Raw genomic sequence first — 56,412 nt, forward strand, 5'->3', positions numbered from 1 at the left:
TCGAAAAAGGAATACTAATGATACAACATAATTATATAATGATATCAATGACAAATAACTCATTTAAGAATGTTTTAATCTCAACCAATGCTTTTTAATCTCATGGCTTTTATTCATTCTCACTATTCTCATATAAGAATGTCATTCTCATAGTATATGTTCTCTATATATATATATATATATTCAGCATGCGTTTATCTTTGCGGTGAGAAATTCACGGTGATGTCAAATGTACCGTGAGATCGAAACTATAGTTTATAGATTTTGGTTTTTACGGTAAAGTGATAGTGTCGTGAGATCGAAACTATAATTTATAGCTTTTGATTTTTCACGGTAAAGTGTCATGTGACCGCGATGAGAGTGGGTAACCGCTTTCCCAAACAAGTGGTCAATTTTTTTTTCTTTTAGAGATGGTGGTCAATTGTTATAATATTATTTAAATATTTTTAGAATTTAATAATTATGCATTGTCGATATATATATATATATATATATATATATATATATATATATATATATTCTGCATGTATTTATTTTTGAGGTGAGAAATTCACGGTGATGTCAAATGTACCGTGAGATGGAACTATAGTTAATAGCTTTTGGTGTTTCACGGTAAAATGATAGTGCAATGGGATTAAAACTATAGTTTATAGCTTTTCATTTTTCACGGTAAAGTGCAATGTGACCGCGATGAGAGCGGGTCACCGATTTCCCCAACAGGTGGTCAATTTTTATTTTATTTAGGGGATGGTGGTCAATTGTAATTTATTGTAATCCTGGTTTTATGTTATAATATTGATTTCTAGAATATTTTTATTAATATACTACATCTGCATAGATAGATAAAATTGACTGCAATATTCACAATATTGAATATAATAAAAAAATTGTTACAAATCTAAAAGAACTGAAATTTATTTTAAACATGTTATTTTAAAATAATTTCAACAAAAAAGGACATCGTTTATTTTTTTTTTTTGACAGTCAAAAAACTTCATTCATTCAAAGGCAAAAAATAATACAATCGATTAAGAGTTGGGACATTCCCCACACCCATAAATTGATATTAGACCTGACAATCAAGATAGTAAGAGACATCCTAACGATACATCTATAAAGTTCAGAAAACAAAAAGGCAACAATACTCCAAAAACAATACCCTAACAACCAGACTAATTCCTTCCACCTATGGTCCAAGATCACCAAACTTTTGAGATCCATAGTCTTTGATGTCATCCAACTCCGGAAAAAAGATTGTGCTGTTGTTCGCGCATATTGACTATAATTGGTCTCTGTGATAACCAATACAACCATACGTTGAAAAGTCCTATGTGAGGCTGAGAGGATGTTGAGTTTGCTGATTGTCGCCATGAATTCCTTACTCATAACAAAATACCGATAAGACAAATCCTTCACTAGCATTTCAACAAACACATGGCATGCAAACTTGAAAAAAAAACCAACAATAACAAAAAGCAAACAAAATAGTAAATAAAATAACAGAGAATCAAAAACATGGAGCCAAACCACACTCTCAAACGGGAAGATAGCGGAGAAACCCAAATAAAACTTTTCTATGGTGGCTTTCGAGGACATCGTTTATTTGATTCGATGTACATTAATTTTTTTTGGTAGAATGACAAAAGAAAAATAATTCAATGTACATTAAAATAAAAAGGTTAAGAGTTGTTTTTTTTTGGTCAAGAAAGGTTAAGAGTTATTATAATTAAATCATCACACTTTTTTAATCCAATGTGCATCAATATTTTTTTTGCTTTTTCACAAGTTCTCTCCATGGGGTTAATCATGTTTTTTTTTTTCATGACTGGAGGTAATCATGTTCTAGACATATATATGCATCACTATCAAAAAAAATTGAATATATAACTTGATAGAATATAGTACATAATACTAGAACTTATGAGACCTTCAATATTAAACTCCTCTAATATTCGATAATACTTTTTATCTTTTCTTTTGACAGAGTATTTTTTTTCCTTTTCTGGTTTTTACAAATTAAGGCGATCGAACTCATATGATCATTTAAAGATGAATAATACAGGCAATACAAGTTGACATATGACCATATATAAACATATCTACAAGAATTAAAACAGTATTTTTATTTTTTTGTCTTTGAATTTGAAAACCAATATAAAATTAACATATCATCCATCCTAATATATTGCATGACATTCAAAGTTGTGACATGACACACTCCATAAGAAAAACAATTAGTAATTTTTAGAGGAGAAAAACAATTAATAGTGTAGATTTTCTAAAAGAAATATTGTATACCGTTAAACTATGTCATTTATCTCTCCTCTTGAATAGATATTTTATTAGGATGTATGATATTTTTTTTTTGACAACCTAAAATAGTTGTAGTCTACACCGTATGTCCATTCAAAAAACTCAAAGCCTAGTACACGAATTGAGGTAGAAAAAAACTATAAAAAATAAAATAAAATAAAATAAGGTATATGTGATCGTATATTCATACGGTGGTTGACAACTTTGATTGTCAAAATATCATAACTCATATAAGGTATGATATTTTGAAACCTAAAATAGTTTTTTTTTAAAGAACAACCTAAAATAGTTGTCATTATCCACACTTTACATCCAATAAAAAAACTTAAAGCCTAGCACACAAACCGAGGTAGCAAAAAAATTATTAAAAAAGTACATGCGATAGTATATTTATACGGTGGTTGACAACTTTGGTTGTCAAAATATCATAACTCTAATATCTAATGAAATTTTGTTCCTTCCTAGCGTATTCTGTATTTCTCAATTTGTTTCAAGTTTAGATTCTAGAATTCGAACTATAAAAACACACACGGATTTTAAAATTCGAATCATCGCAATATACTAAACATGTTCATTCCCCTCACTTCACCATTTTCACTTTCGAATCTTAAAACACATCAAACATTGTTACTCGAATCCATCACATTTCAGACACTTCCAACTACTACATGAGAGGTTAGTACATATATATATATATATATATATATATATATATATATATATATGCTTAAATCTTTAGTGTTTAATTTACGTTTTTTTCTTCTTTTAGTGGAATTCTGATTTCGTTCAGATTTTAAAATCCGAAATGTGTTTTTGATCATTATGATTTTTAAAATCCGAAATGTGTTCGGTGATTGCAAATTGCTAATTTCTATATGATTTCGTCATTGTTTCATATACGAGTGTCTTCAAGCTATATGTTAGGAAGAAACCCTCTCTTGTCGTGTGAGACGTTCACGCCCCATCAGTTGGGGATTCCGCTAATTCAATGGTGGGTCCTTCTTCTTCGTGTAATTACAAAGGAGCCAAGAATTTGAAAGCCACTTGAAAATATCATAAGAAAACGAAACTTACCACTCTCCATCTTCCGCCCCTCTTGTTAAGGTGGGTGGGTTGCCCTATTTTAAGACCCTTCGACTAACGAATTTTTGTCTTTTCACTAGGTTAAGAAGGACCCCATATTTTGTTTTATAGATAGATTAGATTAAGAAAGAAAGGTATAATTAAGCCTTGAAAGATCTTGCCCAAACATCTCCTCCAACAAAGGTGTTTGTCCCTTTGGGGCACGACCATCTCCTATAGTAATTGTCCTTCCTTTAGCACTCCTCTCATCACCTCAATCGAATGTTATTGAAGTTGCAGCGTTACCAGAAGGCATACCATCAAATGATTTTTTCCCTTTATAGAAGAAACCTTAGGCATTTTTTTCCCTTTTTCTACTAGTGTTGAATAATACAAATAGCCGATCTTGTAGCTATCATTTCAAGATACATCAATTGAACTCTCTTTTGATTGACCTTCAATACTTTTCCAATTTGTAGAATAATATTTTTTTCAAGTATCTTCCAAACTAGAATAAGTTAGGGTCATTAATGTAAAATAATTTTCCAAATTACGTCACCCTCAACGAGTCACTAAATTTTTTCTCTTTTGTTATAGGCTTTACCCGTTTGGTTTATAAAGAGGTTTAGTACAAGAGAAATGATATTTTGACAACCACTTTTTGATAACTTTTGGACAACTTTCTCTCTCATACTCAACATGATGTTGTTATCCTCTCTCTTCCTTTTTCTCTCTCCATTGTTTTTGACCAATAAAAAGTGAGAAAAACAAGGTTGTCAACAAAGTTGTCATCAAATGGATGTCAAAATATCATTACTCTTAGTACAATCCAAATTCTAGAAGCCAAAACTCAAAAACTATGCTTCGGATTTTAAAATTCGAGCAAAGACAAAAGAAGATATTAGAAGGACACGTGAGAGGGATTTCACTAAATTATAGGTGAAATTGTGTTGTACTTTAAGTTATGTGCTAAATAGATGTTTAGAAGAAAAAACAACAACAAGCGAACATACAAGCACAACAACACAATTCAGCGGACTCGCGTATAGACCCGAAACCAAATTGCAAAAAAAAAAAAAAGAAGAAGAGAGAGTTGTGCAGGAATGAACACCAGTAATAACAACACAACTAGGGACAAGTCTGAACTCCAGCCTTTTACAAATGGTAATAAATCCGACTGCCAACATGGTAGGGAATCCACCAACCAACCACTCACTGCGACACAAAACATCAAGTTTAAACGGCCATTTCTAGCCTGTCAATCTGAATCCTCCGTCAAATGGATTTCCTTCAAACGAAAACCATGTTCTGATAGAGATGAAGTTCATCATAAAGAGAATATCCACGACCAAAACAAACGCCAACACCACACATCGGAAAAGAAACAGGGACGCTGTCCGGAGATCTAGAATGGATGGATAACTTACTACTTTATTTATTACTTAGAACGATTTTATACACTTGTCAAATTTGTCATCAAATACCTCTCAAAATGTTGATGGATTGTGTGTGGGTGGTTGGGATTCGTCGATAGCTTCCATCAGGTACCAGGTTTGCGTGGATCTAACGAGAAATGAGCGAGTTGTGGTGGTGCTGGTCCACAACCTTGTGAGTAGAGAGATAAATTTTTGGGGAATTAGTCACTTTAGTCCCTGAATGGGAAAGGAGTAGTCACTTTAGTCCCTGAATGCAGATAAACTGCAAAACAGCCCCTGATTGTAGACTCTGTTAGTCAATTTCAGGGACTAAAGTGACTAACGAAGTCTACATTCAGGGACTAAATTGACTAACGGAGTCTGCATTCAGGGACTAAATTGATTAACAGAGTCTACATTCAAGGACTATTTTGCAATTTATCTCCATTCAGGGACTAAATTGACGTCTACTTTCCTATTCAAGGATTAAAGTAACTAATCTCCCTAAATTTTTGGACCGCGATCTTATCTTATCATATATAGTAACTAGTAATTGTAGTGATTTGAAAATAAATCAGACACGTTTCACTAATGCTCTATGCGACAATTAACCCTCACAAATTACTTTAGAACTATCTTGCCACTCAAAAACTTCTACTCATGCGACAATCTCATTTCTCAAACAAAACAAAAATCTTGTTCTAGAATTTCAAAAAATGTAACAAATTAAAATATAGCTACAAACTGCGAATAAATTTTCTAATTGAATTTTGATGACTATAAGAGTCCATTCAAATCTGTAATCACAGATGAATTTATATTTGATATCACTTGAATCCAAAATTTGTCACAATGCACAAAAATCAGATAGATCACAAAACACAACATACAATACTTCACGATTAATCATGTTCACAACAACATCAACATAACAATCATAATCATTTAAAACAACATAATAGATCCAAGTTCACATCAAAATTCTAGGTTCAAGAGGCAAATTCTAGTCTTAGCCAATGTTAAATTATGGCTCTTACGCCACTAACCTCCAAAAAGAAGTTTTGTCCTCGAAACTAAGACAAGAGTAACAACTCAACCAGTTATCACTAATGTCGGCATCGACTTAACTGTACACTAACTGCAACCCTCTACAAAGTTGTTTTGACTTCAAACTCTAAATTATGGCTCTTACATCACACTAGGTACTCCATGAGCTTACGCATGCACTCCAAGTTCTCAACATCTCAACATCTACCCTCGAAATTCTTTTACAAACTGCAATCGTAGGTAAGATTGACTTGTTGCATTTAACATGATGCTCGCTCCCTACCAACAAGAGATTGGGAACGATCACTTAGGTTGGTCTGGTGGTATTGGTTTGAATTCTCTTTAGACTTTCATTTTCTAATAAATACATATTGTCCCGAATGAGTCCGTCATCCGGAGCATTCTTAATTCTTTTCAAGAGCATGTACATATCCTAACTCTGGAAAGTATAAAAGATTTTTTATGGAAAAAAAGAAAACAAGAATTTTTTTTCTTTTGAATGAGTAGATAGAGATAATCATAAGCTTAAAGGGTAGCATGAGACTTGCTAATTATATTTATTTCATATTTGTATAAGCTGTGAAACTTCCTACACTTTTTCATCCAACTATGATAACGTAGCTGAAAGTAGCTTAGGATTTGTGGATTTATCAAAGGGCAAACATGAAGATATTTTTCATATATTACATAGAACCATATTCATGTCATAAGCTCTCTCTCTTTCTTCCACTTGAAGTTTATGTAGATGAACATTTCTTGACCCTTCCTAAGCAATTGTCCATTGGCCTTGTATGTGGTAAGTATCTAACAGGACATTTAGGATTAAATTGTTCAAGCCTGTGCAGTCAAGAAATAACATAATATTGTTAATAAAAATCATGTTAGAAACAATAGCTTTTTTAAAATGAATTAGCAAAAAAATGTTAAAGATGGTTTTATATTCATTAGAAAAAATACAGACGTTACATTGATCCTAGAGGAACAGGACTCGAATTCCTTATGAATTACTCGGAGTCCTATTCCTCTCGGATCAACATAACGTTAGCATAAAACTGCTAAGAATTAAAAGGAGTTTGAGGATAATGGATCAAACCCTAGCGAAGAAGAAAAATACTAACATACTAACTTTTTTCTTATGAAAATGATTGTATCAAACGGAAAAATAGGTTTATAATTACTCACTGGTAATTTAGAATGAAATGATGAAGAAAAACTGCTATTTCCATTTTGGCAAGATCATTGCCAGGACACAATCTAGTTCCTGCTCCAAAGGGAAGGAATTCCCCTGCCTTGTGTTCCTTCTGTAAACAAGTATCACCAAATTAAAATTAACAGGTGCATAATACATGGATTAATAAAAATAATGTATTCATTAACCAAACTGAATCAAAAATAACTTCTTGCTACTTACATTCCATCTATTAGGATTAAATTCCTTTGGATTTGGATATATTTCAGGGTCAAGGTGAACTGATCTGAACCATGTTAGCACTTTCCAACCTTTTGGAATGGTGTAACCTGCATCAACCTTATAAAGTTAGTATTTTTGTGACATGAAAGTTTGAAATCATAGTGTAATCTAGCAGTGAGAAAATGAACAAATATGATGAACAAGGACTAACCATTGATCATGACATCCGATTTCGCCTCTCGAAAGACAACCAATGAGAATGTTATCACGCGCATTGTTTCATCGATCACCTATGAAATGTAGAAAAAAGTAAGAAAAACACATATAACCATGGTTGATTCAGTATCAGTTGATATTAAACTGAGAGTAACAGATAACATACTTTATAAAGAAAATCCATGCCGCGAATTTCCTTAAGTGTCAACCCTTCTTGTGTTGGAGGCCTCCTCTTTATTATTTCTTCTTGTTCTTCCTATTCAAGGATTAAAAGACATTAGAATATAATAGTTAATGTTTCGAGTTACTCTCTTAGAAGCCATGACACAGACACGACATTGACACCCAAACATAAGATTTTGAGACACTTTTCAAGATGAAGCGACTAATGAAAATGTTTATGTACATCAGTAATTGTAAATTTAGACGAACGAAAAAACAAAATAATTTGAGTAATACCTTGGCCTTTTGAAGATATTCTGGATGCTTTTGTAGGAAATAGGTAGCCCACATGGTAATATGTCCTGAAGACTCATGACCAGCATTCAAGTACATTAACATTATATCGATGATATCTTCATCACCCAATTTTCTTCCATTATCATCTTCAACATCTACAAGAGAATCCATCATATCTTTGGCTTTCTTTTGTGAATATCTCTTCCTTATTTTTCTTCTCTCATCCACAATAGATTGAAATATCGCGACTAGATTTTTCCTAGCCTGAAATGAATGAAAACAATAAGAGACAAAGATTTTCAATAGCTTTTTCCACAAGAAATGACATGTAGCTTTACCATATAGTTAATCATGTGAAAAAATTGAACTCTGCATTCTATTCAAATCAGAAGCAAATAAACGCGAATAAAACATTTAGTGATATAGTTCACATACTTTATGCTCAAGAGAGTAAAGTTTACCTTGAGAGCTTTATAATATGCAAATCCAGGAACATTTATGTGCATAGCTCTAACTCCATGATTAAGTATTGTGTATTCTTTTTCCAAAGCCTCCATAACAGGTTCACTTTCTGAGCTAAGGAAAATATGCATAATGATTTTAAAAGTAAGCTTTCGAATCTCGGTTAAAAACTCAATTTGTCCCATGTTGGACCATTTCTCTAACGAACTTATAACATTTTCTTCGATATATGTCAAGTACAAAGACAGTGCTTCCATGCCATTGATCGAAGATGATGTTAAACGCCTAAGGCGCTTGTGTTCATCGTAAGCCATTGCAATGAATGAGTTCTTTCCAATGAGCTCTATCGTTGATCGAGGCCAACCAGGTGTGAATTTTTCATCATCTGTTAGAACTCTTTTGCATGCTTCAGGTGTTGTCACAATCACACTTGGGTTACCAAACATTAAGGCTTTGTATATTCCACTAGTTCCATATCTACATATTTAGTTCAATGAAATGTTATTAGTGAAACTTCATAGTTCACAAATTAAAATTCAAAATACAAAAGTTTATCATTATGTTACTTATTTCAAAATACTTAATCAATTCAATTACTACTGATTTTAGGCCACAAAATGGTGAGCCCAAAAAACACTCAAATCAATTCAATTACTACTGATTTGTCAAGATAAGACCATATATTCTTTGACTGAAGCTCAAATCTTTGTCTTATGATGTGTTTGCTTTAGCGGTAGAACTCAACCATGCGCGCGTCTGGAGAGAAACTAGGATTCCTGGCTTCTGTTTTTTCACGTTGGGGTGGGTTTGTAACGTACGAAATACTTGTCAAACGCCAAAGCAAACACACACTTAGAATTTTTTTTATTTTTTTATCTTTGTCTATTTAAAAAGTCTAAAATGATTGATTATTAAAAAAAGAGTCTAAAATACAATATTGTTTTTATCATACTATCCAATCAAGGATAATTTTCATTAAAATATTGGCTAAAATTGTGAGTTGGTGACAAATTGACACAATGTTAAAATAAAATTTTATGCAGAACATATCTGATTTGTAATCTTTTATCATACACGACGAACTATAAAAAATATTGATTGTACGAACTTAATTGTTTAGTTAATGTAGTTAAATGACATAAGTGTCTCCATCATCATTTTGGGTACCATCATTTTGTCCTGCATATATTAACCAATGTTGTGTTTCTTTAACAAAAAATAACCCTACTCATTGTAGGTACGTTCTAAAATATCACAATCAAAATAAAGTGGAAACAAAAATCTAAAAACATATATTTTACATAGCATGCGTGACCAAAAGTAACATCAACCATGAAAATTAGAAAGAAATATCTTTGTCTGTACAAAGTATCGGAAAGTTATGTTGGACATTGACTAATCTAAATTGAGCTTAGTCACTATGTTTTCTATATTTACAATAATCAAATTCGATTCATTACATAATAAAACCAAACTGTTCACTACTTAGAGTTACGGGTGGGAAAAAAAATCAAAAATTCAAAACGAAGAGTTGAACTGAACCGAACCAAACCAAAAAACTCTGAACAACTACTGACAATTATAGAACTGAACTAAAACTGTTTGATTCGGTTCTAAACAATTCGGTTCAATTTGAAACAGTTTTGTTCAGTTCGGTTCTAAACAGCTGGGTTCGATTTTAAAACTTTTAAAATTCGATTTCGTTTGGTTTTTTTATATTTTTTTTCTACAGTACCAGTAATAACAGTTCGATTAGGTTTGGAACATTTCAGTTTGATTCGAAATGCAAACAGTTCGCCTCGATTCAATTATTTTAAATTTAGCAAACGGTTCAGTTCGATTTGGTTTAGTTTTCATTTCGAACTGAGCCATGTGCACTCCTATTTAGAGCCGCATGTGTTCATTGGGGTGTTCAATCCTAAGAATCATCAAACTCAACCCGTTAAAAGAAATTTTGCGTTAAATCTATTAGTTTTTCAATATAGTTCATGTGTTAGAAATTTTAAAATATGAAATTTAATCTTTATGTTAAAATATATAATTTTTATATTAAAATATATAATGTCTCACAACTCGAATCAAGTCATCCATCATCGAGTTAGGTTAATTCGGATTTCTTTAAAAAATTACAAAGCAATAAATATTGAGTGAGTCAATATTTATTGGAAAAATTAGTATACAATATATCGCTTTGTAAATTTACAAAGCGGTCAATTATTTAAGAAAAGTAGTATACAATTTATTTACAAAATCGACTCAACCTGACCCATGAAGTCATGTAGATTGATATGATGAACTTTTGAAATGACTCAAATTAATAGGGTTTTGTTTATTTTTGATATGATGAAATTTTGAAATGACTCAAATTAATAGGGTTTTGTTTATTTTGTGGAAATCTATTCTATTTGCAATTTTTAAAATATACATTCATTTCGTTCCGGTCTTCCCTCAACATTGATTTCGATCCTAGTACGAAGAGGGTGGAAGGGAGTGGGTTCAAACCAATCATCTAATTGATGAAATTAACTTGTTACTTTCGAGACTATTGAAATGAACTATATAAAATTACAGTTGGGTATAATGATTTTTATTAAAATAATAAAAATAATTCTTTGGGGTTTTTTTTCATTGTTTTAAAAAATGTATACAATTACTTTCTTCAAAAATCGACTAGGGGTTTATTAGCAAAAAAAACATTGACCTCAAATAAATTACTCACTGACAAGTGACAAGTGCCAAATATTTTAGGTCGAAAAACAAAAATTACTCCCTCCGGTCACATTTATAAGCAAAAAACACATTTTTAGGTACATTGAATAACTAATGTATCTAACATATAAATGTGACCGGATACATTAATTATTCAATGAACCTAAAAAGGTGTTTTTTGCTTATAAATGTGACCGGAGGGAGTACTTCTTAAGAACAAAAGTTACTTCTAGATGCTCTCCTAGGGACTTTCATTGATAACTCTTCCATTTTATTGAGAAATGATATTTGTACAACCTTTTTGTGACAACCTTTAGACAATTTTCTCTCTCATACTCATATTATATTTTTACACTCTATCTTCATTTTTCTCTATCCATTGTTTTCGACCAATAAGAAAAGAAAAAAGAGAGGTTGTCATCAAAGTTGTTTGCAAATGGTTGTTCAAATATCATTGCTCCACTTTATTCCTAAGAGACCATCCCCAATGGGGTTATTGAAAGCCTATTGAAGCCTATTGAACCATTGGAGAATTGCTTGTTGAGAGTGACATGGAGGAGTTGGGTGATGAATTGATTCAACAAGTTGAATCCTGCAAAGGGGAGACACGCGGCGCGCTTTCATTGTGTGAAAAATGGCGCGTGCATTACACGCGCCGACAGGGCGCGTCAGCTGCAAGGAGAACGGAAAGAGAAAGACTTTTGGTTGGATAAGGACAGCTGGCGCGTTTGTATTGGCTGGCTGGATTTTAATTATCTTCATTTTTTGCCCTCAATTATTTCGATGGAAATAAATTTTTTTTTACCAAAATTCGTGATTTTTTTTCTCTATAAATAGAGACTTGGATCATTTGATTTGGACACAGGAAAAAAAAATCAAGTTTTTCGCTCTCTTAATCTTATTATTAGCCTTTCTTTTGAAGTTTTAGTCTTTGATTAGTGAAATGGATCCCAATAACAATCAATTCAACATCCAAAATTCTTCTGATTACCCACTTAACTACCAAAATCCCAACAATTATCAACACCCAAATCAATTCCCAACCAACATCCTCAAAACCCAAATCAATTTCCAAACCAACATCCTCAAAACCCAAATCAATTTCTCAACCAAACTCCTCAAAACATGTCTAATTTTGGTTTTGCCTCAAATTTCAATCACCCATCCTCTGTTCCAAACAACTTTCATCCATATTATAGATCTATGATGGGATATCCATCTCAAACACCCCCATTTAATGGTTATATGCCGATGATGAATGGAAATTTTCAGAGTCTTGGTGAATATCCTGAATTTTCATCACAAATAAATCGTGGTGGAATGACAAGATCTAATGAAGTCACTCCAGAGGATACAACTCCTAAGAGCAAGAAAAACCAGCAACCATCATGGAACACTGAACAAAATTTGGTGTTAATTAGTGGGTGGATAAAATATAGAACATCCAGTGTTGTCTGGAGAAACCAGACAAGTGAAGCATATTGGGGTAAAATTGCTGAGTATTGTAATGAGCATTGCTCATTCGATTCTCCACGCGATGTCATTGCATGCCGAAACCGTTTTAATTATATGAGCAAATTAATAAATAAATGGGTTGGTGCTTATGATATCGCTAAGCGTCAGCAAGCAAGCGGTTGGTCGGAAGATGATGTGTTGACAAAAGCCCAGGAAATATATGCATGTGGGAAGAATATTCAATTTACTTTAATGGAAGAATGGCGCGCTCTCCGTGATCAACCTCGTTATGGCAGTCAAGTGGGAGGAAATGTTGGCTCAAGAAGTAGTGGATCTAAGAGATCTCACGAGGACTCTGTAGGATCTAGTGCTCGTCCAATGGGTAGGGAGGCAGCTAAAAAAAAAGGAAAAAAGAAAAGCAAGGACGCTGGCTTGGAGGAGGTGGAAAAGGAGTGGGTTCAATTCAAAGAAATGAAGGTGCAAGAGATGGAACACTTTAAAGAGTACACCGAAAAAATGGAAAAGTACACCGCAGTGCAACAAGAGAAAAACACATTGAAGAAAATGGACATGTACATAAAGTTAAGTTCCCAAGAGCATCTCGATGACAGGAAAAAAAATATGTTGGAAAACTTGGAGCGTGAGCTGTTTGGAAATTAATTTCACTAATATTTGTTTGTATTCGGTCAAAATTGTCAGTGTTGTCTAGTCCCCAGTGTTTACTTTAATAATTGTCAGTGTTGCTTCACCATCCGTGACTTTAATAATTATATCATCCGTGACTTTAATAATTCACAACTATTTGTCAGTGTTGCTTTAAATAATTCACTCCAATATCACAAATCTCCCCGTGCTACTTTAATAATTCACTCCAATATCACAAATCTATTTGTCAGTGTTACATCTACTATTTGTCAGTGTTACATCCACTTTAATAATTCACTCCCCGTGCTTTAACAAACACTTTAATAATTCACTCCTCGTGCTTTAACTATTTGCTTATATATAAGGACTTGAATAGCATTCATATCTACTTCCAAATCTATTTGCCACTTGAATATTGTTTAAACTATTTCCTTTCTCAAATTGCATTCATATCTACTTCCAAAAACTATCAATGGATCCTTTTGGTTTTGATATGGAAGCCTACTTCCAAAAACGTGATGCTGAAGACACTTATATCGTCAATCGATTTATTCAGCGTCGAAAAAAATTAGAGGAAAGTAGTGGATCTCGTAAAAAAAATATTTAAATAGAGATCATGCAGCAGCTAACCAAAGACTCATTGACGACTACTTTGCCAATGAGCCTACATATGACAATGCAATGTTTCGTCATCGGTTCCGGATGCAAAAACACATTTTCCTTCGAATCGTTGGAGACCTTTCAAGTAGTGATAACTACTTCACCCAGCGAGTTGATGCCACCAACAAAGAAGGTATATCACCATTAACAAAATGTACCACAGCAATGCGAATGTTAGCATATGGTGTGGCAGCAGATGCGGTCGATGAATACATCAAAATAGGAAGTAGTACAGCATTGGAGTGCTTACTTAGATTCTGCAAAGGAATCATACGACTGTATGAGCAAGTGTACTTGAGAGCACCAACCCAAGATGACCTGCAAAGAATACTACATGTTAGTGAAATGCGGGGGTTCCCAGGGATGATCGGGAGTATTGACTGCATGCACTGGGAGTGGAAAAATTGTCTTAAAGCATGGGAAGGTCAATTTACCAGAGGGGATAAGGGAACCACCACAGTTATTCTTGAAGCAGTTGCATCTCATGATCTATGGATCTGGCATGCCTTTTTTGGATGTCCGGGAACATTGAACGATATAAACGTTCTAGACCGGTCACTAGTGTTTGATGATGTGGAACAGGGAAAGACTCCAAGGGTGAATTTCTTTGTGAATCAACGTCCCTATAATATGACATATTATCTAGCTGATGGTATCTACCCTTCTTATCCAACTTTCGTCAAATCAATTAGACTTCCTCAAAGTGAACCCGATAAGTTATTTGCAAAATATCAAGAGGGATGTCGGAAGGACATCGAACGTGCTTTTGGAGTGCTTCAAGCTCGATTTAAAATCATCCGTGAACCAGCTCGCTTGTGGGACATAGCCGATTTGGGTATCATCATGAGGTCATGCATCATATTACACAATATGATTGTTGAGGATGAACGAGATACATATGCTCAACGTTGGAGCGATTTTGAGCAATCTGAGGGAAGTGGATCTAGTACACCGCAACCATACTCGACCGAGGTGTTACCCACTTTTTCAAATCATGTGCGTGCTAGATCCGAGTTGCGTGATCCAAATGTTCACCACGCATTGCAGGCAGATCTAGTGAAGCACATATGGACAAAGTTTGGAATGTTTCGTAATTGAAGATCATTTGTATCGTACTAAATAAATTACGTGTGTTGTGTGCTTGTTTGTTGTCTTGCATTTTAAGCTATTCGTGTGTCGCGTGCTTAGTTTGTTGTATTGCATTTTAAGTTAAGAAAATAAAAATAAATTATTTAAAAAAATATTTTTTTTTAAAAAAAATTATTTGTATTATTTTAATTTAATTATAATCGATAATTATAATTTTATGCAATTATAAAAACAAAAATTAAATAAGAATAAGAAATAAAAAGTGGTGGGGTAGGGTGTTGAATGAAAACTATTGGAGTGGTAAAAATTGAATGTGTGTTGAATTAAGAGAGAGAAAATGATGTGGAGTGTTGGGAATTGAAAAAGTGGGTGTTGAAGGTTATTGAATATTTTTTACCATTGGACATGGTAACAAGATGACAGTACTACTTACTAGGCTGTAGTACAGTTTTATATCCTACATATTAAAATGTTAAAATGCTTGTCGTATAATCCAATTCCAAATAGAGTAGTATGGACAAAATTTTAATTAATTTACCTTGAAAATTAATTTTGATAAAAAAAATAAATAAAGCACTACCGCAACATGTTAGAACCTAGAGTATAGACCATCCTAATCATGCATACTATATATATACATGGCCCACATTGAGATGGACTGCTCATCATAACGTACGTGTAAAGACATAAAACTTTATTTTTTAAAGAAAAAGGGAATGCTCTTTTTGAAAGAAAAAAAAATCATGTTTTATTGGATGATAATTTTTTATGTAAATTGCAAACTATAATAACTTTTCAATAAAAATTTAATTAATTTCCTCAAAAAAAAATAATTTAATTAACAACTGAAGGGCATAAAGCAATTACGACGAAATTTGGAGTAACAATGTATCATGGTGTCCACAAATTAATTTTGGCTTCTGCCCCTAATAGAAAAAAGAGAGAGACAGTATAGTTGGGGGAAAGAGAGAGGTTAAGTGACAGTGAAAATGACAAACAAGTGCCTCTTGAAAGAATTGTTTGTGTTTGGAATTTGTAAAGAAGTGTCCGTCTTTTCGTTTTTATTTGTAATAGACGATAAAATGGTAAAAATAATTAAGTGAAAATAAAATTGAAAGAAAATGGTACACCAAAACGCTATTTTTTATATAAGATCAAAATAATGTTTTTCATAGTGTTTAATATTGGAAAGGAAACAATTCGGTCAAAAAGAGTATATCTTCTTTATATATTGGTATAGATAAAGGCAACATTATAGTAGTAACAACACACAAACCAATTAACATTGTCCCATACTTCCATATAAAATCTTTTTAGTTTTGATTGGAAAAGTTTTATGATTTGGGAACTAAATAAATTTGTCATAAATTTGTGATTATAATTCAGTTGATAGGAACAATGCATTATACTCCTTCTGTTTCAAAATACATGTCCAAGTCAACCACTTCACATATGCCAATGCACAATTTTGACTGTTAATATCTTTAATTATCTAAAGTAAAAAATTATAAAAATTTAATATTTTGAAAATATTTGTCGAGACAAATCAAACAACATCTTACATGCTAATATTTGTATTTATACATTAGTAAAAAAGTATGGTCAAAGTAAGTCAAATGAATAGTGCACATTGCAAAAATTGGACATGTATTTTGAAACGGAGGGAGTAATATATAGAGGTTGGGATTTGAACTTCAAACACCTGCTTATCACTTTAAAAGATGAATTATAACCACTAGACTACTTGACTATAAAAAAAAGGCATAATTTAACTCTATAAAATTGATTAAAAACGAGTAAGGATCATCTGTATAAGTTTTCATATATTCCTTTCCTATAGATAACTTTATTCTAAATACACACTAAATGTGAAGACTTCTTCCACAAAATATTCAAATATTTGTTTACCAAGTTGTAGGAATCTAGTCTCTTCCTCTAAAGGCAACCCCAGTTGATGAATACATGTTTTGTAAGTTCTTATTAAGTGCTATCCCTTGTCTATGAAAAAATTCCTTTATTTTTCCAATAAATATGTATAAGGATATCTCCTTTCATCTATAATGAAAATTAAATCACTTGAAAAACATATTAACATATATATCTTTGGGACCACTATTGCAGTTGCAGCTTTAAGGACACGCAGAGAAGCAGTTTGTCTGTCTCAAAACTGTGACCTTAAAAGGTGAAGATCGTGATAACTATTTTTAAGGTTATCTTCACTTCACTATCATAACGCTATAGCTTTGGTTTTGCATCTAGTTAAATTTGATGCTATTACAAAACCATCTTCAAGCTAGCTAGTACTTAAATAACCTTATGTTATGAATCAAAGACCATAAATAGATAATAAGTAGTGATAAATAAATACGCAGATAGATAGATAGATAGATAGATAGATAAAACACGCGAAGATTGCGGAGTACCTCGAGACAAAGGAGGAGATGAAGGAATCAGGGTCTTTAGACTTGAAAGCTCTAAGAAAGGACCACATGTTACCAATGAAGGGCCAGCCCATGTCACCAGGTGGTAGAGAGTACTGCTTCACACCTAATTTGGATTCATAAAGCCACCAATTTACATTTTTGAGAATGGATCTTAAGATTATAAGACCACCACCAATGGCCATAAGGACCACCCACATGGAACCCATCTCTAAAATCATCACCAAACTTCAATTCAAGCTACCTCACTCAATTGACTCAACACTCTTTATGTCCCTCACTCTTTTTCTATGTATTTATAAGGAAACATGTGTGAGTGATAGAAAGAGGGAAATGAATAGGAATAAAATGAAAAAATAATAGTAATAAAAAAGGAATTTTGACAAGTAGTGGGGCTAAAATTAGCGTGTATAGGCATATATATGAGGCCGGCCTTGTTTTCCCAAATTTTGTTCTGTCACTACCCTACCTAATTAGAAAGTGAGATAATTTGGATGAGATTTTGTGTCCCTTCAAGTTCGAATTCGGCCTTTAAAAATGCAATAATGTTAAAACTCTTGCAAAAAAATTATTATTGTTCATGAGGTGTTAATATAGTTGTAAGAATTTGATTTTGTAACATCAAAGAACAATAACTATTGAAAATTCACACACATAAACTGAATAGTCAGAATTTAAACCTTGATCATGGCATCATGTGTTTAGTAACTTCAACATTTTTGTCTGTTGAGTTATGCTTTGTGGACGATGTAGTTCAAATCTAACACAAACAATTGTAAAATAGAACTAATGCCAACGAAGAAACATTAATTTACATCGAAAGAAACCAATACATAATATTATGTAACAATCTATTATTAATAATAATTTCACATTTTTTTATTGATGATTGATAAATATTTATGGTGAGTATCAATACTTCTTTTAAAAAGGTATAGATATTTTTTTATAAATTAATTTTTAATTATAGGTGCTCAACTGCCGTATCAAATTCAATCAAGGATTGTATAGAATCACACTATAAAAGTATGTCTTCAATTTGATCCCTTCACTTATAACTTATGTAAGGTAAAACAACGTGGTCTCTTAACTTATTCAAGTTAACACAGTTTGATCCTTTAAATCAATGTAACTTTGTAAGTTAAAACAACCCTGTCTCTTAATTTACTCAAGTTAACGCAATTTGATCTTAAGTTAATGCAACTTTGTCCTTAGTAGCTAAATATGATAGTATACTTTCATAAATTAAGGAACCAATTTTGCATAAGTTAAAGGACTAAATTGATCGGTTTTGAAGTTAAAGGATCATAACTTTTAGGGTCATGTTAACTTGTGTCGTAAGGGTACAAGTTAAAGAGTTTAAAATAGAAATTAAAAATAAATTTTACGTTGAAAGTATAACTTTTGCAACTTTTAAAACATTGAATGCACAAGTTCTAAGAAAAATTTTCTACATTTGTCTTCTTAACTTATGCCCTAAGGGCACAAGTTAACATTTCCAAAACTTTTAAAATAAGTTATTGAACCAAATTAATCAGTTTTAAAGTTAAAGGGATGAAAGAGAACTTTTAAAATAAATTAAAGGACTAAAAAGGTATTTAAGAGGAAGAAAAATGTACTATAATGCATCAAGCAATCAGGTCACGACAGAAGTTGGATTAAAACAGTGAATAGGATAGCAGTCCCAATGCATATCAATTATAGAAGTGTCTTTTACCATAAAAATGGAAATATGGCAGTTTCCACTTTTTTAGCTCATTAACAATTGTGTAATGATATTTTTACATCTATTTAATGACAACTTTGTTGATAACCTTGTTTTTCTCACTTTTTATTGGTCAAAAACAATGGAGAGAGAAAAAGGAAGAGAGAGGATAACAACATCATGTGAGTATGAGAGAGAAAGTTGTCCAAAAATTGTCAAAAAATGGTTGTCAAAATATCATTTCTCTTAACAATTACTACCTTTTTATTTTGTGTATGGTTGTAGATATGTTTCTGAGAAACACTTGTGTGGACCAGGACCAAGAATTTTGGTTTGATCACACACACAAGTTTTTTCCTTCTCTTCTCTCTTCTCCATTTTCTCTCTCTTCTCTCTTCTCTCTCTTCTCTCTTCTCTCTTTGTGTGTGACCAAACCAAAATTATTGGTCCTGGTCCACACAAGATTTTCTCTATGTTTCTTTCAACTTATAATGTAAAAATTGATGGGCTAGTAGGCCACCTTGACGTGGTAAGGTTGCATATTCATATCTTAGTGGGATTCTTCTGTGCCCTTTTGTACTCATCACAAATTCTAATTGAATTTAATTGTACTTTTTCTTAGTTTCTAGAGTCCTATCAAAGTTATGTAGTCAAACTCAATAAGCCCTTGGAGGAGGATATATATGGATTTGAGTATCAACTAATAAAGTGTTCAAACTTCAAAGAAGATACCTCCTAGTGCTTATTAGCATCATTCAATCGTGTTTACTTTACAACCATTTGGAAAAAGGAGGAATGGTGGATAAAATGATCCGGATTCATCACTCTAATTGCAACATAGAGGTCGTTAATTTGAGATAGTATGATATGGATACATATTCAACAAAATTGATTTGGACTAGATTGATAAATATATCACAATATATAATTTTAAAAGGTAAACAACTCTTTGATGGGGTGTTGGTGGCAATTGAGGTAGTTGACTTGGCCGAGTTAAGTAAATATTGCATTACTTTTTAAAGTTGATTTTGAAAAGGTATATGATTCGGTGAATTGAAGATTTCTAGACAATATGCTTATGAGGTTTGGGTTTAGTGAAAAATGGAGGACTTGGATGAAGGCTTGTATGTTTTCAGGGAAATCCTCGCTCTTAATTAATCGGTATCCCATGGAGCAAGTCGAAATTAGCAAGGGTCTCAGGCAGGGATACACATTGGCCGCAATCTTATTCTTGTTAGTGGCAGAAGGGGGTAGACTCATGAAGAAAGAGGTTTCAAATCGGTTGTTTAGAAGGTTTTAAATTAAAAGATCATATGTTGTGGTTTCTTATTTACAATATGTTAATGATATTCTTCCTTGAGCAATGCTACATCTCTAGAGAAAAAAAAAACATCAAGAATTCTTCAAGAATAAAAAGCAACCAATCACAATGCACTATTTGCCACAATTCAAGGAGGTGTGGCTGAAAAATAGGAAGTTGACAAATAAATCATGCAATTAAAACTTGCCACATGTGTCTTGAAAAATTCTTGATGCTATTTTTCTACATAAATAGCATTTTCCTTCTTCCTTTGAGGGAGGAAACATTGGATAATTTATAGGCATTAAAACCGATTCTAAGGTGGTTCGAGTTAGTTTTTGGTCTTTTAAGGTAAATTTTTCAAAGAGCAGCCTTCTATGGGTGAAAACTTCTCTTACTGTTTTCATGGTGGCAGCCCAATTCCTCAACTATTAGATGATGAAAATTAGTATATTTGCGACAATGTTAATATTCAACTAAAAACACACTAACAACATGTGACTATGACGTTATTTAATTCATGTAACCAATCACATTTAGTGGGACAAGACCTAACTATTGTTGTTTTTATAAATAAAATTAATCTTCATTCAAAACTTTAAAACATCATATATACAACCACTTCTCTCATATATTTAATATTTTGCTAACGGATATGAAAGTAAACAATTACGCTTGAGCCATTCTAACAAAAAAAAAAACTTACGCTTGAGCACAATAGGTGTAAACTTATTTTTCAATGAGAAATTCTTACATGAACACTTACCTAAGAGATCATTCTTACACCCAACCAATTAAAATCAAACATTTCATTAAAATAATAAAAATAATTAATATCATAATTTTTTCTCATTATTTTTAATATTTCTCTCTCCTTTTTCCACTTTCTTTAACCAACAAAAACCACCCACCACCATTGTTTCCATTTCCTTAATTAAAATCACATTTTTTTTTAAAGTTAATAACATATGTCATATTTTTTTTATTGGTTGGATGTAAAAATAACCTCTTACGTAAGAGTTCATGCAAGAATATCTCTTTTTCAATTTTTTTTAAAAAGTGAGAACGACCACATTACTATTGCAAATGGATCTAGTTTTTATTTTCACCGAACATATGGATATTGTTCTAAATTAAATAATTTACTGTTTCCTCGTGGTAGAAGAAGCCGACACTATATGTGTGTGTGATGATTATGAAGTATCTTCACTACATATAGTCAAATCTTCATAAACAATTAATCTTGATTTTAGTTTTCCAAATGAAATCTATGTTGTGTCAATGATGCAATTAGTGTCTATGGTGACTTTGATTTTAAGTCCTCCCTTCAATGAATAATCTCCTTACAGTTCATTGTCGGCAAGTGTACGAAGCTTTTTTATTTGAACAATATTCTAGATAGTCTCTTTTGAGTTAGGGCTAGAGCTACACATATACTAACATATCTAGTTTTACTATTGTAATGTATTAATATTTGGGTAAACCATTCTTTTGGTTCTTGAAAGCATAATTCGTTTGTTAATTTTATCCCAACTCAAACAAAAACATATATTAATAGTGTACTCTACATTTTGTTAGTCATTTTCTCCTTTGATGCTAAATTTGAGCATTGACTTTTTCAAACTGTTGATGTGGCAACTGTGAGCGCAAGTGGTTAAGTTCACATCGTATGAATAAGTAAAATGTTGGATTTATAAGAGATATGACTCATATATATACTTATAGCCTGTTTGGTAGCACGGTAGAATTGAGAAAAACACGGCAGAAAATTACGGCAACTCTGAAGCTACAAAACCCAGCTTCACAATTTTGAGGATTGGAGCGCATTGGGAAGTGGTATTTTAACGTGATGTGGTTTCAAAATCATATCCAAACACACACTTAATGCTTTAAGGTTTTGAATGAATATGTGAGTCTCCTTCTCTTATAGTCCTAGAGCATTCACCTCGTTGTTGCCAAATGTCCCCAAGACTCTCCAACCATGAACTAGGTTGTTGTCTATAACTTCATCCTAAAAAAAATTATGGTGACTAAAACATGCAACTTTTGTTTATAAGGACCAAAAGCTTATTTAATCCTTAAGAAGAGGAAATAAGTACAAGTAATTACTCTTTCAAAAAAAAAAAGTACAAGTAATTACTTTTTTTTTTAGTGAATGAATTGGATGAGAAATGTTTGGTGTGATGGTCATCTGTGGGATGAAGTGAATGTAGAGCTGCATCGAAACAACAATGTGGCTGAGATTGGTTTTGCTTTGTTTCCGCAAGTGAATGGCGAACAATTTGTAACGATCCTTTGGAGTATATGGAAAAGTTGTAACATGCGTGTTTGGTAAAATGTTACCTAAACTTGTCAAACTGTTCTTGAGCGTGTGAAACACCTGGATGATTGAAAAACAGAAAACATCAAGTAGGCAACATATTGGTGTCAAACTGTTCTTGAGCGTGTGAAACACCTGGATGATTGAAAAACAGAAAACATCAAGTAGGCAACATATTGGTGTGGTTGTGACCGATGTGGGAGTGAGCGCAGCTGCGAATTTATTAGCTATCAGAGGCAAAACTTCGCAGCAAGCACATATACCCGATGGAAAAAATTGGCGATGAAAAGATTAAATGAAATGTTGACATGTCCATTTCAACCACCCCGTACTGTGTTGGTTATTGTATGTGTATTCGGGTTGATGAAAGGTGTTTCGTATTAATTTATATTGAAGATTTTTACACATGCATCCAATCAAATCATGCAAGTAGATATTTATAGGTATATTTTAATAACTAACTTATAAAAATGGTATTAAGTTGTAACTTGATTGAATACAAGTGTGAAAAATTGTACATCGTCGGTCCAAAAATTCATACAAAAATCACCATTTCCATCCTCAATTGTAATCATCAAACAATTTAATCCTTCATTGTTAAAAAAAAAATAATTTAGTATTAAAAAAATTAATCCTCTTACACATCTTATGCTGGAAAGGATTCTTGTTAATGTTAATTTCATTTTGGCTTGTTAAAAAAACAATAGTGTTCAAATATACGAAATGACATCTAGTATCAATATAAAAACCCTTTTTGGAACAAAATTTGAACCATCCCCATGCCTTTCCCTTTGTAGTATGCCGTCTTCCACCATATATCAACTTTTTTTTTTCTTTCATTTTTTCATTGTAGGCGGTGGTTTGTGGTCTTTTTTGCCTTAAAATCACATCGTAACACCGCTCTTTCTCCCTTTTTATTTAAACTAGACCCTAACCCGTGCGATGCACGGGTTTTTGTAGAGTTTCATATATAAAATATCAAATTGGCTATACTATTAATCGTAGAGTTACATTTAAACTCAGAAACAATCAAACTAAGTGACAATTGAGAGTGATCAACATGCATAATCTCAAAGAAGCAAATTAACAACATTTAGTTTGCATCAACAAAAATGAATATGGAAATCAACAAAAATGAATATAGAATCAAAGTCATTACTTTGCCAAAACAAAGTAATGTTATAGTCTACTGTAATGATTTTTGCAAAAAAAAAAAATTCAGAACAAAAACTTCATGTAATAAAATATGAAAAAGAATTACTATCAATAAAGTTACTAAAAAATAACTGCTATGAGAGAGGTAACCGCTAGGGCGGTTGGAGCTTTAAAAAAAATATTTTTGTCATGTATTTCATTTTTGGAAGCAACAATATTTCAATAAAAAGAGAAGTGGCATAGTGGCTATAGTTGTAAAGTGTAAGCATATGGTATCTGGTTCGATTCCTTGCAACCTCTTTTTTTCATAAAAATTACTCAGACCCCCCAAAAAAGGCGGGATCAGAATTAGGGCAAACCTTTCAGAACTGTTTAACATTTATATATATTAAGATTAAGATAAGTGGTTATCCACATATTTGCTTCTTCTTTTTTGTGTTTTCTAAGTTTTTATCGTCTTAGTACGATGTTATGTTTGTTCGTCGTCTTGTCGGCGTTGTGTTTGTTTGTCGTCTTGAACGGCGTTTGTTAGGGTTTTCATCTTAGTACGGTGTTTGTTGGTTTAGATTGACATATTCACTTCAACTAATTACATATTTGATGAAGACTTGGATGTCAATGGTGAAGATCCGAAAGAATAAATATTCTTTATATACAATTTTCGTCGTCGCAGAAGCAATCATATGCTAAATAAATACATTATGACGAATAATATCAAACTTTTATATTTATATTTACAGACACTCATGTTAAGTTCATTAGAAGAAAAGTTAATGAGGTAGCCCATGTATTAGCAAGGGATGCCACATCTTCCCTTAACTTTCATATTCTTATTGAAGTACATGTACCCACGATTTGATTGCTAATAAAATGCTATAAGTTAATTTCCCTTGAAAAAATACATCTTAGAATGTTAAAAATTCACTTTAATACAAAGCGAAATTAGTAAAATATGACCATGATAGGTCTCTCAACTTTTAATAAAAACAGGATTGAATACCTTCCATGAGGATAAGTCTTACAAAAAAAAAAAAAAAGGATTTGTGGCAGGAGACGAAAGTGCAAAACCCTCTCCACTTTAAAATGCTATCATGTCAACAAATGATAAGATTTTTCAAATGAAATCTTTAAAAAGCTTATTAACAGATTAGACTAGTCAACAATATCCTCGAACAAAAATGGTAGTACTTTGTAATCCCTATGAACAGAGGCTCTGATAAGGGTGAGTGCAACATGAGAATCCGATTCCATATGAAAATTGATGAGCAAGATATTGCATAATGTATAGTGAAAAGAAAAATTTTATGGAGCAATCAATGCTAAAGCGTGCTAATCAAATATACATACTTTGTTGAGAGATGAGTAAAGATTATAATTTGAATTATCTTTTTTTTTTTTTTTGTATAAAAGAGGGTAAAGCCTAAAGAGAGAGAAAACTAAGAAATTAAACAGACGTTCCTAGGTATGCAAGTTCCGGAGATATCATCAAACAAAAGACTCTAAAGCTTACTAGTATCCAGAATATGAGAATCTAGAAAATCTATCGAAATGCTAAAATTAGGAAGCCAATATGCTATATCTTTTGATGAAGCATTTTTAGTCTTAAAGACCGTCTAATCAAAGAGGTTCAATTACACGTTGTTCAAAAAAGTGTCGAAAAACTAAGCCTATAACAACACAATTGATAATCATAATAATATTTCATTCATATTTAAATTAATTTTTAAAAGAGAAACAAGTAATTTTTCCCTCTAAAATCTTATTCAAGCATACACTTGAAATCTTGAATACTCCGGTGACAACATTCTCTTATGGAGAGTCACATTCTAAGATTTAATATTGAAGAGACAATTATAGCGGAAGAACTCTTTTTTTTACAAAATTATAGTGGAAGAACTCAAATGCCCCTAGACTGAATTTCTAATTCTAATACTTCTTTCGCTTTCTATTATAAGAACATTCACTTTTTTATGTTCATTTAATAAATAATATATTGGCTTAATAGCAGTTTTGGACCCCTACGTTTTAAGAAGTTGCGATTTTGGCCGCTTAACAAAGTAAAATACAAAACTGCTCCCTAAGTATTGCCCCTTTTGCAGTGTTGGCCTTCCAGGCCAATTTTGACCAAGTTAAAGCTGATGTGAACACCACGTGTGTAATTTTTTTTATTTTTTTTAATTATTAAAAAATAAAAAATTAAAAAAGAATTACACACGTGGCGTCCACGTGTGCATTGACTTGGTCAAAATTGGCCAGGGGCCAAAACCGCAAAATGGCCAATACTTAGGGGGCGGTTTTGTATTTTATTTTGTTAGGGGCCAAAACTGCTACTAAGCCTAATATATTTAGAGCCTGTTTGGCCTGCCTTTTTCTTGACTTATCTTCTACTTTAAAGAAGAAGTAGGGCCAAACAGCATTTGGGAGAAGCTCTTCCTAAAACAAGTCACTTATTTTTAAAGAAGAAAAATGTAGTTAAAGGAGTTTCAATTAAAGGAGTTGAAAGGAACTTTGTTTCAACTTATGCGCTTCATTTACACGTGCTTCCATCTTCGAACCCTGCTGAAGACAATTTTTTATTATTATTTTACTAATAATTCTCTGCAATATATATATATATATATATATATATATATATATATATATATATATTACTCACATATCGTTCAGTTTATTCAATTTTTTTGCGTGATAGTTTACTTCAAATTATCTACATTCAAGCCTTATTTTATATATCAGTTCCTTTATTTCTCTAAAATGTATCAAACACCATATTCATTTCATGCAATTTTTTTGAACCCTCAAGCTTTTGTTTTATGTTAAGAAAAAATTGATAGGGGAAATTATACGATGTATTTCTTAATTTAACTTCCGTTAATACTTTTGTTTTTTTATACCTATTTTACTAAAAAAAACCTAAAATTCTTTAAAAAAAATCTCTCATTAATCAAGTCAGCACTCAAACAACATAAATATATCTTCATCTTTTTTCGGTCTTTCTTCTTTGATTTTTCTTCTGTTTCTTTTGTTTTGGTGCCGAGTTGAAATTTGGTTATGGTTATTTTTTGATTTTGGTTATAATTGATTTTTTGGTGCCGAGAAAAATAGATTTATGTATTTTTGGGTTTATGAGGTTTTTTCAATAAAATCTGGATTTATAGGTTTGTGTGATGGAGATATGAGTTTGCTTATGATTTTTTTTTTTTTAATCTTTTTAATAAAGGAAGGATCACGATGTTGATATTTTATAACATAAATGATTAAATCGAAAAGAAAAAAAATTGACAAAAATATTACATGAAATTAAGTTAAATGACTATCAAGTCCTCGTGAACTTAACTCAGTTGATAGGGACATATTACCAAACAACTTTAACTTAATTTATAAAGTTCTTTTTAGCAACTTTAGTTTTGAAGTAACTTCTAGACCTTCAAAAAGTTAGGCCAAACGCACCCTTAGTTTGAAATATAGACTAAATATATTATTTATTGAATGAATTTAAAAAATAAACTTTATTTTACAATAGAGACCGGAGTAATACTGAATATGACATATATTAGAGACCTGTAATGTTAATTCAGCCCCTACAAATCCAAAATTACTTGACAAGCTGTGGTGGAGAGATGAAGTAAAGACGATGTAAAAGATGACTCTTTATCTCTTAATTTCTAGGGCCGGTTCAATGTATTTGTAGATCTAAAACGAATTTTAAATATATGTTTTAAGTTTGTTAGCAAAGAAACATAAAATCAAGAACATTAAATGTATAATTTTATTTTATGCATGTCGGACAATAAATATGGATATTGGCGGTTAGAGTTCGAACATTGATTTGTCAAATTGTGAGAGTCTAATTTCTTCTATTAGACTCATGAACCATATTAGTGCAAGAACTTTTATAAACAAAAATTTAGTTTAGTTAATAATATATGTTTAAAAATAATATTTAATATAGACATTATTTATCAATGGTTAAAACTTGAAATAACGAAGTAATATTGAATTCTAACACAAATATAAATTACATTTTTACTTTTGCATATTTTAGTTGCACACAACTTATCTTAGTATATTTTCAACAACTATCATCATATTTATAGAAATCTAAAAAAAAAATTAGGATATGTATGACCAATAAAATATGTACATATAAAGATCAAACTTGCAAAATGAACTTTAAATCTACAACTCTCCATTTAACTTTATATCGAGCTAAACACAACAATGTTTAAAGAATTTTACTTGTGAAACAATATTCAAAGTGAAAAATATTTAGAGGCCTAAATCCCTTCCTTTAGTGACAATTTCTTTGGACCGGCCCCGCTAATTTTGCCTTATTAAAGGATGAGATTAAGAAGTGGCTTCTTTAAAATCGGGTAAAATTGAACTAATTTACCTCAATTTCACCCGATTTTACAACGAGTTATATCTCTCAAAATCGGTTGATTTACGATTTCTCTCAAAACCAATTTTACCATCACTTAAATATGAAATTCACACCTAACAATATAAATCGAACTATTTTACGTTTTGACAACATTGCATACTTTTTTTAGAGGACCATTGCATACTTTTGTTATCATCAAAATATGATTTAAGAAAGTCAACTCCCTATCAAATGAGACATCTCATTAAATCACTTCCTCATTCCCTCTCCTCCCCTCTGCTCTCCTCCAATAATATCACACTTTTGATCACTTTGTTTCAGAATAGGAGTCACTCAACATAATGATCTTCGGTGTATCAGTGGGTGTGACATGGATGATGATGTTGATCATTTGTTCTTTCAATGTGGTTTTTATGGAAGATTTTGATATTTGCTTTCTCTTTGGCTCGGGTTTGATTCAGCCATACCAGGCACATTAACATATCACTTTTGATATTTTACTTTTATTGTTGGTTTCTCTAAGAACATTTGAAGATATATTCTTATTATTTGGTTCAGCTGTGTGTGGATTATTTGGAAAATAACATACAAATATTATGCGATAAAGTTAAGTTATAGTCATTTTGATGGTTGAAAGCAGCATATCCTATGATCGAGTTCGACTATCGCAATAGTTGACTTAATCCTCTTCAGTGCCTTCTCGTTGTTTCATAGTGTTTACTTTGTTTTTCTATTGTTTTCGGTCCTTGTGATGTGTATTGAGAAGAGCTTTTTTTGTTATGGTAATATATATTCCATTTTGATGTCTTGAAAAACAAAACAAAAACACCTAACTCTATCTCATTTGTTTGGACATGTCGAGTTAGCATCCCATCCCTTCCGAGATATGTGTCCTCCCTTTGGCACTTTTTATTTGGCCATTATCATTTCCATGTTTCCTTTACTAAAAATAATCATTTCCATGTTTCCACAAATTTACTGTTTTGGGGAATCCAGCAATTACACCTTTCTTCTTCATAATAAAAGAAAGCGTTTGAAAGTATGGTCTAGGCAAATTTAGAAATGCATCTATATCTTGTCAAAGGAAAAAGGAATGCATCTATATGACGATATCCCACTCCAACAGTTCCAATTCATGTGTGGACAATAGGGCTGGAAATGAGTCGAGTCGAGTCAAACTTGTCTGAGCACGACTCGACTCGATAAGAATTGGTTCGGCTCGAAACTCGACTCGAGTTCAATACGAACCATTTTTTTAACTCGAGTTCGGCTCGTTTAAAGTTCACGAACAACTCGGTTCGGCTCGATAGGTTCAACTCGTTTACTTGAGGAACACAATTCAAAAGTTTTTTTTTGTATTTATCAAAAAAAAAAATATCGAATTCGGCTCGTTTAGAATTCACGAACAGCTCGTTTACTTGAGGAACACAATTCAAAAGTTTTTTTTTTTGTATTTATCAAAAAAAAAATATCGAATTCGGCTCGTTTAGAATTCACGAACAGCTCAGTTCGACTCAATAGGTTCAACTCGCTTGCTCGAGGAACACAATTCAAAAGTTTTTTTTTTGTTTTTGTCAAAAATGTATAACTTGACCTTTTAATTCGTTTAAAAATAACAAAAATTAAACTAATATAAAACTGTAGAATGTTGGTCTTAAGACCACTACAGAAAAAGTAGTAGCAACACCACATCATTTTCTCTCTCTGAATTCAACACTCATTCAATTTTTACCACTCCAATGGTTTTCATTCAACACCCTACCCCACCACTTTTTATTTCTTATTCTTATTTAATTTTTGTTTTTATAATTACATAAAATTATAATTATCGATTATAATTAAATTAAAATAATACAATTAATTTTTTTAAAAAAACAATATTTATTTAAATAATTTATGTTTATTTTCTTAACTTAAAATACAATACAACAAACTAAGCACGCGACACGAATAGCTTAAAATGCAAGACAACAAACAAGTACACAACACACAACACACAACTAATTTATTTAGTCCGATACAAATCATCTTCAATCACGAAACATTCCAAACTTTGTCCATATGTGCTTCACGAGATCTGCTTGCAATTCGTGATGAACATTTGGATCACGCAACTCGGATCTAGCACGCACATGATTTGCAAAGGTGGGTAACACCTCGGTCGAGTATGGTTGCGGTGTACTAGATCCACTTCCCTCATATTGCTCAAAATCGGTCCAACGTTGAGCATATGTATCTCGTTCATCTTCAACAATCATATTATGTAATATGATGCATGACCTCATGATGATACCCAAATCGCTATGTCCCACAAGCACTTCAATGTCCTTCCGACAGCTCTTCTGTTGTTTTGCAAATAACTTATCGGGTTCACTTTGAGGAAGTCTAATCGATTTGACGAAAGTTGGATAAGAAGGGTAGATACCATCAGCTAGATAGTATGTCATATTATAGGGACGTTGATTCACAAAGAAATTCACCCTTGGAGTCTTTCCCTGTTCCACATCATCAAACACCGGTGATCGGTCTAGAACGTTGATATCGTTCAACGTTCCTGGACATCCAAAAAAAAGGCATGCCAGATCCATAGATCATGAGATTCAAATGCTTCAAGAATAACTGTGGTGGTTCCCTTATCCCCCTAGTAAATTGACCTTCACATGCTTTAGGACAATTTTTCCACTCCCAGTGCATGCAGTCAATACTCCCGATCATCCCTGGGAACCCCCGTATTTCACTAACATGTAGTATTCTTTGAAGGTCATCTTGGGTTGGTGCTCTCAAGTACACTTGCTCATACAATCGTATGATTCCTTTACAAAATCTACGTAAGCACTCCAATGTTGTAGTACCTCCTATTTTGATGTATTCATCGATCGCATCTGCTGCCACACCATATGCTAACATTCGCATTGTTGTGGTACATTTTGCTAAGGGTGATATACCTTCTTTGTTGGCGGCATCAACTCGCTGGGTGAAGTAGTTATCACTACTTGAAAGGTCTCCAACGATTTGAAGGAAAACATGTTTTTGCATCCGGAACCGATGGCGAAACATTGCATCGTCATATGTAGGCTCATTGGCAAAGTAGTCGTCAATCAGTCTTTGGTTAGCTGCTGCATGATCTCTATTTAAATATTTTCTTCTACCAGATCCACTACCTGATCCACTACCTTCCTCTAGTTTTTTTCGACGCTGAATAAATCGGTTGACCATATAAGTGTCTTCAGCATCACGTTTTTGGAAGTATGCTTCAATATCAAAACCAAAAGGATCCATTGATAGTTTTTGGTGATATTGGAAGTAGATATGAATGCAATTTGAGATATTGGAAGTAGATCTGAATGCAATTTGTGATATTGGTAGTAGATATGAATGAGATTTGTGATATTAGAAGTAGGTATGAGTCTCTATATATAAGCAAATAGTTAAAGTCACGGATGGTATAATTATTAAAGTCACGGATGGTATAATTATTAAAGTCACGAATGATGAAGCAACACTGACAAATAGTGGAGATAATAGTTAAAGTCAGTGATGGTTTATTTAAAGCAACACTGACAAATAGTGGAGATGGTGAAGATAGTAGAGGAAGACCATAGAATGGGCACACAGTTAGTAATGGGCAAATAGTATGCATAATTATTAAAGCAAATAGTGAGGAAGACCATAGAATGGGCACACAGTTGGTAATGGGCAAATAGTACGCATAATTATTAAAGCAAATAGTTTGTGAAATAAGTCACGGGGGACTAGACAACACTAGGGACTATCACTGAGGACTAGACAACACTGACAATTATTAAAGTAAACACTGGGGACTAGACAACACTGACAATTTTGACCGAATACAAACAAATATTAGTGAAATTAATTTCCAAACAGCTCACGCTCCAAGTTTTCCAACATATCTTTTTTCCTGTCATCGAGATGCTCATGGGAACTTAACTTTATGTACACGTCCATTTTCTTCAATCTGTTTTTCTCTTGTTGCACTGCGGTGTACTTTTCCATTTTTTCGGTGTACTCTTTAAAGTGTTCCATCTCTTGCACCTTCATTTCTTTGAATTGAACCCACTCCTTTTCCACCTCCTCCAAGCCAGCGTCCTTGCTTTTCTTTTTTCCTTTTTTTTAGCTGCCTCCCTTCCCATTGGACGAGCACTAGATCCTACAGAATCCTCGTGAGATCTCTTAGATCCACTACTACCTGAGCCAACATTTCCTCCCACTTGACTGCCTCCTACTTGACTGCCATAACGTGGTTGATCACGGAGAGCGCGCCATTCTTCCTTTAAAGTAAATTGAACATTCTTCCCACATGCATATATTTCCTGGGCTTTTGCCAAAACATCATCTTCCGACCAACCGCTTGCTTGCTGACGCTTAGCGGTATCATAAGCACCAACCCATTTATTTATTAATTTGCTCATATAATTAAAACGGTTTCGGCATGCAATGACATCGCGTGGAGAATCGAATGAGCAATGGTCATTACAATACTCAGCAATTTTACCCCAATATGTTTCACTTGTCTGGTATCTCCCGACAACACTGGATGTTCCATATTTTATCCACCCACTAATTAACACCAAATTTTGTTCAGTGTTCCATGATGGTTGGGGGTTTTTCTTGCTCTTAGGAGTTGTATCCTCTGAAGTGACTTCATTGTCTCTTGTCATTCCACCACGATTTATTTGTGATGAAAATTCAGGATATTCAACAAGACTCTGAAAATTTTCATTCATCATCGGTATATAACCATTAAATGGGGGTGTTTGAGATGGATATCCCATCATAAATCTAGAATATGGATGAAAGTTGTTTGGAACAGAGGATGGGTGATTGAAATTTGAGGCGAAACCAAAATTAGGTATGTTTTGAGGATTTTGGTTGAGAAATTGATTTGGGTTTTGAGGATATTGGTTGGGAAATTGATTTGGGTTTTGAGGATATTGGTTGGGAAATTGATTTGGGTGTTGATAATTGTTGGGATTTTGGTAGCTAAATGGGTAATCAGAAGAATTTTGGGTGTTGAATTGATTGTTATTGGGATCCATTTCACTAATCAAAGACTAAAACTTTAAAAGAAAGACTAATAATGAGATTAAGAGAGTGAAAAACTTGATTTTTTTCTGTGTTCAAATAAAATGATCCAAGTCTATATTTATAGAGAAAAAAAAATCACGAATTTTGGTAAAAAAAAATATTTGCAATGAAATAATTGAGTCCAAATTATTAAGAAGATAAAAATCCAAGCAGCCAATCGTAGCAAGCCACGTGTCATTGTTTTTATCACTTTCTCTTTCTCCCACCGTGTTCCCTGCACCACACCTTCCCTGTCGGCGCGTGACATGCACGTGCCATTTTGGTCCAATCTCGCGTCGCCACGTGTCCTTCCGCACAACAATTCAACTTATTGAATGTATTCACCATCTCTTTCCTCCATGTCATATTCAATAAGGACACTCCAATGGTTTAAACATATTTAATATGGGATTCAATAACCCATTGCATATGGTCTAATATTTGATGTAGACCATAGTACCAAATTTTGCCATTGAACTAATAAATCAAGCCGGAAAGCATGCCACTTAATAACTTTGTGTGGCTTATAATAAGTAGTTATTTCAACCAAAGTTAAATAGAATATTAAATTCTAGCATGCATCACTTTCATATATGGTTCATGGTGGACCACTTTTAAGAACCTGTTCACGTATGTAAACAAATTAATTACAATAGGTAAGCTGTTCAGTGAGACGTCCTAGGTGGAGTCTCAAGAGCACTTTTAAGAAGTAAATGAATGATACACTGTTTTCACCCTCTGGAATCTGTCCCATCAAACATCCAAATGTTCCCCTTTTATAGTGTTGGTTTAATGGGCCTTTCTCTGATCATTCAAGGCCCATTAAGTTGTGATCCAGAGCCTTCTATTGGTTGTCTGTTTTCTGTACGGCCGCGCGTGAACTAAAGATCAACTCATCCGTACCAGGCGCGTGGAATCGAGATGCGTCGATCATCCGTACTGAGCTGGCTGAAGACGTGCTGAGCTGGCCGTCTTGACTTGAACAATCAATCTGGCTGGAGTCGTGCTGAGCTGGCCGTCATGACTTGAACAATCAGTCCATCGTTGACTGAAGACGTGCTGAGATGGCCGTCTTGGCTTGATTTAAACAGTCAAAGGGAATGGTCTATCCATGCCAGTCCAGAACCGTATAATCAACTATCTTTGGATTTCTTCGAGAGAAAAAACTCTATATATTTGGATTGATTTATTTGAGAATCTATCAACTGACAGAAGTTTTTGAGTATAAGCTATGGAAATAATTTATTAGTTCTTCGTGATGACTTATGAAAAGTCGTGTATAGCTTATGTTTTCTCAAAATAAAATAAAAACTTAAATAAAAATAAGTTAAATTGAGAACAATAACTCAAAGAATTTAGGTTTCCCTTTAAACTATAATATTTATTGATCATTTTGATTTTGTGTTTTTCGTAAAGGGTTAGCATAAGGGTTTTTTTGGGGTTGTTTCTAGTTTAGGGTTTATTGGTTTCTAGTTTGGGGCTTCCAAAGAGGTTATTTCTTCTTTGAGAATTGATATTTGAACAACCATTTTTTAACAACTTTTGTGAAAATTTTCTCTCTCATACTCACATAATGTTTTTACTTTCTCTCTCTATTGTTTTGGTTTTTGTGTCAATATCTCATTTTCTTTGTAAAATTTTGGTTGTCTCAAAAGTTGTCATATAAATAGAAGTTCAAATAACATAACTCTTCTTCTTTAGGGTTTCGTTGGATGTTGTTTTACACTATCATATTCTTCATGTTATTATATCGTTGTTACACGGATAGGTTGTTGACTTTTTTTTATTGTTGTCCTTAAAAGTGTTGTATTCTCCATGCTATTGAATATTGGGTCTTGTTAACGAGTGTTCCCGGACCACTCTTTAAGGATTTCAAATTTAGAAAATCTTCCTTAAAAAAGTCAAATGTTACAAATTTCAAAGCATTAATTACACAGTTTTTCATAAAAAATTACTATTAATGGTTCTTAAAGAGTGACACGTAGGCATTCGTTAACATTTCCCTTGAATATTACTCCCTACGTTTCAAAATACATGTTCAATTTTTGCAATGTGCACTATTCACTTGACTTACTTTGATCATACTTTTAAACTAATGTGTAAATACAAATATTAGTATGTATGATGTTGTTTGATTTGTCTCGACAAATATTTTCAAAATATTAAATTTTTATAATTTTTTACTTCAGATAATTAAAGATATTAACGGTCAAAATTGTGCATTGGCATGTGTGAAGTGATTGACTTGGACATGTATTTTGAAACGGAGGGAGTATATAGTAGCAATAATGCTTAATGTTACGAGAGGTCTCTGTGTTTTGAAGTTTGTACTTGTTTCTTTATTAGGATTCTTAGGTTATGATGGAAGTAGATTTGAGGTTGTTGTACACCATGGGGGAGCATTTGATAAGTTCTACCATATTGATATCATGAGAAAGCGTTAAGTTGGTTTTATGAACTGAAATTTTGGTCTTATTTTTAAATTTTGGGTAGTTTAAAGGAATTGGGTAATGTTCAAGTAGAGTCTATGTGGTATTATGATCCAAAGGATGTTAATGAGTTGGTTTTGGAGGAGAAAGACACTATACAAAGAGGATTATGAATATAGCACAAATGAATGGCAAAGTTCATATTTATGTTGTCCACCCACTTTCACAACCTGATTTAATTCAAGAAATTGAGTATGAGCCAGCTGAAGGGAATAAAGAGGACGGTCATGTGACTAATGACTTTGGACATGGAGAGGATAAGAGTGATAAAGGGGAAGGGTCCGCTGACGGGGATCATATATTTGCACCAACTTTGCAATCAACTAAACATAGGCATGGCAACAGAACCCATACCCGCGGTTACCCGCCCGAACCAAACCCAATTTGACGGGTTTTCTCCGTTTTGACTGGGTTTGGGTATGGGCATGGGTTTTCCCCGATTTCAAAACACGGGTATGGGACGGGTAACGGGCTTACTAACTACATTTGGGCTTACTAACTATGATTTCAAAACACGGGTATGGGCATGGGTTTTCCCCGAGCCGTGTTAGTTCGGCTTGCTTACTAACTACATCATCAATAAGACTTTCAATAAGAGGATCCAACATACTAGAATCAACTCAATAATATCCATCACCAAGCCGAACTAGAGTTTTTATACACTTGTTTGGAAATCGATAAGAGTGATGGGAGCAATATGGGGCAGCGATCCATGACTCCAAGAGATCGAACATCACATCTTCACCCAAAATCTTAAGATATTGGGTATATGTTTTTCCTCATTTATATAAACAACATTGAACTCATTCAGAGTCAATGTAAAACTCGACTCGAACCCAACAATCTCCCTGTAGAGGTAGTCTCCCGCATCCTATAATTGCACCATCATTACAACCAACAAAACACATCTCTTGACTACATCACCAAGACTTTTGATAAAAGGATTATCTGCACTAGGATTCACTCATGCTCTCTCACCAAACCGGATTAGGTCTTTGATACACTTGTTTGAGAATCTCGGAGAGCGTCGAGAGAACAATGGGTCAATGATACATCTAAGACCCCCAAGAGATCAGACACCATATTTTAACACAAAATCTTAAGGTATTATTGGGTATATGAATCACATCTCTTATATATTCAACATTGAAGTCATTTATTGTCGATCTAAAATTACCACTCACTCTCTATCTCTCTAACCCAACAATATCCCCCATAATTAAGTACGAGTTTCTCATATTCTATACTTGCATTGTCGTTACATCCAGCGGAACACCTCTCATGACTACTATGTTAGGAAACAAATTCAATATAAGGATCAAACCTCAGGATCTCTCTCCCGACCAAACTGAACCAAATCTTTGAATACCACTTGTTTTGGAGTCTCCAGGAGTGTTAGAAACAACAACGGGCCAACGATCTAGGATCACAAAGAGATCGAACGCAACATCTCCATCTTAAACTTTAAGACAAATTAAAAAATAAAAGAACATTTAGTCCACCATGGACCACTTATATTAGGTGTAGATCATATTAGAATTAGTCATATAATGATCTATCTAATTTAATAGCTCGTTTCTCTCTTTAAAAGTTTTACTCTTTGCCTTCTCTTTTACACTCAGATCAACCACCCTTCCTCGTCCTCCAAACCCAAACTCTTCACTTTCCGATGTAGCCGCGAATCATGGTGGTGTGACGAGCTCTGCCTCCGCATTACTTGCAAAACACTTTTTCACTCTAGTTTTGGTGGACTCGGGTGTCAAACTCATTTTGGGTTGTTCTTGGTTCACGACAACGACGCTGCCTCTCAATGTTGGCGGTTTCTGGATGAAGCAACTTGTTTGAGGATGGGTACGCTGATGTTGCAGGTAATTTTGTACAAACATGATATGTTCCTATCTTTCTGAGCTGGAGCAGATTCAGTGGTGTTAGGATGGTGGTTTCAGCTTCAAAAAAACTTGTACGGGTCAATTTTGTTTAAAACCCATTTGGGTTGGTTCCATTCGTAACAAATTTGTCGCTCTTGTGGTGGTGTTAGATTCAAAGTTCAAATCAGATATGTTCTCTGATGTCTCTCTTCAGAGCATGGTATGTCTGTTGGCATCTTGGAGGTTTCAGATTGATAAGCTAGAAATGGTCGCGTAACTTGTTGTTTCGTGTCTTAGTAAGTGGTTTGGTTTGTGGATTCGCTATCGTGTTGGCGTTCGGATTCATTACCTTTCGTGAAAGGTTCAAGTTCATATGAACTTGTGTCTATTTGCTATTACTCGTGTTCATTCATGCACTGCTCTTCTTTTTTTTTTTTGCAATTTAATTTCGGACTCGTACGCAGGCTCGCTGGATTATACTGATTGTGCGTGTATGTTCCTTGTTGTTTTTTGCAACCCTTATGGGCTGAACCGTGTTATCATTTGGGTTGGTTTTATATTGTTTTTATTTTCATTGTGTAAAGTTTATGTCCCCCAATTTTATGTAATTTTTTTATTTTAATCAATCACGGTATGCAACTTCGTTTGCATTCCATTTGCTTAAAAAAAAATGGTCATATAATATTATCTAATATTACTTACTAAGTACTAATCTCTTATGATTTGTTTGTAGATGAGAACATCAGTCGCTTGTATTATATTGAAGTAGACAGGTACGTATTTGACTGATAAGTGCAGATTTCTCTCTAGCAAAATAAAGATCAAGTTCAAAACATATGATTGGATCCGGATTCCCAACAAATCCGCATGGCACTTAGATTGTCCTACCATTAGCCAAATGGGGAGTTGTGAAAATGCATGGTACGTACTGGTTAAAGACCAAAGTCCATTTAAAGTGACTTAATAATTGATTGAAGTTAATTCAGCAACTACAAAAGGCAAAGTGGGATATGCTTCATCTGAAGACCATGTGTTACTTCGCTGTGTAAAATGTTCATATTATATTCTATCATCTGGTTCCCAGTCTCCATCAGAATCTGAGAATGTCAATGGTTAGAGATACTCTGATAAATCAACTTGCCTTGTTCTTAGTTAAAATCTCCTTTGACTGAATTATAAATCTTACTCTAAATAGTTTATATATATATATATATATATATATATATATATATATATATATATAAGGAGACATTAAATTACACTGATATAATGTTACATTAATGATACACCGTTCAATATCATTTTACTCGATGCATATTTTTTTAATTGGATTATAAACTTATATAATATAAATCTTATATGTAAATTTTCACGCAAACTTCTATCATCGAATAAAACGATATTGAGTAATGTAATTAAGGATAAAAGGATTGAAGTTATATATATTCTTTTTTTTTTTTGACAAAATAGTTATATATATTCTTTATAATATGTAATCACTAATAAAGTTGTATTTTTTTTTTTAAGAAATCTAATAAAGTTGTATATGAATCACACATTGTCACATTGTCAAGGTTTGCGAGGTGTTGGATGTGGTTGGACACCTTCATAATTATGAGCTAGTTTTTAAAAGAAATATTTAAGCACATTTAACATGTCAATGTGAAAATTGGAATCGAGACCCATATAGTAAATGAGAAATGATATTTGACACCCACTTTTTGACAACTTTCTCTCTCATACTCACATGATGTTGTTATCCTCTCTCTTCCTTTTTCTCTCTCCATTGTTTTTGACCAATAAGAAGTGAGAAAAACAAGGTTGTCAACAAAGTTGTCATCAAATGGATGTCAAAATATCATTACTCTATAGTAAATATTGAAGTTGTATTAAAGTCTAATCGATGTGAAGGTTTGGAATTGGATGTATATATGTGGATGTGCATCCTTAAAATATAATATTATTGGAGGGTGTGGTTTGAAGAGAAAAAAAATTAATTTGATTGAATTTAATTGTTCAAAAAAGAACCAAATATGATACCTTGGGATTGAGAACATATAAATAATGAATCACAACTTTGTTCTTTGAAATTGGAAGGATCAAATCAACTTAGGTACAATTAAGCCACAATCAGATGTTTAAAGTTTGTCTGATCAAAATCAAACAGTTCATATTTTAATTTTGTTTTGATTTTTTTAAAAAAATATATAAAAAATTTTAAAGTTGTTTTGATTTTCTATTTTTATTTTAAGTTCATATGAGCAAGTTAAAATAAAATAAAAATATAAAAAATATAAATTAAAGAACTAAATTATGTGATGTTTACCATTTCAAAAACAAACATGATTCATCTCTCATGTATAAAAATTTCAAGATTTAAATGCATTTTTTATTCTCTTATTTTATTTGAAACAAGATTTTACTCCCTCCAAATTCCAAATTCGAGCTTTTGATTCCCAATTTTCACACACGATTGCAGTTTTGGTCCTCACTTGCATTTTTTTTTACTCAAAAATGTGATTGTCGGTCTCAATAATGATAGTTTTATGTATTTTATCTTCAAATTCAAAATAAATGCCAAGAATCACCACTTTTAAGCCTAAATATATACGTTCTTTGAGTTAAAAATCTGAATAGGGAACAAAATTACAACCTTGTGTGGAACGGGGCATCGAAATCAAAATTTAGAAATAGATGGAATAAAATCATATTTTAGAACAAATAGAGGTCTATTTTTTTTTTCCAGTCTATACTCTTTTTATGCACCTTATTTTTTCTTCTTCTTTCTAATACACCATTTGCTCAGATTATATAACCGGAACTCCTTTATAGTGATTTTGGAATTATACAATCCAAAACATGTTTTGACCCGATTATCAAAACAAACAATAGTGGCATATATTATTATGATGACATAATTGAAAATGCAAAAAATAAAATAAATGTAAAAAGACATACAAATTCTCAATAATGCAACACAATTAATTAATTGATCAATATTTTCATATTACATTAACATAATACTTATTACGACAAATTATTAGATACCTAAAGGTAAATCTCTAGTGGAAAAAGATGGAGGGGGAAGCAGAGTAAGGTAAGGTTTGTTTCCTCTCCCATCTTAAGAAATGACAGGAGGGTAAAACTAAATTTGGTGGGAGAAGGAGACTTTGATGTTAATTTAACTAAATTGATTAAAATGCATAAAAATATTAATTATTAACCTTGCTCAAAATTATTTTGATAAATTTTACCTAACCAAATTGTAAATAATAAAAAATATATAAAATAAAAAATGATACAAAATACATAGCAGTAATACATAAAAACTACATTTTCAATGAAATAAAAAATAATACAAAAATTAATGACATAAAATAATAAATTTAATGCTTGTGATTTTTGTATCAATGATTTAGATTTTGTTTTAGCTTGGTTTTATAGTTGATGAAGTAGATTAAGTTTTAGTTCACCCTTTATCATGTCATGCTCCACTGCTAGTCTTACTTACTAAAGCTTGTCAGGTCAAGCTAACCCTAACCCTAAAACTAACCTAGATTTTTCCCGCTCTTTCTCAAGCATTTATGTGTAGGTTTGACCTCCTCACCCTTAATACAGGCCATAATAACACATTTATGTGTAGGTTTCTTACTTACTAAAGCTTGTCAGGTCAAGCTAACCTTAACCCTAAAACTAACCTAGATTTTTCCCGCTCTTTCTCAAGCATTTATGTGTAGGTTTGACCACCTCACCCTTAATACAAGCCATAATAACACATTTATGTGTAGGTTTGACCTCCTCACCCTTAATACATGCCATTATAACACGATTGCATATTATTTTATTTCATTGCAGGAAATTTTAACTGCCATTTATTACACGATTGCATATTATTTTAATTTTAGTCTATAAAAATAACACACGATTGCATATTAATTGCCATCCCAAATTTGAAATGTGAATTAGGTACATTGAAAATAGTATAGCACACGATACTATTAAAACGAAGAAAAAAAAACACGAGCTTGAAAATTAAACCCGTGAATTACGTACAAAATTGTATAATGGAAATAAAATAACACACACTGTATATTTATTAACTATAAAAACACACGGTTGAAAAATTTCATTTATAAGACGATTGCATATTAATTTAATTTTTGAAATAGAATAACACACGATTGCATATTACTCCCTCCGCTCCTATCTACAAGAGACAATTTACTTTTTAGATACATTAAATAATTTATGTATTTGGTTTAGGTTCTTTGTTGAGGCAAAATCCCTAATTAATTTTAAAGATAATAAACTTTAATGATTAAGGATTAAATGGACTTTGATTAATTCCTTGGTATTTAACTTGTGCTCTTGAGTGTTTTTACTAAGACAGGAACAAGATTTAATTCATACCAAGAAACATGAAATCAAAGGACATTGAATAAATGAACTAAGTCTGAAGTTCAGAAAGTTAGTTCTGAATGTTGATCAGTGAGTTGATCAGAACGTTCTGATGAAAGCCCAGAAGGGTGTTCTTAAGCAAGCCCAGATTCATCAAGAACGTGGAGAACATGCAAGTACACTTGACATGAATAAAAGGTTCAGAAAAGTACATCTGCATGGATCTATCAATAAATAAAGGCATGCACAAGGATTTATGTCAAAATGACCTTTAATGTTCATCTAAGACTATGAACATTAAAGTACTAGGAATATTCCAATGAGAATTTAATCCTAGATGTTGCATTCACTGCACTTCAGTTATGTCCTTACTATTAGGATTGATTACATTAAAAGCTAGTCTTACAAATCATCCTAAAGTAAGAACAAATAGAACATTCTGATGGTCAGAATGTTCATGTCTACGCATGCTTCCAACCATGAACAGTGTAGTTGGTGAAAAGTTAGCAAGCAAAGCAAAAGAGATCTTGCATCAGAGATAACATGTCCTCTGAACTGTAATCAAGCAGATTTCTTTGAATCATGGGCCTGAAGCTGCAGATCCACTATCCTCTCTCTCTCCTGTACAAAATCCAAGACAGATTTGGTTCAACTTTATCCCACCTTTTCCAGCAACTTTTGATGCATATGGAGAAGCTACTTTTTGATGGATAAAACCCAACAAATCTCATGTCATGTACTGGACAAGCCCAGAAATTCATCAAACATTCATCATTGATGAACCTAGATGAAGAACATCATGAATATCAAACATTCTGATGAAGAACACAGCAACATTCTGATGTTCATCCTAGGAACACAACAACATTCTGATAGTCAGAATGTTCACCCAGAATTTCAAGTAAATGCTTGTGGGGCCCAAGACACATGGCATAACACCATTGGACACCTTACAACGGCTATATGAGCCCAAAGACTCTATAAATACAGATCAAAGGCTCAGCATTACTTGCACCATTGCAAAGCATACAAGAAAACAACTTAAGTTTGTTTGAAGCTCTTGCAATTCAATTGATCATCACTGAAGGCTTTTTTTTTACCTTCTTTATATTGTAAATCAATTCTCTCTCTCTCTCTCTCTGTTATCTCTTCCATAGATAACTTCTTCCTTCTTCTCTTCTTCTGTTTGTCTGATTCACAAACATTCAAACTTCCATACAAATTGTAACAAAGTCTCATCTAGCTTTAGGGGTACTAAAGTGTTAGCTTGAGCAAGAGTTGTAAAAGTCTAAGTGGTTAACTTAGCAACAAGGTGCAAGCCTTTTGAGGCTTAGAGAATACATGATTGTAAGTGTTCAGGTGAACACATATTGTAAGGTGCAGGATTTGAGAGGTTATCTCAAGCATCATAGTGGAAAATCTCACAAAAACTGTGAGGAGTGGACTAACCCACATTGGGTGAACTACTATAAATCTATGTGTGTTCTTTTCTTCTTCCTTATACTCTTTACTTACTACAAACACAAACACAGCTACTTTGTTAAAACTGTTTTTGGCACTCAGACATCAGAACGTTCTGAAGTCTGCTATTAACTTAATCTTTCCAAGTTTCCACTTGAGAATTATTTTTTAAGTTACAGGTTAATTTTTAAAGGGTCACAATTCAAACCCCCCTTCCTTGTGACTATTTTATCTACCTCATTCTTGACTAGATACATACATTATACAATGTATTTAAAAAGTCAACCGGAGGGAGTAATTGTCATCCCAAATTTGAAATGTGAATAAATAACATAGAAAATTGTATAATGAAAATAAAATAACACACAATCAATTGTATATTTATTAGCTTTATAACACAATTTCTTTAGTATTAGAACCAATCAATTGTACATTAAATAGTATTAAAACCACAAGGTTTAAAATTTCTTTAGAAAAAAAAAGGCCACAAGATAGCATAATAAAAAAACAACACCACCGTGTTCAAATTAAATTTAAGAGCAAATAATTTTTCATAATGGTTAACGTTAAAAATAAATATACCGCCGTGAGAATTATTGGCTTTGCATTGTAACACAATTTTCTTTTTTTTTCGATGGGACCATGATTTAAATGGAACTATCATTTAACTCAACGTATTTAATCCTAACATAATTCTTGAGGAAATTTCCAACGTACCTAATTTTTCTTTAACTTATCGTTAGAAATAATTCTCCCACCATAAGAGATATTTTGTAAGCCACTATAACACATTTTCATTGTGTGCATCGAAATCTGTTTCATGAAATAATGCATTCCACATTCCCCTTCTGATGCGCCACTGATGCTACCACCTTCAATTTTCATTGATTATGCAAAGTTAACATTACAAATTCTGGAAACCTGTATTTATTGATTGCTCCTCATTTTTACGTGATTGTTGTGGCTGATTTCCTATAAGTAATAACTTATGTTTCTGAATTCTCAATTGCAACATTCCATAGATTAAGAAATAGTATATTGCTTTTGTCTGCTGCAGCTATGGCCAACGCTTACACAAACCTTTTGGCTGTTGATAGAGCCAAACCGCAAGTGCACGGTCTATCGAAGTAATAGTAGTAAGAGAGAGTATCGTTCTGCTATGGAGTTATGAATTTAATTAACTTTAAATAACGATTAGATGAGAGTTTTGGAAATATAGTTTGGATTTTTATGTATAAGAAAATAACAATAATAAAATAAAAGAGCCTTGGGATTATTGATTCATCATAATAACGCATCCTTCACTAGCCGAGACTTTAACTTCTAATTTCATGGTTTACACCTTAATTTCTAAAGACCGGTTTCCCTTAGCCTCTCACCTTTCCGATAAAAGTCTGGTGAGAGTTTACCCCTAGTAACCAAGCCTATTTCGCTTACTTGATTACTAGAAGAAGCTTATAAGAATTGAAACTACACATGTCTCAATAATTGCAAAGACTATTTCCCTGCCTTTGCAATTATTGTCTAGATTAACTTGTTCCAATATCAGAGCTCCGCTTTCGCTTTATCAATTGATATTTGGGATGATGGATTAACAATTATCAAACCCTCCACTTTCGCTTCTACAGTTTGATAATGGTTAATTCATGTTAGAACGGTGAATCTAAATTAGAAATTATGGTTACATGAAATTAGGGTTAAAGCTTGGTTCGATTAGGATTATGTCATTAGACTTATCCAACAATCCCAAGACAGGAAGAAGTCTACTAACTAACGTTCATTGTAGACATAGAGAAGAAGGAGAAGAAGAAGAATATAAAATAAAGTAAAAGTGAATTTTTATTCCAAGAACAAAAGATGAATGTTTATGATGGAGTGCTACTCTATTTATAGCTTTACAATTGGCTTAAAATCTAAGCAACTATAAGGGCTAATCAGTAAAACTTCAACAGAGTAACTTGGGCCCAAAGAAAAAGCAGCAAAAGAATTCCTGGAAGGTGGCACGGCTGTGCCACATGTTGGCACGGGCCGTGCCAAGCTTCTGACTTTGTGGAGACATATTTTTGTCTCCGTATCTTCGTATTTTTGCACTGTATTTGCTCCAGTCCTCTTTCTTTTGCTCCAAGACACCTCCCACCATATATTCGTTCCTGAAATAAAATAAAATGCAATTTGAAGTAAAAGATTCAAAAAGGAAATAATATTAAAATAAAATAAAACTAAATCTAAATAAAACGATACTAAATAATACATAAAAATAGACTAAATATAGACTCATCAAACTCCCCCACACTTGAATCTTTGCTTGTCCTCAAGCAAAAGGCAATAGACATAGAAGCAACAAGAAAGATTAAACATGGCAACATAATTAAAAACAGAAGTCTCTCCTAAGGTTTTGTTTCAAGTACACTAATCATGACTTCAAGTACTTCTTGTGAACTTATTCAACCCAACAACAAGTCTTAAATGAGTGTGTGTGTGTGTGTGTGTGTGCAGTCCAACCCTTTTCTTGCTCCTGTATAAGACAGATATTATGAGGAACAGGTTCTATCCTTAATGCTAAAGTAACCGAGAAAAGTTCTTTCTTCATTTCATATAAGAGTGATGGGAATTTGGTTAAAATTAAATTTAACAATTTAAGCACAAAGAGGCTGCAGGTGCTTAGGGACTATCTATCCTCATAGGAAGTCTTTTTGGATGTAATTGTCCTTTCCCCCTTGATTCAAATCACCCTAAGCAGTGCTGCAAAATTTCATCTCCGCGTAGGAAGTCTTTTTGGATGTAATTGTCCTTTCCCCCTAAGATTGATGAATTTATTTTCCACATTTGAGGGATTTGGAACTTAAGTTCAAATTAGGGAGTCACCACCACAATTAGGAAGTTAGGGATTATCTTTTCCCCCACATGTTGGTGTCATCATTCTCATGCCATTATTTTAACAATTAAGAGAATGTAACAATAAAGCACAAATTGGTCTATTTTCCCACACAAACTTATATTACTTTTACTGCAAGACTTTTAAGGGTCTAAGTTAACAACTAAAGATCGGCATTATGCTCCTTAAAATACCTACTCGGCCACACTTAGCAAAGATTGCAATGGTGCTTTTCTCATTGAAACCTTGAAATTTTCCTACACATCAAACATGATGTGTATAACAAGAACACACAAAACACAGAAATTTACCTTCTGTACAAGAAACACTTTTTAAGAGATGGCAAACAAAAACTTTATGCCCATGATTTGGTAAAACATGGCAGAGAGAGAGAGAGAAGAGAGAAGGAAGAGAGAGAGAGAAAGAAAGAAAGAAAGAGAAAGAAAGAGAAGAAAGAGAAGAAGAGAAGAAGAAGAAGAAGAAGAAGAAGAAGAAAGAAGAAGAAGAAGAAGAAGAAGAAGAAGAAGAAGAAAAGAAGAAGAAGAAGAAGAAGAAGAAAGAAGAAGAAGAAGAAGAAGAAGAAGAAGAAGAAGAAGAAGAAGAAGAAGAAGAAGGAAGAAGAAGAAGAAGAAGAAGACGGAAGAAGAAAGAAGAAGAAGAAAGAAGAAGAAGAAGAAAGAGAAGAAGAAGAAGAGAAGAAGAGAAGAAGAAGAAGAAGAGAAGAAGAAGAAGAAGAAGAAGAAGAAGAAGAAGAAGAAGAAGAAGAGAAAGAAGAAAAGAAGAAGAAGAAGAAGAGAAAGAAGAAGAAGAAGAAGAAGAAGAAGAAGAAGAAGAAGAAGAAAGAAGAAGAAGAAGAGAAGAAGAAGAAGAAAAGAAGAAGAAGAAGAAGAAGAAGAAGAAGAAGAAGAAGAAGAAGAAGAAGAAGAAGAAGAAGAAGAAGAAGAAGAAGAAGAAGAAGAAGAAGAAGAAGAAGAAGAAGAGAAGAAGAAGAAGAAGAAGAAGAAGAAGAAGAAGAAGAAAGAAGAAGAAGAAGAAGAAGAAGAAGAAGAAGAAGAAGAAGAAGAAGAAGAAGAAGAAGAGAAGAAGAAGAAGAAGAAGAAGAAGAAGAAGAAGAAGAAGAGAAGAAGAAGAAGAAGAAGAAGAAGAAGAAGAAGAGAAGAAGAAGAAGAAGAAGAAGAAGAAAGAAGGAAGAAGAAAGAAGAAGAAGAAGAAGAAGAAGAAGAAGAAGAAGAAGAAGAAGAAGAAGAAGAAGAAGAAGAAGAAGAAGAAGAAGAGAAGAAGAAGAAGAAGAAGAAGAAGAAGAAGAAGAAAGAAGAAGAAGAAGAAGAAGAAGAAGAAGAAGAAGAAGAAGAAGAGACTCTCAATTTCTTGAGGTCCACAAGGTGGACTTTGGAGGTGAAGGTGTTGCATCATGTTTCGGAGCATTTGATTGTTTTCTTCATTTATTCGATTGCCCCTTTTTAACATTGTTTCTTAACACCTTGTCTTTGTAGCTCGGTGCTTGTTCTTTGAACTTTGGTTTGCATCCATGCCCTCCGTTCAATCATTATAGATTCCACCGACTTCTTGTTCATGGTGCAAGTTTGCACCTACCTCCGCTTCATCACTACCATCATCACCATCATTTTGTACCTGTGGGTTAGTACCAAACATAAAGCATATTTTCCAACCATCTCCCGGATTAGTTATGTCCAGATTAGGTAGAATAATCTAACAATAAGCTCTAATAATTCTCCATTCATATTGGTAATTGTGAGTATGGTCATGGGTTCTAAGGAAGGACAAAGTAGTGAGAGTATATAAGTCTAGATAATAGTTCCCTCTATCCTCTTGATCCATTGATTCACACTCACCTCAAACTTCCTAGCAATAAAAGTGATGATTCCACCTACCATTATATCACCCTTATCATCCGGTTTCTTTTTAACAATTGAAACAAGATAAAAAAGCAAATAATAGCAAATGTTAATATGACGATTATAAAGCATAGCCCACAACATAAACAGCTCTCATCATTCCCTACCTCTTTCCAACTCTATACGGTGCAAGCCATAAACCTTTCAAGGTACCTAAGCATAGGGTTGTGTTATTCAACAGCCTAATCACATTATCCTCTATTCCTAGTCTATCCATAGCATTAACATCAAGGTACCTGCAAGTAGAGATAGTTCTAGAGATTAGAGATTTATATATATTCCTTTGCTCGGGATCCTTGAATTTGATCCTATGATTGCGGGTTGTTGATTCCTTCTTGCACCACTTCCGGAGTCTTCAATCCCCTTACCTTTCCTCTTGGATGCCATTGACCTAGTTGACTTTGTTTTGGTTTGGGTTAAGGTTAGGTTTTGTGTGGGAAAGGTTGGTTTAGTGATGGGGTTTAAGGAAGGTTTTTGATTTTATTGATGAAGATTGGTGAAGAAATTGTGGTTTGGTGAAGTTTGAAGAGAGTTATGGAGGAAAGATGAAAGAAGTTATTTTGTTTAAATAAGGAAAAAAATAAAAAAAAATGATAAAATTTTTTTTCAAATTTTTTTTTTTTGCTGAAAAGTTGGCACGGCCGTGCCAAGCTTCTGGAAAGAGGCAAAAAAAAATTTTAGATTTTTTTTTGTGGTTTCTGGTCAACGGCTTCAACTTTCCTTCACTTTTTTCATCATATTTGGACAAATACCTACAAAACAAATTAAAATAACACAAAACAAAAAATAAAAGCAATAAAATTCATGGGTTGCCTCCCACGAAGCGCTCGTTTAGAGTCATTAGCTTGACGATTAGAAAGTGGTTCATCTATCCTATACCCAATCTCTCAGAAAGGGACAATGGCATCAAACTAACATTCTCTCCCAAATCACACATGGCTTTTTCTATAGTTTCAGATCCTATGACACAAGGTAAGGAAAAGCTTCCTAGATTCTTAAGTTTAGGTGGCAATTTGTTTGGAAGTATTTCAATAAATTTTCTAAACTGCTCATCTAACTTGGACTCATCAAACCCTTGTGTTAATGAAATTTCATGCACATGAGATGGTGAAACAAGTGGCTTTTCATTCTCTCCTTTGGCTTTCTCACTTTGAGGCTCATCACTCCCTATCTCTCCTTCATTGTTCTTAATTTTCACAACGGGGTCCTCTAATTGTTTACCATCCCTAAGAGTAATATCACTTATATGGCTTTTGGGGTTGGTTTCGGTTTGGTCTAGGAGGACTTCGGAGGATTGAGAGGAAGTAGCCACCTGTTGGGGCACTTGAGAAGTCTGAGTCTCAAGCATCTTACTGTGAGTAACTATGGAGTCTTCTTTTGATGTATGTTTGGCAAGAGAGTCCTTCAAAAGTTCAGTTTGATTTTTAAGCTCTTGTAGCTGTTTGGATTGATTTATACAATAATTTTCTAAAAAAAGTTCCAAGCTGGATTTTTGAGGGACTCTTTGGTTGTTTGCATAACTGTGTGGTGTTGTTTGTTGTCCAAAAAGATTTTGAGGGGTTTGAGAAAAATTTTGGTTGTTTCTAAACCCTTGATTATATTGAGCATAGTTTACTTGCTCGGGACTTCTAACAACACTACCTAGTTGGCAATCAATGCCAATATGGCCAAATACACCACAAATTTCACAAAAAGGAGATGCAAAAGAAGAAGAAGAGATGGCACTAACATTTATTTTTTGAAATTTTTGGGTTAATGCATCAATCTTAAAGGCAAGGTGATCATAGTTAGAGACTTCATACATACATGCCTCCTTTTTGGAGGGTGAAGAATTAGTGATGGCTCTTTCATCGGTCCACTTGTAGTGATTTTGAGCCATGTCTTCAATCAAGGCGTATGCCTTCGTATAGTTCTTATTCATTAGAGCTCCACCTGCAGCTGCATCAAAATAAATTTTTGTGGTACACAAAAGGCCATTATAAAAAATGTGAATAGTAAGCCAATTCTCTAAACCATGATGGGGGACAAAGTCTAAGCATTTCTTTGAAACTCTCCCATGCATTGTAAAGAGATTCTCCATCTTTTTGAGTGAATTGTATGATTTGTTTCCTTAAGTGAACAGTTTTAGATTGAGGAAAGAATCGGGCAAGAAAAACTTGCTTCATTTGATGCCATGAAGTGATAGAACCAAATTCCAATGAATGAAACCAAGAACTAGCTCTACCCCCTAAGGAAAAAGGAAAGTAGTGCAGCCTTACGACCTCTTGGTTTGCATTCACGGTTCCACTGAGTCTTAAAAATGTTGAAATATGAAAATTCGGATCCTCAGTGGGTGATCCGAAAAATTGATTTTGCTCCACTAAGTGAACAAGTGCAGGTTCTATTTCAAAATTGTCCTCAACCGTTGGGTACACAATAGCATCGTATGTCTCATTTGTAGATGGGATTGCAAACTCTTTGAGAGAGCTTTCCTTAGCCATATCGTTATTATCTTCCCAAGAAGTCAAAGACAAAAGAAGAAATAGAAAAGGAAAGAAATAAAGAAAGAGAAAATAAAATAAAATAAAATAAAATAAAATAAAGGAAAAGATTTTTTTTTTCAGTCTAATCCTTAAAAAAAATTAATCAAATTGCAATAACTCCTCTGCAACGGCGCCAAAAACTTGATAGAGCCAAACCGCAAGTGCACGGTCTATCGAAGTAATAGTAGTAAGAGAGAGTATCGTTCCGTTAGGGAGTTATGAATTTAATTAACTTTAAATAACGATTAGATGAGAGTTTTGGAAATAAAGTTTGGATTTTTATGTATAAGAAAATAACAATAATAAAATAAAAGAGCCTTGGGATTATTGATTCATCATAATAACGCATCCTTCACTAGCCGAGACTTTAACTTCTAATTTCATGGTTTACACCTTAATTTCTAAAGACCGGTTTCCCTTAGCCCCTCACCTTTCCGATAAAAGTCCGGTGAGAGTTTACCCTTAGTAACCAAGCCTATTTCGCTGACTTGATTACTAGAAGAAGCTTATAAGGATTGAAACTACACATGTCTCAATAATTGCAAAGACTATTTCGCTGCCTTTGCAATTATTGTCTAGATTCACTTGTTCCAATATCAAAGCTCTGCTTTTGCTTTATGAATTGATATTTGGGATGATGGATTAACAATTATCAAACCCTCCACTTTCGCTTCTACAGTTTGATAATGGTTAATTCATGTTAGAACGGTGAATCTAAATTAGAAATTATGGTTACATGAAATTAGGGTTAAAGCTTGGTTCGATTAGGATTATGTCATTAGACTTATCCAACAATCCCAAGACAGGAAGAAGTCTACTCACTAACGTTCATTGTAGACATAGAGAAGAAGGAGAAGAAGAAGAATATAAAATAAAGTAAAAGTGAATTTTTAATCCAAGAACAAAAGATGAATGTTTATGATGGAGTGTTACTCTATTTATAGCTTTACAATTGACTTAAAATCTAAGCAGCTATAAGGGCTAATCAGTAAAACTTCAACAGAGTAAATTGGGCCCAAAGAAAAAGCAGCAAAAGAGTTCCTGGAGGGTGGCACGGGCCGTGCCAAGCTTCTGACTTTGTGGAGACATATTTTTGTCTCCGTATCTTCGTATTTTTGCACTTTTTGTCTCCGTATCTTCGTATTTTTGCACTGTATTTGCTCCAGTCCTCTTTCTTTTGCTCCAAGACACCTTCCACCATATATTCGTTCCTGAAATAAAATAAAATGCAATTTGAAGTAAAAGATTCAAAAAGGAAATAATATTAAAATAAAATAAAACTAAATCTAAATAAAACGATACTGAATAATATATAAAAATAGACTAAATATAGACTCATCAGCTGTAACTGATGGGAATAGAGATCTCAAGATGAAAGTGCGCGTCGCTCATGTATGGTGTATACCATCTAAGAAGGATCCTAACGACATCACTTTCATGAACATCCTCTTGGTTGATGACAAGGTTGGTTTTGTGTTTCCTTACAAGTGTTATGAAACCACTTCTGAATTGTTGCGATAAGCATTTTTGCTAACTGTGCTTTAATTTGTTTTTTTTTTGTTTTTTCTAGGTGTGGTCGGATGCAGGCAACTGTACGAAGAGATTTGGTGTCCAAATTCCAGAAAATGGTGACAGAAGGATGTGCATACGTTCTTGACAGTGTTGTTGTTGGTTTCAATGACAGCCCTTTTAAGCTTATTAGTCACTTTAATCTTATTGTATCTTATTGTTAAAAAAAAGTAATAATATGAATCAATGTATGTCATTCATGTGTCAATTGCTTTAGGTCTTATATTCTATTTAGTTCAGTAGTCTATATTGAATTGATACACATGAATTCTGGATTAGTATACATCTCATATATTCACCAGGCATGTCTCAAGTGATTAAACTAACACAATAGTTACATCTGATTCATGACACATCACTTAAGTTTAACACAATTAAAGCATCATGTTGATGCAATTATTAAAGCTATTTGCAAAACATGTTGCTTATTAAGTACTGATATACACATTATTTAAATGTTCATATTGTTGTGATTTCTTTCTTTCATTCTAATGTTACTCCCGTTAACACATTATTTTGTCAAGGGTTACTTCAAAAGAATGTTTGAAGATATTAATATCTGATGATGATGGTGAAGACACTGATGTAACTTCTAATGTAGTGCTTATTAGTGCTTCTTGCACGGGCTTGTTGGTTAATAATATTTGCCGATTCAAAAAAAAAACTTCTAATGTAGTTTATCACGAAGTTTTTCGCAATGTATCCTAAATTGTGTACTTGGAAGGATTGACCGAAATTAATATTCTTCATTGTTAACTATTTATGCCTGACAATTTTCCCTAGGTTGTGTACTTTCTATTATTTAACAGAATTAAAGTTCTACTATTTCTATGATTCATGGCTTGGAATGTATCATAAATTTTGTATTCTTTATGTTTTACGGCTTATTGTTAAATTTATTATGACTTATTCTTCATGAAAATAAGGCCCGTGCGTCAGCACGGGTCATTGTTCTAGTTTTTTTTTTATAGTTGCCATCATTTATAAAATATGTAGGCATAGTATATCAATGACTAAAGTTTCTCTCATTTGTACCAAAAAAAATAAAATAAAAAAGTTGCTCTTATAAGAGAGAAAAATGCATTTGATACTAGTATGTGATTCTGTTAGTGTGTATAAATTTGAAGGTTGTGTCTAAGAGGAGACAAGTTAATGAGATTGTCAATAGACTTGTTAGGGCAACCACAATTTAGGCTAGTATCCAATCATTCATTGTATTAGCTAGTTGTATTCACAACCCCAAATAAAAAACACTTTGACACACCCACATTAAATGATAAAAATAAGAATAAAAAATAATTTACTTACATCATTTAATTTTACTTTTTTATTTGATGTGAGTGTGCCTGAATATTTTTTATTCGGGGTTGTGTCCATATAAGAGTTACTCTACCTTAATAGATATTGAATTCTAAAATATTGAAATTTAATTCCTTCGATTTCATTTAATGATATTATTTTCTTTTATAGACTATTACTATATAATAATTTGACCATATACTTTGACATTTTTTATTTGAAAATTAATCATCATATCTTTTCCTTAATCATCATTTAATAATTTGACATATATACTTCGACATTTTATATCTGACCACTTTTTATGGCTATAAAAAAGGTCTTTTGCAAGACCAAAAACATCACAAAATAATCATTTTAATAGAGATTGATAAGCATGGTAAAAAAATGTGTTGTGATGATGTTAGTTAGTATTATGTTAGTTGTAACTCAAGTTGAATGCATCACTTCATCTCAAGAGTTTCCTCCAATTAACCTAGAAGGAGCAAAAGGACCACCTTGTGATTTAAAGTGTACGGTAATATGTTCCAGCCAAAAAAGACTTACATTTGATGATTGCATGAAAGTTTGTAAAAGTCGATGCTCGGTGTCTGTCAAAACAGAAATATTGTCGTGATCCTTAACATCAGAAATGGTATAGTTTAAAATTCTCTTCATCTTTTATTGTCTTTTTTTAACAAATCTAAATGTTTTTATATTTTACTTTGTAGGTTGTTCGTGCAATGCATACATAAATTGATTCAAGCTTTGGAGAATTTGCAATTATAATAAATAAATATGTTGTATGTTATGTGAGACTCTATATAATATAATGTACCGATGAGAATTGACATTGTGTCAATACGTTTTAATTCATATTGCCTATTTTATATTTTATCTATTTCATTTTTGCAATTTTTATTTCTCTGTTGTTTTCTATGATGCTTTGATTCATAAATTTGGTTGCATGCATATCATTTTATTTTATTTTTACGACAATTGTGTACCATTGTTATTAAGACCCGACCAATCGGTAAAACAATTTTAGCAAGAAATCATATCAATCGACGTTCTGATCTAGATTTTTTTTTTTTGAGCAAAGATCTAGATTTTTTTATTAGAGGAAGTAGGAGGCATTGGAGTTAAAAAAAATTGCATTTGTTGAATATATATCATTGATATCTAAATGGTTTTTTTTTTTTTTTTTGAGGGATGATATCTAAATGGTTGTGGAGGTGTTTATCGGAAAGTAATGCAGTTTGGAGGTGTTTAGGGAGAGCAGAAACAAAATCATTGCTTTCTCGAATGGGAGGATTAATCCACTCTCTTGTATGTAATTTGTTTGAGATTGGTCTTTTCTCTCTTAAATAATATTTCCTTATAAAAAAAAAGTTGTTTTATACCGTAAAAACAATTTACGTACAGCTTCATAATCCAACAACATTTGAGATTTTTTGCCCTAAAACAACATTTTTGTTTTTTTTCCACCGGCCAAGACTAAAATTGTTTTTTTCCCTCAAAAAGAAAAAAATTAGGTTTTGATCCTCCTATATTAAAAATCTTTTCTTTCAAGAAGGTAAATTAGTCTACTTGAATTGACATTAGGGAGAATCCAACATGACACTTTGAGGATCCTATATTAAAAATCCATTTTTTATACTCTAATTTAACTTCTTTTTTTCTTTCTTTAAAAGAAAAACGCTTATCTTCTTCTTCTTCTTCTTCCAAATTTTTTTTTAACGACTCTTCTTCTAAATTTTGATCTCTCATGTTATTATTGGGTCACCATTTATGACGTGACAACGTTTATTATAACACACTTAGTTACGTCGATAAAAATATGTCTAATAGGCTTTGAAACATTGTAAACGAATAGACTACATTATCAAAAAATGAGACAGCTAACCAAAATTCTAAAAAAAAAAAAAAGTTAAATGGTTTAAAAAAAAATTGGGGGACCACAGTGCGGTTAAACCATTTATTTTGGGGGGAATTAGTCACTTTAGTCCCTGAATGGGAGATGATTCGTCACTTTAGTCCATGAATGAAGAGAAATTGCAAAACAGTCCCTGCATGGTCAATTTCAGGGACTAAAGTGACTAACAGAGTCTACATTCAGGGACTAAATTGACTAACGAAGTTTGCATTCAGGGACTAAATTGACTAACAAAGTCTACATTCAGGGTCTATTTTGCAATTTATCTGCATTCAGGGACTAAAGTGACGAATCCCTTCCGATTCAGGGACTAAAGTGACTAATTCCCCATTTATTTTGATATCACTATCAACCTTTTTCTCATTTCTACATTTAATTGTCTTTTTTATTTGGTTATCATGATATTGGTACATTAATTATCTTTTTAATTGGGTTATCATGATATTGGTACGAAGATTCCACCACCGCTTAGCAATATCTAATCTTCGTCGGGGAACCTATGGGGCATACAAGGTCGGTTCTGCCATCCCAACTGAATTTTTCCATACGCATGAAACAACAATGGAACCCTTAATCAAATGCTTAAGGAGCTCAAGTCCCTTACCTTGTAGAGAGTGTTCAATTTCTATCGTATCCAAATTAAAAACCACAGACAGATCCAAAATAAAAACGAAAATTGCACACAACCAAATACTATTAAATATGTTTGTATTTCTTTTTGTGAAAACCTGTATGATTAAATCGAGTTTTGGATTGATTTTTCAATT

At 32.9% G+C, this 56,412-nt stretch overlaps 2 protein-coding genes, 1 long non-coding RNA gene, 1 other non-coding gene and 2 pseudogenes across 5 annotated transcripts; 3 read left to right on the plus strand and 3 right to left on the minus strand.

Moving 5' to 3' along the window:
* Positions 1 to 6,357: 6,357 nt before the first annotated feature.
* Positions 6,358 to 17,654, minus strand: LOC146945126 (ent-kaurenoic acid oxidase 2-like). The gene is made up of 8 exons (XM_085743492.1): positions 17,367 to 17,654; positions 8,385 to 8,862; positions 7,924 to 8,187; positions 7,631 to 7,720; positions 7,460 to 7,538; positions 7,249 to 7,355; positions 7,020 to 7,138; positions 6,358 to 6,674 (listed from the first exon to the last, which is right to left on the minus strand). The coding sequence occupies exons 1-8, from the start codon at positions 17,603 to 17,605 to the stop codon at positions 6,575 to 6,577; spliced, it is 1,476 nt and encodes a 491-aa protein (XP_085599618.1). The 5' UTR covers positions 17,606 to 17,654; the 3' UTR covers positions 6,358 to 6,574.
* LOC146945127 (uncharacterized) lies at positions 11,895 to 15,098 on the plus strand (annotated as a pseudogene). The gene is made up of 2 exons (XR_015026255.1): positions 11,895 to 13,189; positions 13,695 to 15,098. The product of XR_015026255.1 is annotated as an uncharacterized LOC146945127 (transcript).
* A 13,139-nt stretch (positions 17,655 to 30,793) lies between the features above and the next one.
* On the minus strand, positions 30,794 to 31,527 carry LOC146945128 (uncharacterized). Its single transcript, XM_085748030.1, has 2 exons — positions 30,991 to 31,527; positions 30,794 to 30,889 (listed from the first exon to the last, which is right to left on the minus strand). The coding sequence occupies exons 1-2, from the start codon at positions 31,525 to 31,527 to the stop codon at positions 30,794 to 30,796; spliced, it is 633 nt and encodes a 210-aa protein (XP_085604156.1).
* Positions 31,528 to 31,958: 431 nt separating this feature from the next.
* Positions 31,959 to 33,366, minus strand: LOC146945129 (glutathione S-transferase T2-like; annotated as a pseudogene).
* Positions 33,367 to 50,349: 16,983 nt separating this feature from the next.
* Positions 50,350 to 50,458, plus strand: LOC146945130 (small nucleolar RNA R71). The gene has a single exon (XR_015029512.1). It is a non-coding gene; the product is annotated as a small nucleolar RNA R71 (small nucleolar RNA).
* Positions 50,459 to 54,091: 3,633 nt separating this feature from the next.
* On the plus strand, positions 54,092 to 54,581 carry LOC146945131 (uncharacterized). Its single transcript, XR_015028158.1, has 2 exons — positions 54,092 to 54,364; positions 54,441 to 54,581. It is a non-coding gene; the product is annotated as an uncharacterized LOC146945131 (long non-coding RNA).
* The last annotated feature ends 1,831 nt before the right edge of the window (positions 54,582 to 56,412 follow it).

This window comes from Medicago sativa, chromosome 2 (genome assembly GCF_051527215.1).
Source record: "Medicago sativa cultivar Bolivia chromosome 2, Bolivia_mono, whole genome shotgun sequence".
Taxonomy (NCBI): domain Eukaryota; kingdom Viridiplantae; phylum Streptophyta; class Magnoliopsida; order Fabales; family Fabaceae; genus Medicago; species Medicago sativa.

Excerpts from the sequence above, each read along its gene's own strand:
- LOC146945126 (XM_085743492.1), bottom strand. The coding sequence starts at position 17,605 with ATGATTTTAGAGATGGGTTCCATGTGGGTGGTCCTTATGGCCATTGGT. Across the intron at positions 7,539-7,630 it reads GCATGGATTTTCTTTATAAA|GTGATCGATGAAACAATGCG; the intron begins GTATGTTATCTG and ends TACATTTCATAG. Across the intron at positions 6,675-7,019 it reads CATTTCATTCTAAATTACCA|GCTTGAACAATTTAATCCTA; the intron begins GTGAGTAATTAT and ends TTGACTGCACAG.
- LOC146945128 (XM_085748030.1), bottom strand. The coding sequence starts at position 31,527 with ATGGATCCTTTTGGTTTTGATATTGAAGCATACTTCCAAAAACGTGAT. Across the intron at positions 30,890-30,990 it reads ACCTTCAAAGAATACTACAT|GGGGATAAGGGAACCACCAC; the intron begins GTTAGTGAAATA and ends TCAATTTACTAG.